Source organism: Lactuca saligna, chromosome 3 (assembly GCF_052625555.1).
Source record: "Lactuca saligna cultivar CGN05327 chromosome 3, ASM5262555v1, whole genome shotgun sequence".
NCBI classification, from domain to species: Eukaryota; Viridiplantae; Streptophyta; class Magnoliopsida; order Asterales; family Asteraceae; genus Lactuca; species Lactuca saligna.
In genome coordinates this window covers 100,759,213-100,831,301 of record NC_136419.1, presented here as the reverse complement: position 1 = coordinate 100,831,301, position 72,089 = coordinate 100,759,213, and the positions used below count along the sequence as shown (strand labels likewise).

Genomic DNA, 72,089 nt, shown 5'->3' with positions numbered 1-72,089 from the left:
GAATCTTTAAAATCAGTAATTATGTTATCAATTGAAGCATATCATTCTATTTATATATGAAGTATTAGTTTCTCCATAAATCTGGCCAGAAACAAGAATAACTGCCCATTTTTCTCATTTATTTTTTTTCCTCTTAAACCAGAATTCCCTAATCCTCTTCATCCTCATGTCAATAGTTGTGCTTCAATTGATGTTTTGTGTGTTCATAACAGAATGTAGCACCATAAGGTGGTTCCTTTTTGCTCATGTATTCTTAGAAATTGTGTGTTGCCTCTTCTGTAACGATCTAATTTTCACGTCCAAAAATTTCGTTTTTAAAACATTACTTTAGAAAATGTTAATAGATAAAAACATTGTTTGACCAAACTACATCACAACATAAACCATGTTCAAAAGTCAAGTCATACAACCAATCGTAACATCAGAGTATAAATCCCAAGGAAATCTAGTAAATGCGGAAACCAAGGTGTGTGCATGATGTGCCGCTACCGAGCCAGCTCCTTCCCCTTCGATGAAGAGGTACCTGAAATCAAAACTGTAAACTGTAAGCACAAAGCTTAGTGAGTTCCCCCATCATACCACATACCATACAATACATAACATACATACTGCCAGGCTATTCTGGGGTGCCTGTCTACCCGGTACGGCCATTCTGGGGTACCGACTACCCGTGCGGCCATTCTGGGGTCCCATCCTACCCGTGTCAAGCCATTATGGGGTGCTGACCTACCCATGTCAAGCCATTCTGGGGTGCTGACTACCCTTCGGTCCTAACAATCGAACTCGGGGACTAGTCCCCTCCTACTACCTCTATCGCATATAACATAACAAGCCAACATGCAAACATATCATCACATACTGTCAGACGTATCTGGGGTGTCTGACTACCCTTTCGTCATAACAACCGAACTCTACTACTATCACATACAACATATCATGCTAGCATATAACATATCAGGTAGTAGCAAGCCTAGATGATATCACAAAGACTATCATCTATCATACATCTCCTACTGGTGGGCCGGCATTGTGATCTTAGACCCACCGCTACTGGAAGGTAACTCACCTCAGAGTAGCTGCTGATCTTCATGGGAATAGACTGCTGCTGCTACTACTGTTCCAGAAATCCTCCGGCTGTATTCCCACCAAACCCTTAGTCAAAAACTGCCAACTGACCTTTGGTGTGACAACCCCAAATATATTGCTGTTACAAATCCCATCTTCACTAACGGAATGCGTTACTGTATGTTATTCTCGGTAATGTTTGGAGTCGTCAATAAACAAATATCTAGTTATTTATATGTCCCGATATTATCATAAGTAATTATACTTGTAAATGTTAACTCCGTTTAACTAAATAGAGTCATATTACTTTTCAACCACTTCACCCGGGTTAAACGTTTTTACCCCGTTAAACTTTAGCATCGGGTAGCCGTGTACCGGGTGCAATACCCGAGACGTATATAAGCAAATGGACACTACTTTTAAGCCTTTTACCACTTCTTCACTCTCTCTTACTACTTTCTCTCTCTAGACCCGAAATCGACTCCAAATCCGTGAATTCCGGCTTCCAAACGTAAGGGTTTCTTCCCTATCTTGTTCTAAACCTTGTCCATAACATTTAGAGGCCAAAAATCAAAGAATTTAAGGGACAAAAAGGAGTTTATGGCCTACGAAGCCCCTTAGGCCGTAAACACCTAAAACTTTGCCAAAAGCCTCATTTTTCCTTCCTTTAAGCTTATATACTAATTAAGGGATTTACCTAGGGGAGTTTGGACATTAAAACATAAGAATTTGAGACCTAAAAAGGAGTTTACGGCCCATGCTTATGCTTAGGCCGTAAACACCCAAAAACCTTGGATTTAAGTCCCAAAAACTCATCTAGGGCATGGAGTAAATTAGCTATGAACCTTGGAAATGTTTTAGTACATCAAACAACACCATTTAGAGGCAAAAAGAGGAGTTTACAGCCAAGCTTATGCTTAGGCCGTAAACACCCAATAAATGTGCCAAAATGCCCCTAAAACTTCACCTAAGGTCATCTAGTATTTATCTAAGGGGAATGGAAGTGTGTTGTACCGTTAAACATCTCATTTTGAAGCCAAAATAAGAGTTTACAGCCAAGACTATACTTGGGCCGTAAACTCCCCAATTTTTATGTCAAAATGCATCAAAACCCCACATAAGGCCTTCATAAATTTATCTAAGATGTAGGAGTGTGTTTTGGACCATTTAAACATACATTTTGAAGAACAAAATGGAGTTTACGGCCTAAGCACAAACCTTGGCCGTAAACTCCCCAAAATGCCCCAAAATGATGGTTTAAACCCTCCAAATTAGTTCAATACACTTGCAAGAAAATTAGGGAAGTGATTAAAGGCCTTAACATGCAATTTTAGAGGACCACATGAGTTTACGGCCAAGCCTAGGGGCTTACGGCCGTAAACTCCCAAGGAGTGGCCTTTGGGCCGTAAACTCCAAGGGAGTGAACTCATGGACTTCCCCGTAAACCCCTCTTGGCCTTGTACCACTCCCGGGAACCCCTTCTAGGCCCTAAAACCCCGAATTGATGCTAGAATGCCTAAATACTTAAATGGAAAGCATAAAATGATTAATTTCTTGTAAAATACATATTTCATATGACGTTAGGGTCCTAAAAGGTGCAGAAGTCATTATTTGGAACAAAACGCTCAACCGACACTTTTACCCGAATTACCCGATTCACCCGATTTACGCGAATTCAGGTGAGTTCATACCCCTTTAATGAACCTTTCAAATGTTTTATATGTTTTAGGGGGGGGGGATACAAGTTGATTATACATGTTTATGAAAAGTTATACAAGAAAATTACTCATGTTACAGAATTAATCACATGTGATTCACTACCCGTAGTTCAAATCACATGTGATTTATCACTATGCCTTATAAATAAATCATTTGTTTTCAAAACTATTTTGGATAAACAAAAAAGTTTTAAATGTTTCTTTACTTTTATTTAATAAATCTCCTTATAAAATGTAACCACGCTGATATATTTATATAAGTAAGACTTGAAAGACTTAGGACCGATAGCTCGCCTTATTTCCTGTTCTTGTTTGATTGTGGGCTTAGGGTAGTGGTTATCCGTCCGACTGTCGTTGATTTCTTAGTTATATATCTCGTATATTAGTACGGATTACGAGTATTTCTTATTTCATTAGATGCCTAAATCACTAACCTGACTAGAACCACACACACTAAGTTAACTATAATAGGTATAGTTAAGGTCTCTATCACTTGTTTTAACTACTACTCTACACTACTATAATTCTCTCTATTATGAAACTATACACTAATAAGAGAATACAATACGAGTTATACAAAAGACTACTACACTATAATACAAGATAAGTGCTAATCATGAGATAACTCATTAACCCACTACGAGATACTCTATTCGCTACGCACTACGCCCGAAGTTTTCCGATAGGAATACGACACTATATGTATAGATCTATACGGGGTAGACGCTATTACATCCCGACTGTTAATTTCAGTCCGAGCCGCACAGGTCCAGGGATGCCTTACTCCACTTCACTGTACATGACTGGGAAGGTCATGGGGTCCGCTATTACTCACACTTTTGGTAACATACAAGAAGTACACTATAACAGCACTAAAATACTAAACAAAAGATAAAGTTAATATCCCGAAGTAAATAAGTATCTAATACTAAATGAAGCTGTACCACTATTATTCACTTCAAGTATAACTTACCATATTGCTTTACTTATTTGTGAGTCACTATTATACTTCCACGATAAATGGTTTTCAAAGATGAAAATGTCACATTTCTTAAAGGTTTTCACTTACTATACATTTCTGGAAAATATAGGATTTTCTAGGTTTTACTACTACTTATGACTGTAAACTTCACCTTTCATACTATCGGTTCTAATGCTTTTTATATAAGAACTCACACTAAACTCTTATGAACTCACCAGCTTTATGCTGATATTCTTTTCAAAATAACTTGTATCTTCAGGTCAAAGATAGACAGGTACGACTGCAGCATTTTTGGAGAAGATGGAGCATGCAAGACCCATCTCTTATTTTTTTTTACTTTTAGTGTTTGTTGAACATTACAAAACACACTTGTAAATACACTCACTATGTAAATGAAATGGTTGTATGTTTCTTGCTTTTACTATTATGCAATTGTGATGATACCGTACACTATGTCCTCCACCCCGAAATGTATTCCGCCGTTATCGGTTTTGGGGTGTGACATTTGGGTAAAATGACCATTTTACCCTTGATCATGCCCTAAGTCAAAGTCAGAGTCAACTTCCAGTTGACCCGACTCGCCGAGTTGGCTCGCCAACTCGCCAAGTCCATGTCCAAACGACTGACCTGGATTCTGTTTCTACTCGTCGAGTTAGGCGTCAACTCGACGAGTTCTCCTTCCAAACTGATGTTCAAGTCCTTCATCCTACTCGCCGAGTTCATCTTCATCCAATGAACAAGTTATACTGTGACTTGCCGAGTTGTATGAACAACTCGCCGAGTCTGATCTTGATCTAAGGAGATTGCCTTGAACTCGCCGAGTCTGGGCATTGACTCGCCGAGTTCCACTACGGGTGAGTTCTAGCTTCCAACTCACCGAGTCCTTCCTGGACTCACCACCCGACTCGACGTAACAAAAAGGGGACAAACCCGGAGACTCGCGACTGGACTCGCCGAGTCCGCTCCATGCAAGAGCTAAAAATGCGATTTTGCTCGAATCCAATCCATGTCATTCGTAGATCTGGGCTCCTAGATCATGAATAACACGTAAAGTTTCCAACTTTACGTGTTAATATCCATCTATGGGGTTTTTAGGGTTCAAAATGCACCAAAAGAGAAGATTTAAGGTTTATATGCAATATAGGCTCATAAAGGTAGTGGATTTGAGCTCCTGGAGCTCAACTATGCTAGGATCTAGAGACTAATCAACTTATTTCAAAATATTATGCACATACAAGCTTGGGGAATGGCTCAAGAATGTCTTAAATGAAGCCTTAAGCATAGAAACAGGGGAAAATGGGATATACCTCAATGGAACTGCTGAAAGAACACAATGGTGCTTGGATGGCTTCCCTTCTTTTGGATCTACTTCCCTTTTTCTTCAAAACCTTCAAGAGCACACAACAAATGCTTCAACTCTTTAAATAACAAGCTTAAACGAGGGTTGGGAGCTCTGGGGGTTGAATGGGGGCTGGCTTGGGGCGGATGTGTTGTTTAAATAGGGTGCAAACCCCTGAAACTTAGGGTTTCATCCAACAGCGGTGACTTGCCGAGTCGCCAACTTAAACGTGTCCCGGGTCCCGTCCCTACTAGGCGAGTCGGACCTATGACTCGCCGAGTCCAAGGCTTAAAAAGCAAAAATACTCAATTAAGATTTACGTACCAGGAACCAGGTGCTACATCTTCCTTGCATCTCCAATTATCATACCTTTGTTTTGGCTTCAAACAAATATCTACAAAATAAAGCAAGCATCTCCTTTAAGACATGTTTTGAAAATATATGCAATCATTAACCCTAAATAATATTGTTCATAGTTTAACTCAATTATTTATAGTTTTGGCTTCAAAATTCAAACATGTTTAGTTTTTTTTTTTTTTTTTTCTTTTTTAAAAAGATCATTAAATAAGCATATCAATAATTATGTTATCTATAATATATATATATATATATATATATATATATATATATATATATATATATATATATATATATATATATATATATATATATATATATATTATATAACAAAAATCTTATGACATCATCTTAAACAATTTGGCCCAATGATTATATTTCAATCCTATGCTTTTCACCCATAGATCAAATTGTTGGTATCATCTTCCCAAATGGAATGTAATTAATTCCAATAAAAGCTTTCCAATTATCAAAAAAAAAAAAAAAAAATTAAATTAAATCCATTGAAATGAAATGTATTTAATTCTAATAAAAACTTCCCATATTTTAAATCTTGAATTTATAGTTATAAAGATTTTAAAATGGTCAACTTTAAAAACATATTACTAAAAACCATTTCGATTAAGGCATTAAATATCAACCATTAATATAAATCCATTTATATTAGCAAATATAAAATCCATTTTTATTAGGAAACCATTAATACCAAAAAATCATATTCAAATTATCACATACATATACGATTCATCATTGAATCCGTGACTCACACTTATTTTCAATTATTGTTTTTCTTTAAACCTTCTCCTACAACATCATTCTTATTGTTTATAACTTTGATTATCATTCTCTGCTTCAAACCTTCGTTGTTGTGCACTAGAAGGTCGGTACTTTCTTTCACTTTTTATATTTTATATATATATATATATATATATATATATATATATATATATATATATATATATATTGTTCCTGTATCAAATATATTTATTCATATATTTCGATTTTCTATATCACAACTTACATTAAATCGATTAACAATTTTTCTGAAACTTTTCAAATAAATAGGAAAAGATAATACGTACCTTTAATCTAGAAAAAAATAATGTACTTTGATGGAAATAAGTTAAAACATAATATAGCAAAGTACTTTGATAGAATGACAAATGCATCCCACCCATTTTCCTATGCATGGTAATCAATTTTTTTTATGTATTCGTTTAGCATAATACTTTAGTTTTTTATCCGAAGGGTAAATCATTAATTTAGTATGTATAATGGTCATCAGAAGTGTAAATCACTAATTTAATTTAAATTGATCAAATCGTGAGCCGCTGCTATTTATGTTTGTTTGATTATCTCAACCTGGTTACTGTTTTTGATTTTACATAATATATTAAATTGTTGGCTGAATTACATGGATTGCAATCTTGATATAGAAGTTAAATAATTTGTTAAGATAAATATATGGTAATACTGAATAGAAAATAGAGGACAAGGGTATAATAGGAATAAAGAGATATTTTTTAGTGTTTGAATGTAAATTAATATCATAATATGATGGTTGCATTACAACATTTCTAACTTTAAATTCAAATCATAACTAAAGGTTATTGATATTATTAGATGATTTTTTTAAATGTTAAGTATGATTTTAAGGTTTAGGGAAAAAAGGTAATTTTATGTGATAGAATAAAGAAGGAAGATTCGAATTTATCTTTTGAAGGTATCAATAAACTCCTAAATTTATGTGATTTATTTTAATTTGATTACAAATTAGATGCAAGAAACCTTTAAGTAAGGAAACATAAGGGTAAAAGAGTAATTCAACTTAGTAAACTAGAAAAACATTGGGCCGAAAAAGAAATTCAACAATAGATATTGATATGAAAGGTATACTAAAATGATATTTTTGGCATGATACTTCCATTTTTTATTCGAAGGCTAAATCATTAATTTAGCATGACCTATGTTCATCAGAAGGTTAAATCGATAATTTAATTTAAAAATGGATCAAACTGGTTATTGTTACTATTTCTTTTTGTCTGACTATCTCAACTTGGTTACTGTTTCCGACTTTAATGTTGAATATAATAACTTCATATTAAACCATTTTTAGGAATGTACGTGTAAAGTACATTGTTATAACAATATTTTTAACAATAACATGTTGTGATTTATTCCTAATTGAACGCGTTAGTGAAGAATAAATAATATTTTTTTTGAATCTTTATTATATCTGTTTTTAAGGGGCCCTTTTTTCTTTTCGCCCCGGACCCCATATACATTTGGACCGGCCGTGTTATGTGACCCCTTATCTTAAGGACACACGACTGACTAGGTCGGAGTTTGACAACGACTTTTGAAAGCTACGATTGCTAGTCAAATTTTGAAGTCATGCTTGCAATTATAGTTATTAGACTTATCCAAGTGGGAGACTGTTGAATTAGGTGTCTAAGCCCATAACTATAATTGGTATGTACTTGATTTGATAGTAGCATGGTCCTTTTGGGTTGCCTTCACCTTAGCAACTAGAAAGGATGAATTTTGGAGAAAGAAGTTAGATTTATTATTTGGAATAATAAATTGATTTATTAATGTATTATGAAAATAATATATTAATTAGAAATCATGTTATTTAATTAGTATTTAATAAAAAATTAATTTGGAATTAATTTTGGGATTAAAGGAACTGGTTAAAAGATCATGGGTTGTTTTGCAAATCATTGATAGTTGTGAAACTGGGTTGATGGATTCCATAATTAGGAGTGGTCGAAATTCTATAGGGAGGCCCTATAGATTTCGTCCAAGGCTTCTTAGTGGGAGGTTCATGGGTTGCTTAAGCCTTAAGCAAGAAATTAGGGTTTCCTCTAGAAACCCGAGTAGCCCTTAGCTATATAAGGAACCCCTAGACTTAGGATTTTCGGCCAATGCTTACATCTAGAGACCCCTAGCCGAAATTCTAAGTGCTTCCACCCTCTCTCCACTCATCCTTTTGCTAGTGGTGTTTGTGAACTATTATAGGTGCATCATTTGAGGTACTAAGCTTTAAAGAGTCAAGGATCTACAAAGGAGTTCTTGTTATTACTACATAACAAGAAAGGTAATCATTGTAACCCTTTTGTTATATGATTTTTGAAAATTGTATGCTAGATCTAGGGTTTATTGATTTGGTATTCAATTGCATGTTCAACTAGTGAAAAACTTAGATCCAAAGCGATTAGGATTACATGATCACATAGGATGTTGTTATGCTCAAAACCCATTAGTGGTAACATGTAATTGTGCCTCTAAATCCTCCAAGATCTTCCCCTTCATTAGATGCATGAATTATTAGTAACAATGATGGAAAATTAAAAGGCCTAGAATGAAACTAAAAGACAAAATCATGACCAACATACCTTACACTACTTATTCCTTTTCAAGGCCATTCAAGATGGTCAAAATATGAAACAAAACATACCCATGCACTACTAACCTGCATTATATGAGTTTCCAAACTGGTACCAAGGACAAAATGGTGAAAATATGAAACAAGTTGTACAGAAAAGCAACAGGGCATGAGGGAAGAGCAAGGTATTGCACCGGATTCAACAGTCAACGTTAAATACTCCATAAACACAAACAAATTCCATGTACAAAATACATATTCGAACATTAATTATGTAGCATTGTAAGGATCAAATCAATAGAAGAGGTGGATTTCGAATAGCATTTACAAGAAAAAAAAGCTTAAAGTTATCTGATTTCGGAGTTCGCTATCGCTACCCTGCTACATTGAAGTGGAAGTCGATGTTCACGATATCGTCGGTGGAGTGTGTTCGGATGTAAATCTCGAATTGTCGTCTCTAATCTCTATGCGACTATGACAATGAACGTCTAAATATTGAAGTCTGAAGAACATAATTTTGATTTGGGAGCATCTGTGTAACCGTGTCAGCTGGAGGAGTGGAATTTCCATCAAACACAAGTCTAGATCAGAAAGTGATGAATGAAGGAGGCAGTCATTGATGTGGGGGAGGAGGTCGTTGGAGTGGAGGCGATGCATATACGCAATGGAGAAGAAGGCACCTACAAAAGAAGGAGAAGGGCAAGGAGGGAAAAGATGAGGCTTGGTCTCGGTCAGGAGGTTTTGAGATGAGGACCGAATCCTCATATTTTTTTTGGACCGAGTTTGTCAATAAAACACCTAAATCAACACACAACAACTTCTGATTGAGGACCGATGCCTCCTTTCTGACTGGGTTAACATCAATATCAAACAACCCCTAAATTAGTAGTTTTTAAATCAAGTAGGTTGAGAAAATTTTATTAAAATGAATTTTAAAAGAAGTATACAAGATATATGGATGACATTTTGTTATATCTTAGGTAAAGGATTCCATAATCCCGTTCTCTATTTTTGATTTTATAATTTCTTTGGTAATATTAAAAAAGTTAATTGTCGTATAACTACTAAATTTGCATGTCCCATAATAAAAAAAAATAGTTTTAAAAATAATTATAAAATAAAAACCAAATGGTAGTCTAACATAGGACTATAGCCATACATCCCATATAGTGGATTAAATGCCCAAAACTTCCTAGCTGGTTATGGCCCAAAATCATTAAAAAAACAATCAACCACAATAACTTCTAATCGATACTTAGGCTAAAGGGAGTGGCTCCCCACTCCTCCTCGCTAAGTCTTCGTTAAATAATCGCTATGACTCCCTGTTTGCTTGCTAAGGCATCTGCTAGTTTTGGCTCGTCATTTGCTTGGCGAGAGGAAATGGAAGAAGAAAATGAGGCAGATGGTCCCCATTTCATTATTTCTGCTTTATATGGTTGTAACTCCAGTTTTAACCATTTGTATCTATTTTATAATTTATTTAATTTAAATATTTAAATAAAAAATTATTTGATTTAAGAATTTTTTTTTTACCTTCTAACCATATCCCCACTCCATATCATTATATTATGCTTATGTATCTATAAAAACATGACGTAACAATATTTTAGCACATGCTACAACATGTTACCACTCCCTCTAACCTTATTGATTTAAAAAACCACATTGATTGATTCATATAATATAATACAAGGATGTGTCTTACCCATGACATACTCTAATCAATCTTAAGGTATTTCTAAGAGCAGCATTCGGGAATTGCAACTGTGTAATTGACATTAATTCAAAACAAAACATTAACCGACATTCCCACAAACAAGATTTGTAAATCTTTTCCTAAGTCAAAGATAATGCAAATAATATTTATAATGTACCTAGATAAATAACAATGAAATAGAAATATAAGAAAGATAATATCAAATCAAACATCATGATGGATAGTGTTTCAGCTTTCTGCCAACTTAGCTACTCTATTTCTTGTTTTACCTACCAAACTCCAATCCACTATAAATTACTCTTTGTGGTGGAACAAAAACTTGGTACAAGACTAATATCTTTACTAGAAAGGTTTATCAATCACAAATAAAACATACAAGCCACACCGACAATCTAACCCTAACACGATGTAAGTGGAAGAAGTGGACCGGTGAAAATGAAGTATGAAAATGTTAGCCTAGTAAATACAGGGGTGCCCAAGGAAAAAGCATTTGACTATATGGATATATTGGAATAACAAGGACATCCAAAGGTCCATAGATGAGTGTATATAGGTCTATCAAAATATAGAATTTCGGTTGAGGTTTGCTGCCTATGAAGTGAGATGGAAGAATGTTTAAAAGGTACGTGGTAGTGCCGAGGGCGTAGTTCCAAAAAGAAAGATGCGAAGTATATTGAATACTTAGCCCATGTTTTTATAGACAAGTAAAAACAAAGACAAAGCTAAGAAAACGGACCATAAAGTGGACTCAACATCTGACCTATTAGGAGTTTGAAAACGTTTAAAATCTTTAAAATCTGATGACAACATCTGCAACCTTTTGTATAAGATTGGGTGGACAAAACACTAACAAGTAACAAGAAGTCTGTTTATTTTTTAACGTTTACAGACTGCATTAAACTGAAATTAACTATATAATAGTTTAAAATAATTCTAAATCAAAATTTTATTCTGTTTAATCATATGTAAATCAAATATAAAGTTCATTACGATGATATAATTTTTCAAGATGTTAATATAAAATAATTAAACATAATATTTGCTAAATAATAATAAATAAAATTGTTAATTTAACGAAAAACATGTCCATTTTTGTTAAATTTTCAAAGACAGATAGTTATTTTTCTGGCTAACTTAAATAAATTTGATAATTTTAATGAGTAACTTTAGAATTTATTAATATTTAATTATAGACAATATAACACACAAAAATATTTATATGAAATCTACCAAATAGTTTTTAAACTATTTGAAATTATGTAAAATATATCAACATTGTTTATAATATCCTTCATAATATTATTAAAATAATAAACATGTTGAAAAAAATTTAAAAATAAAAAATTATGTTGAATAATATAGCTTAAAGTAAAGCGAGAAATGGGTTGAAGAAAATGATCCAGTGATGCGCCACACAGCAAGCGCACTATAATAATTAAGTCAAAAGTATTCTAAAAAATAAACATCTACAAAAGATCAAGTATTACGTGTGGGCTGTACGGTACAACAAAAAATAATTAGAAGTGATTTTTCTGAAAAAACAAACAACCCTTAGTTTCCTCCAATTTTAGCTCATTTCCTTTGTTTTATTTTGTTTGTGTGGTAGGATATTTTTTGACAAAACTTCAAAAATGGTCCCTGTGGTTTCCGAATATATCAAGTTTAGTCTTTAAGTTCAAAAAACCTCACAGATGGTCCCTGTGGTTTCAAAACTTTTAACAAATGGTCCTTCTACCTAACTCCGTCAGCTTTTTACCGTTAAGTGAGGAGCATTTTCGTCATTTCAATACATAGGGACCATTTATGAGGTTTTCTCTATTTAAAAAAAAAAGAAACAAAATATAATTATTTAATTAAAGAGCCCCCTCTCTCTCTTTCTCTTTCTTTCTCTCTCTCTCTCTCTCTCTCTCTCTCTCTCTCTCTCTCTCTCCCCCTAGTCCTTTATCTTCCCACTCCTTACGTTATGAGTTTATTGAAGTCACAAGAATCACTATTTCCTCTGATTTCCTTTTTATTCCTGATTTTAGAGTTCAAAGGAGAAGCCCTAAATCTACAATTGGTGTTCTTCACTTAGCAATCCAGCAGCACCATGAAATAGACCTATGTACCAATGGTCGATGTCGAACATAACATTGTTTACCTAGACCTCCTAGAGTTGTTGTTTGTGACCATTGACATTGGTGGTTAAGTTCACTATGAATGTCTCTGTGACAAAATCGTCGGTGGTGTTGGAACTGTCATCATACCAGTAAAAATAAGGGCATGATTGAGATTCATCTTCGGATTTGCAAGGTCTGGAAGGTACTAAGGATGAAACGAGGCTTCACCGTTGATCACAACAGCTGATATTTCGGTAAGATGATGCTTGTTAGTGGTTGTAATACGTCCAGTTTGTTCGAATCAATTGTGGCAGGGTGCACATTGGATCTAATTCACGAACTCAATCTGGGTTCCCCTATTTCCCCCTTACGACCTGGACCAGTGGTAATCGAACCACCATCTTCTCCATACGACGACGGTATGTGGTGGCTATGTATGGCGGCTGTGGCGGCAGTGTGCAACAATGCTGCTCCGGGGCTTCTGCTAGTTCTTTTCTGCCTAATCTCGATGGGAAAGATGAGCGCGGGAGGGGAGAAGCCTGCTGGTGGTTGGTCGACACTTACGGTAGCGGAGGTGATGGCAAGTGGATGTTGGAGTGGAGGCAATAGGTGGAAGGAAGCAGTGGTGTCGGTGTTTGATGGTGGTGGGTCACGGTAAGAGGAGGCAGAGAGGCTGCTACAGACGACTATGGTGGCCCTATTCGTTGGTGGAGTGAGAACCAGAGAGAGGGAGTGAGTTTGGAGATGAAAAGGAGGTCGAGGGAAGAGATTCAGACAACAGCAGTTCTGGCGGTGGTTGGGATGTCGCAAAACAACAGGCAGTCGCCTTTTTCCTGCGCCCCTTTGTGGGTCTTGTTCTAGTTGATGGCAGCGACAAAACAAAGGGAAGAGTAGCAGTGAATCACAAAGGTGTGAAGATAGGTGGTAGTTTTATGGTGTTTTGTACTCTAATTTTGCCTAATCTCGATGGGAAAGATGAGCGGGGGAGGGGAGAAGCCTGCTGGTGGTTGGTCGACACTTACGGTAGCGGAGGTGATGGCAAGTGGATGCTGGTAGGGGTGTTAACGGGGCGGTTCGGTTCGGATAATAATAAAATTGTGAACCGTCATCACGGGGCGGGTACTTCATGTGCACTAACCGAAACCGAACCGAATTAGCAAAAAAACCGAACCGAACCGAACCGTATAAAGGCGGGTAACCACGGTTCGGTTCACGGGTACCCGTTAAATATAAAAATTTAAATACAGTAAAATTACAAACTTCATTCCAACGATTTCTTTCTAAAAATTACTAAGTCCAAAAATTATAAAAACATAATAAATGTCAAATAACATACAATACAATTGGTATAATAAATATAAAAATAAAAATAGAAGAAAACATAACGTAGAAGTGTAAAATTGGAATAGTTGATCATGATATTTGTTTGGGATATGGCTAAAAGTTCAATGAAAATGAATAATATTATATATATATATATATATATATATATATATATATATATATATATATATATATATATATATATATATATATATATATATATATATCAAGCGATTCGGTTCGGTTATCCACGGATACCTAAGTATCAAAACCGAAACCGACCCGTTGATATCCAGTTTTTTTGGTTTCGGTTTTTTTATGTTTCGGTTTTTTTCGGTTTCGGTTTTTTTCAGTTTCGGATCGGCCGGTTCGGCTCGGTTTTACGGTTTTGCGGTTTTTTTGCACACCCCTAGATGCTGGAGTGGAGGCAATAGGTGGAAGGAAGCAGTGGTATCGGTGTTTGATGGTGGTGGGTCACGATAGGAGGAGGCAGAGAGGCTGCCACAGACGACTATGGTGGCCCTATTCATTGGTGGAGTGAGAACCAGAGAGAGGGAGTGAGTTTGGAGATGAAAAGGAGGTCGAGGGAAGAGATTCAGACAGTAGCAGTTGTGGCGGTGGTTGGGATGTCGCAAAACAACAGGCAGTCACCTTTTTCCTGCGGCCCTTTGTGGGTCTTGTTCTAGTTGATGGCAGCGACAAAACAAAGGGAAGAGTAGCAGTGAATCACAAAGGTGTGAAGATGGGTGGTAGTTTTATGGTGTTTTGTACTCTAATTTTGTGGCTCCATGTGCAGGAAACCTTTGATTTAGTAAGAAAAGAAACTTTGGTTCCAAAAATTGTCAATTTTGTGGACCTCTGAGTGCAAAGCGTTCGATTTCCGATGAGAAGTGAAGCAATGACACCAAGATGACATGTTTATTTGTAGGTGCGATGCTCATGGTGGTTTTGTCATGATAATGGTGCTCTGTGCATCGAGGGAAGAGAGAAGAAGATGATAGTGGTGGTTAGTGTTGTGGAGAGAGAGAGAGAGAGAGAGAGAGAAAGAGAGAGAGACCTTTTTAATTAAATAATTATATATATATATATATATATATATATATATATATATATATATATATATATATATATATTAAATTGAGAAAACCTCATAAATGGGCATGTGTATTGAAATGATAAAAATTCCCCTCACTTAACGGTAGAAAGCTGGCGGAGTTAGGCGGAAGGAACATTTATTAAAAGTTTTGAAACCACAGGGACCATCTGTGAGGTTTTTTGAACTTAGGGACTAAACATGATATATTCGAAAACCACAGGGACCATTTTTGAAGTTTTAATTTGTCAATAGTTTTTGTTTTTCCATTTTTAATTTTGTGTTAATTAGGCAAATTTGATATGAATTTTAATGTTTAGAAAATAGAAATATGGATGAAGCTCGAATAATATTATTTATTGTTCATATAGTACCTCCGACTTTTCCATTTTGGGTACATACAACAATAAGTACGATTTACGAAACATCTTTCACTAAAAAGTACGAATGTTTTTTTATTCTCAATTAGAGAATCGTCTAGGTCATCCGTAATACATGCAACGAGCTTCGCCGTTGTCTAGCTGTCAACGAACGATGGATGTGAACATCGCCCCGGTCCTCCTGTGGTGCTGATCTGAAACCACGAATGTTGTCTCTTGTGTTGCCCACAACAATCCACCACGACCTCTTTCTTTTCTCTTCCTCTCTTTTTATCTCTTGCAGCTTAAACCCACCACGATCATATTTATTGTTGTGAGTATACCAGATTGAGAGTGGAATGAGGGTGAAGGATGAAGATGGTGAGGGTGAGGTGTATACACACCACAAGCATTCTTTTAATGTGTATACAGGAAGGACTTAGATCCAATTGAACGTTTTCAACATATACACCCAATGAGAATCAATGAGTCTTACACAAAATATGCATTTTGTGTTTCAATACGGCCCAAAAGAAGCATGATTGATCCACCTTTTTTTTCATTTGTCTAAATTAAACAAATAACTATTATGTTTTATTATATTAAAAAGGGTATAATTATAAAATAATTACTGTTTACCTTTAAAATTTTTGTGGTTATTAACATAATTTATGTGCTTATTTAACATAATAGAATAGATATAGAATGTCCAATACAATCCACCTTTTAAATAAATAGTTCGAAATCAATACGTCTAATTCCTACTAATCACCTTCGTTCCTACCCCAAATGGAAATGTTCCACAATAGGGTCTCTTAACGAGGGGCAAATAAACCCTCTCTTGTTAAATAACTTAACAACCTTTAAAAAAATCTTAAAAAATAAACAAATAAAATAGAAAATTACATGTTAATTTAGTTTTTCACAAATCTAAGATGTACGTCTCTCTTTTTCCTTTTCATTGACTTTTGACGATCATGGAATAAACTGCAAAATAAAAATAATACGAAAAAATGATTGATACAATTGTTTGCAAAGATAATAAAAAGAAAGATTGTAAAATTAGCGAAATAACAAGAGCATAAAGAATTGAATATGACTAAAGAATAAAGATGGCTTGTAACTTGTTAAGGTATATTCATACCCACCTTTCTATACGTAAGACAACTCTCTTTTGTTATGTAAAAGTAAAGCAAAAGCTTATGTTGACCTTTCTTCTCTTCTACCTTTTATATATATATATATATATATATATATATATATATATATATATATATATATATATATATATATATATATATATATATATATATATATATATATATATATATATAAAATACCAAAATTAGACACAATTTATGAATTTTATAAACTAGTATGACGTTAATTTTATAAGTAGTAATGACTTTGTCAGAATATTTGACTAATTTTATACTAAGATAAAAGACAACTTGACGTATTGTTGATCTCAATACGTAATTGATACTAATATCTTTGGAAGAATGTAGAATAAAATTCTTCTTTTTACATTTTGAGAAGAAAAAAAAGAAAAATAGACCTCTTCCAATTTTTTTTTTTCTCTTCTTCTCTCAAAATTACATTTTCTGAAGTAATCAATAAGTTAACTTACAAGATATATTAATATAGTGTATTGATAAACCAATTGAGCTTTTTCTGTGAGTTTTCTTAAATATGCATTTAAAAGTTAGTTTTTAATTATACATCTAAAGTTTCTTTTATCTATGTTAGTGACTAATTAAATTCAGTGTCAATCAGAGATGAAAATATGGTGTTTTTATTTTTAGTAAATTTCTCAACTCCCAAAAAATGAATTGAAAGAGAGGCAGCAAAGTGTAGACAGTTATTAAAGTTGAAGGAGGTACAAATTATGATTAGCGTGATTGTGACGCATCTCGGAAACTCAATTTTTGAAGGATTAAATTGCAATGTAAATGACATAAATAGCCATTTAGATATATAACTAAAAAAAAAAGAAATAGATATAAATAATGACAAATTTGAAATATTTTTAAAAAGTTCCATGAACTTATTAAAAATAGATTATTTTTATGGTTTAAATAGTAAATCAGCTATTAATTAGTTAGTCAATGATAATCCAATTGAATGCATATTATAAATTTCTTTTTGTTGATAAAATGTTTTAAATATAGACAAAAGGAATTTTATGTACAACTTTATAGCATGCATATAATATAAGAAAAAACATTAAATTAACAATTATGTAAATAGAAAGAGAAGCTTAGGGGCACGTACCCGGAATAAAAAAAAATTATATTTAAAGAATAGCAGAAGATGGCGCCGGAGTATGACCAAATTCAACACGACGGAGCAACGCTCCTATCCTCCTCCTTGGCAGCTCTCTGCACCACCAACGGCGGTTGCTGAGCTTCCTGTGGCAGCATAAGCTGATGCGGTTGAACGTGGAGTTGTTGGTGGTGGTGATGGTGGTGGTTTTGTTCTTGCGGCGGCGGTTGGTGTTGGATCTGGTACATGTTGTTATTCACATAAGAATTACCTAACGCTAAAGTTGACATAGCTGCCTGAGCTGTCATCGGGCTAAACCCACCACCACCTGAACCGGCATCAAATCCGCCGCTAAACCTTACTAGCTCACCCGGTTGATGCTGCTGTAACGACGGGGGCGGCGGCGGAGGCGGTGGTGGTTGTTGTTGCTGCTCGTAACTCCTTAACATTTCTTGTTGTTCTCTAGAATTAACAACCGCCACCAGTTGCTGTTGCTGAGCGTCAAGTATTTGCTGGTGGTGCTGCGGCTGAGAGTCTCGGAAAATCGGCTGCATGTTGTAGGGTAACACCGGCACCGATGATGACGTCGGCATGTTTCCGATTTGCGGGATGAAACCTGGATTTAAGATTGGTAACATAGCGGAAGGGCCGATGTAATTAGATAATTCGAGTTTAGCGTTGTGTAAATCCGATTGAACTTGTTTTAATCGGTGTTGAAGAACAGAGATTAATCCGACGCATCCGTACACCGGATCTCGTAACCTTGCTTCGGCTTCATAAGCTAATGAATTAACGGCGTCTTCTCGTTGAGTTGTGTTGAGTTCGTTGAGAATTTTGGCGACGTTACTTGCTCCGAAGACTTTGTGTACGTTTGCGAATTTTTGAGGGTGATCAGGTGGGAAGTATGGCGCAAACACGCATTCCTGTGTGCATTTACGGCGTAAGAACTTGCAAGCTGCGCATGGAGAATTTGAGGACGACATTTTAGATCTCCTTCTTCTTTTCAATTCTTCTTGTTCTTCACCTTTGAAACTGCATGTTAGGGTTTCATTCACAAAAGGAATTGAATTAATGATTCATGTGATCGATAATGTTGAGAATTGATTAGTACAAATGAATGAATAATTATAACATCGCATTCAGCGAAGGTTCGTTTACCGATTTTGGAGAAGCAGGTGGTGCAATTAAAGCAAAATTTCATGTATCGAAACCAGCGATTCTAAGTCAAATGACAGGATTTATTTAATAAAATTTGGTACAGTTGAATTTAGTAAGATGATAATTTTGAATATTTCCAGAACGATGCGTACACACGAAGAAGGATAACTCGAAATACACCATGAAACTTGATTTTCTGTAAATCAAAATGATCAAAAACTCATAAAACGAAAACAAGAGAAAGCAACCGAAAGCTAGAAACTGCTCGTAAACCGATCGTTTTAGATCCAATTCATCGAACCAAAATAGGAAAAAAGGAAAGCAGATCAGCAGAATCAAACAAATATTGAAAAAAATACGTTCGATTCAATTAATTTCTCTCAAATAATATGATTACACTAATATTTTCCTTCCTTATCAGAATTCGGAAAAAGTAAATCAAAGGAAACGATTGTTTAATTAATGAGTCGCATATCAAATATGTAATATATATTCTAATCCAGCGAGAGATTCATCATTCATGTACCTTGTTAGAAGCTATATATACGAGAAGATATCGTTTCAAGTTGTGCAAAAAACTCCTGATCCGATCTTCAACATCTTCTAGATCCCATCCAATATGTAATTAACAAACAGTGGACTCAATCAACACAAACACGCACAAATTAAGCTTATTGTAGAAGAGTGAAAACCATTACCAGAATGTTGACGACGTCATTCGTCCCTCTGTGCGTGTATATTTGTATATGCATATATATTACTACGTGTTAATTATGAGTCTGAATGAGTGTATGTGTGTGTGGATGTGAAAGAGAATGGTGCATTCTCCGCCGTCCGACTTGAACAGAAGCGTATTTTGACCTTCCGATTTGAAAACCGGAGTTTGTTAGTTGCTACACTGAGAGAGAGAGAGAGAGAGAGAGAGAGAGAGAGAGATTGTAAACGATGATATAAATGCACTCTGAGTTACCTATTTGTCCCTGCTTTCTAGTATCTAGTCTCTACGCCTTTGGTACCCTTTTTTTAAGAGTAATTATAGTTTTGGTCCCTTTACTATACAAGAATATGTAGGTTTAGTCGTTAGTTTTGAAAATTTAATATCATTGATCTTCATGGCAAATTCATTACAACATTTACTCCCTTGGTTACCTTCTTATAATTTACTATACAAGAATATGTAGGTTTAGTCGTTTGAGTATCTATAATTGTTCCAAAAATTAAAATAAGAACAAACGAACTCATTTCTCTTCTTTTTCCTCTATCTTACTATTCTCTTCTTTTGGTAATTTTAGTGTCATCAACACATTTGATGTAGTTAAGATTTATTCGATACAAGTTAATTTTAGTTTGGCTACATTCAGAGACTTGAGGTGAGGCACACTTGGATATTTAGTATGAACTCGACAGGTATCCGAGCGTAGCGCCCTTGGTGGGGCTCAAAGAGGCATCAGCTTTAACGGAGTCAACGAGGAGCGTCCTAAGCATGGTTCAAGGGGCAAAGCCCTAGTGGTGATAGTGACTATCTTCGCTAAAGTTAATTGAAATAACTACTTTTGTGCTTATATATTAAGGGGATGGATGAAGAAAGACATGTGGAATTGCATCCCTATTTTGTTGAATGTTTGTCTTACAAAAACACGAAACACAATAATTTATTATCTGTTTGTGATTTAGATTATGTCTATACTCGATTTCTTGTATTATTCCACAAATGGATTCGTAAACCTAGACATAGGTCAAATTACATATTTTGGAAAGTGTTTCTATATTATCCATGATATTGTCTAATTACTTGTATTGAACTGATATTCTAATTCGTAAATCTAATACTTTCTTCCCCATACTCTCCAATCATCATCAGTGATTCCCCCCACAACATCATTGATGTGTGCATAATTAACTACATATTTAATGCATATTTCTAATACTTTTAGATACAATTATGTTTAATATGGAACTAAGATACTTAATATGTTTAAATTATGTTTTGTAGCGACAAGGACTTGCTCGGGACATAAAGGGAGCATACAAGGAGTTGGAAGCAGGAAACGAAAGCCAAAACAAAAGAAGAAAATAAGGAGACTAAAGACCATGTCATGGTGATGTAACCGCAACATGGTGATTGGATTATTTGTGACCCATATGCTGACTTGGCAAAAACGAGATTAACAAGAGAACCACGTTGTTGTGGCGGTCAACCGCAACGTGGTGGTCAGATTTCCACAATTCTAAAATCACAGACATTAGGTTGAAATCAGGGGCATGCATTCGGTTTTCTGAGGCTAACAGTGATTAATAACCCTTAAAAACCCAAAAGAAAGTCGAAATTCAAGTGAAGCTCAAGGATTGAAAAAGATTTAGAAGATATTCATCATTGATCTAGTTGGTTTGTTTATTAAACTTATGTCTAGCTTATTTTACTTAGATCTATTGTGTTTTTCTGCTATAATGAGAGGCTAAACACATTAAACTTCTATTTAGTGAAGATGAACTTGATCTATATGTGTTGATTTTGATTATCGGATGATTATTATTGATTCTACTTATGTTTGATATACCTTGGCATATTTTAGTTCTAGTCTATATTGCATATAAATCATATTTTGTGTGTTAATAAATCATATTAATTACATGAATCTATCTCCTAATTGTTTATGATCATCAGATAATTAGAGCTAAGATTAATCACATCTTAATTTAAGTAATGAAAGCTAGTAAATTTAACTATGTTATAGAGCATAATTGTAACATCCCGAGTTCAGGGGTGCAAAGTTCAGGGTTCAAATTGAAAATGTGAATGGTCAACTTGGCGATTCCATGGGTAGACTCGGCAAGTAGGGTCTCGATTCTGGTCGCGTGTCGAGTGGCGAACTCGGCAAGTCGGTGGCTGGACTCGGCGAGTTGGTGCTGTGTGGAGAAAACCCTAATCCCAGGGATTAGGCCCTATATAAAGAACATAATGCCCTCTCCCCAGTGTCTTTGCTCTCCCTTGAAGTCCAGAAACCCTAATATTCGTTGTGAGAGATTTAGAGAACATTTGTACCTTGAAGAGTGTTTGTTGAAGAGATCTTTGAGGATTAAGAGGCTTAGAGCAAGGGGCTTTTCAAGGTTTTGACTTATTCTTCTGTTGGAGCCTTCTTTTGAGGTAATGATTCGTTGCTTGAGCTGTTATCCATCTAGATCTATCATTTGTGGGATTTTTGGGTGTATATCTAGTGCTATCTTGAGTTTGGAGGTTAGATTTGAGGTTGCTACCTCAGATCTAGAGTAGTGATCATTCAAAAGAGCATAAAGTCCCTGTTCAAGAGCTGTTGATGAAGTCTTTTAGCCCCAAACCTTATCCCAAGAGTGTATTATGCTTAGATCTCCTTGGATTCACGTAAAATTTGCCACTTTACGTAATGGATGGCTTGTATAAGAGTAGATCTATGGATTGGAGACCCTGCATGGCTTGGAAAGCCTCTGTATGGGTTAAGAGCTAGTGGTACTCGACGAGTCACATGGGTGTACTAGGCGAGTTGCATGAAGATAGGCAGAAACTCGGCGAGTTGGAAGAACAACTCGACGAGTTGGTTGAAGATAGCCTTGGACTCGGCAAGTCTGTTCTTAGACTCGACGTGTCTGGTCTTGAGGTCCTAACCTTTTCTGGTTAAGCTGAGAATCCGTGAGTCAAGGGATGACTCGGTGAGTTGAGTGCGATTTGAATCAGAGTTGTGGGACTCGACGATTCTTGGGGCGACTCGGCGAGTTGAGTCATGTTATGGGAGTTTCAGAGCATGGGGACTCGATGATTCAGCGGGTTGACTCGGCGAGTAGAGTCAGTCAGGAGGGTTAGCTTTGAGTAAGAGTTGACCAGTTGACTTCCCAGGGTATTTTGGTTGTTATTGGTATTTATTAGTTTTGGTGATTCAGTGGTGGAGTTCGTGACGGTGGTCGGAGTAGCGTGATCTTGTTCTTCAGTCGACAGTAGCAAGTGAGTCTTCTTACTATACTTTACCTAGAGTGGTAATAAAGTTATGTGACAGAGTTATTGTATGTTATCTATGCGATGTGTTGCACTGCATTATTTCTATGTGATTTATGATGTGTGTGTATCAGAGTTAGGACCGGAAGGTCCACAGAACTAGGACCAGAGGGACCACAGAGTTAGGTTTAGAGTTATGTGCCAGTGTAATTGTATGCTATTTATTTTCTGGGATTTATTGTGATATGTGATAGCATGATTCTGAGTTATCAGAGTTAGGACCTTTGGGTCCATAGAGTTAGGACCAGAGGGTCCACAGAGAGTTGGGACTAGAGGGTCCCACTGAGACACACAGACCAGAGGGTCAATAGAGTTATAGCCTTGAGCGGATAATATGTGTTAGAGTGGTATTTTGGGGAAATCACTAAGCTTCATGCTTACAGTGTTTTGTGTTATGTGTTTAAGGTTTCTCAGGTTCACGGGACGGCACCAGCTCGATTGTACACACCAGGGGAAGCGTTTGGTTTGAGGATCCTGGTTTAGTTTGAGGATCCTGGTTTATTAATTGATTGAACAAAAGAGTTATGTATTGTAACTTAAACAAATGGGATTTTTATGAAAAGTGTTAAAGAGATAAACTATTTTAATTTTTAAAAAAAATTGTTGAAAACTTACGATGTTACAATAATTAGTATTAATCTATGCTAGGTTACATAACTTGATCATAAGAGTGTAACTAATATCATTCATAGTCCAATTGTGTTATTATCAATTTAGTGTTTATCTTGTGCATGATCATTGCTTTGTCATTCATAAATTGGTAGGCCTAAATATTTGATCATAATAGCTAGATAATTGGTAATCAATATGATCTATCAAATAGAAATCAACCATAGGGGAAAGTGAAATCGGATCTAGGCAGAAGTATTCTTTTAATTCTTAAAGTTATGTTGTTTTTGTAGATTACTTGCTTGTTAAGAGATATTAAGTTATTCTGATCTTGAAAAATCAGTAAAAACCAAAAATCACAATGATTTCTTAGTTTAATTAAAAGTAGTTAATTATTGAATTAAATTTTGATCCCTGTGATCGACACTCGACTTACCTGAGCTATATTATAATCTGACTAGGTACACTGCTTATAGGTGCATAGTTAGTAAGAGTTTGTTATGTTATAAATTTAAAACTAGTAGGTACTTTTGTGTACATCAATGTTTTTGGCATCGTTACCGGGGAACGACTTACTTAGTTATTAATTCAATTGCTTTTATTTATTCGATCCTTTTTGTGGGGTAAAAACCACAAGAAGTTACTTTTCTGCAATTAGTTAATTTCGTTTTCCTCTTTGAGACATAACCACATTGTGGTTATCTTCACCACGTCATGGTCCCTAGGATCTAAAACTCTAGTTGTTCCTCCACACAAGAAGGAAGTAGGATACAAGCCAAAATACTCTACCAAAAGAAGTTCAGACGATTCAGAGTTAAAATCGAAGAAGAAGAGATGGTGGACATTATGAGGATGACGATGGGAGACTACAAGAAGAGGATACATGAAGAACATGGACCAGGTCTAGTTCCACTTGAGAGAAGTTTTGAGCTTAAATGACACATTTTATCCATGCTCAAGGACTTACTTTTCACCAAGAAAGAGTATGAAGATTCTTTCAAGCATATTGATGATGTCAAATACATTGCCAACTATTCTCGTGATCCTAATATACCAAGGGAATCCGTTTTACTAAGGATGCTTCCGGTGACATTTACCGTTGAAGCAAAGGTTTGGTTGAAGTCTCCTGCACCTGGATCTATCACTACATATGGGCAAACCTTCATGATACTTTCATTGATCAATTTAGTCCACCTTTGAAGATCTCAACGCTCAAAAAGAAGGTTGCTAACTTTCAATAAGAGATAAGAGAGTCCTTATATGAAGCTTGGGAGAGGTACAAGGGCTTGCTAAGAAGTTGCCCTCAACATGATTTGAATGTTCAACAAGAAGTTTCCATCTTCTATGATAGAGTTAACGTAAGTACTAGAAAACGTCTTGACTCAAAAGGTCCTATGACGAATAAGGAGCCGACAACTATAAAAGAATTAACTGAAGAATTTGCAAAGCACTCACGTGAGTACCTTAATCCACGAGATGATTTCATTAGAGGAAAATAGATAGATGAAATGAGAATTTGGCTACAATCATAGCTAAACAAGATTTTATGGATAGGCGAATAACAAAATTAGATCAATCCATTCATACCATAAGAGTTGGGCGTGATAATTATAGTGGTCCACATTTGACCAAGGATTATGATTTTGATGAAAATAGGAACAAGAAAGCACAAGTGTTCTACTCAAGTGGTGACAAGTATGATGAAGATTTGAGGAAGCCCAAGAATGAGTGGTTGTCATATGATGAGTACAAGAAGCAAAAGGATGAAAAGTATAGACAAACCGGTAGAGGTTTCTATCAAAAAGAGAAACCATCACCTAAAAAGAAGATGGATTTTGAGTCGATACTTTATAGATTTATGGAAGCATCATAAAAGAGACAAGATACTACTAATGCTAATGTGAGAAATCATCAAGCTTCCATAAAAAATATAGAGACTCAACTTAGGAGATTGAACACACTTGTCAATGAAATATTACCTCCTAAAAACCAAGAACCAAAGTCACAACTTCATGTCATGGAAATCTACACCGAATAAGAGGTTCATTCTGAGCCCATAATGATCCATGAAGCAGCTATAATACAATCCAAGTCGTGTTTGGAACAAAAGAAGCTCGAGGCAAAAAGATCAATAAGTGAAGTGTTCTCTGACCACATCCTGGTCTCGAGCAGAAGAAAAGGTTTCTCTTCTTAATTCGTTTCATCCACCTTTACCATTCCCATCTCGAGCAGTCAAACATTCTCTGGAGCCTGAACAAAGGAAATTTATGGAACAAGTTCTCTCACTCTCGATTAACAACTCATTCCTAAAATCAATGGTGAAACTTCCAAAGTGTGCAAAAGATATAATGAGTAATAAAAATGGGTTGGAAAATGCCACACTAATAGTTCTTAATGATTTTTGTTCAACCGCAATTAACAAAGGATTACCAATCAAGATGGGAGATCCAGGCCAACACACTTTCCCATGTGAATTTGGCAATTCAAATTCTAATAATGTTATAGACGATTCAGGGGCAAGCATTAATCTAATGTCATATTATTTCCACCAAAAGCTTGGATTACCAAAGCTCCAAGACACAAGAATGGCCATTCGAATGGAGGATCACTCGACCACAAACCCACGATAAATCATTAAAGACTTACTAGTGAAAGTGGGAAAAATTGTTTTTCTAATCGACTTTGTGGTTCTCGACATGAAAGAGGATGAAGAACTTCCAATTATTTTAGGAAGAACATTTTTGAGTACCACAAGAGCAACAGTTGACATAAATGACTCAAAGCTCACACTTCGTGTGGAAGATGATGCATTTACCTTTGAGATGAGTCCAAAAGTAAATCATGAAGAGCCAGAAGATGAAGTGTCAAAGATGGATGTTATGGAAGAAGATCTTGATGAGTTAGTTGCAATTGAGAAGATGATGCAAGAAGAATTAAAGGTTTGGGAGGAGCCCCATGGTGAAAAAGTCAAACTTTTGAAACCAAGAGCCTCGATTCCCATGACGTTTGAGGTGCTTGCATTTACCACACCTGACGTTAAAGTGGAAGAAGAGATTGATGACATCGAAGAGGACTTGTATAAAGAAGTAGAAATAATTGATGAATAAATGGGTGGAGAATTGAAAGAGCCAACATTGGTCAAGATGGAGGTAGACAATGAAGGTCCTAAGGAAGATAACAAGAAGGTAAACAAAGCAGAAGCAAGAAAAAAGGGTGAAGCGCAAGCATGATAAAAGTGCCAACAAGAAGAATAAGGAGAATTCGAAGAAGGCATACAAGAGAAGGTTTCAAGCATACAAGCGAAAATGGAAGGAGAAAAAGGAGAAAAGGAAGATCCCACACCCAACTGCAATATCGTAGAGTGGGAAGGAGTTTGACTCATGACTCCTCAAAAAGAAGCACTTCTCGGGAGGCAAACCGATTTTAGAGCTTGAATTTTGTTTTCCCTTTTATTTCTTTTCTGTTTTTAGTTTTATTTTGGTTTTAGTTTTTATTTTTAGTCTAACCAATTGATCATGTGTTTCTCTAGTCTTCTAAATTTATTTTGTAGTATTAAACAGAAAGAAGTGAAGCGATAAAGGAGCTTAATGGATAAGAAGTCATGTAATTTTTAAAGATTAGAACTGAAGACCATGTTTTTTAGATAAGTGTGGGGTTACCACGTAAAGAAGAGATGAGTTTTTAAAGAATATTCTACTAAAAGAGAAGATTGGGAATGGTCCTTAACATTACGAAGAGTTGATGCATTAATTTTGATCTTAAAAGACGATATGTGAAGGAACCATGACGTGGACATCATCAACATGTCATGGCAAAATATTTTTATCGCGACTGCATCTGACTGCACCACGTCTTGGCATCATTTAACCACATCGTGGCAATCTTATTTTTCTCGACCATTTACGACTTCCAGCTTTACACCACGTTACTTTCCCATGACGTGGCAGAGAGTCAAGATGCTTTATTTGAAGATGGTTCTTTGATTTATTCCGATCCGGCATATTTTGTATTCACATGAAGAGAGCTCCGAAGTACTATTTCCATCCGTATTACGAGAAGTCCAAGCTTTCCACACACTTTTAGAATTCAATCTATCTACTACTATCCAAGGGGAGTTTGTTCCAATTCTTCCATTTTAATTATGTGTTCTTTTATTGTTTTAGTATGAAATGGGATATTTGTATCATTTAAGTGTGGTGTAGGGGGTTGAATCTAGGAAAACAAGCATTATGATTGAAAAAATGACTGCAATTTTATGACACCCGAAATTTATTCTGTCATTTTTAACCTTTTTCCGTTAAAAAGCTTCGTTTTATTTAACTGTCCGTTAACCTTTTGAAAGACGTTAATTAATTGGGGCTGTTATAATGACTTGGTAAGGGTTGAAACAAATTAGAAACACACACTAGATGCCCTTAAAAATGTTTAGTTTCAACCAAGTCAAAATTTGACCGTTTAATCGGGTACGACCAAAAAGTCCCGTTTAACGGCAGTATCGGGTAGATTTCCACTGAGCCCCAACTCAAGCCCCTATATAAGTGGGAGTGGACTTCATTCCACCCTTTTTCCCACTCCCATTTCACCCTCTCTCTACAACGTATTTTTCGCGTCAAAAACCGCAAGTTTCCACCTCCAAATCGTAAGTTCTCGTACCCTAGCTTGTTTTACAACCCATTGCATGTCATTATAGCTCGAAAATCGTCCAAGAAGGCAAGGAGTAAGGAGTTTACGGCCCAAGAACACTCTAGGGCCGTAAACCCCTAAAATGATGCCAAACTTGCCCTAAAACTCCCCCTTAAGGTTGGAAACTAAATTAGGATTAAGCCTAGAAGTCTTTGAGCCTCAAAAAAATAAATTTTAGGGGATAAAAGAGGGTTTACGGCCCAAACACATGCTTAGGCCGTAAACACCCTCTAACCATGCTAAATGCCCCAAAAACACTTCCAAATAGTGTTTAGGCTTGAGATAAACTCCCCAAAAACACAAACATTTGAAGGGTGAAATAGAGTTCACGGACCAAGCATGTGCTTAGGCCGTAAACTCCCCTAAACCAAGCCAAATGATAGTTTAAGCCCCTTAAATGGCCTTATACCTTTATTATAAATTACTAGAATTGAACCAAGGGCTTTAAAATCAAAGTGTGGAGGGTGCATGAGAGTTCACGGCCTAAGCCATGGTGCTTACGGCCGTACACTCCCAAGGAGTGGTCATTTGGACCGTAAACTCCAAGGAAGTAAACTCTTGGACCCTTAAACACCCCTATAGCCTTGGAAAATCCCTTAAAACCAATTCTAGAAGCACATGGGACTTGAAATCATCCCAAAACACTCCTCCCATGAGTTTACGGCTGTAAAATCATGGGGAATATGGCCTCCCTATCGTGAACTCATATAAAGTGAGTTTTAGGAGAGTAAACTCTTTATCCAAGCCATCCACACCCTTAGATGTTACCTGGGACAGTCCAAACACTTAACCAAAGTGTTTTCCGCACTCTAGGATGCGTATATTTGTTTAATTAGTATTTTATGTACTAATTGTATGTAAACATATGTTATCATATGTTAATAGGTCACTAAGTGTGTTCAAGTCTTTACTTGACACCGAGCACCCAACCGGCAACTTCGTCGGATCCACTTACATCAGGTGAGTTCATACCCCTGAATGAACCTTTAAATGTTTTTACATGTTTTATAGGGGGGGGGGGGGGGAATACAAGTTAAACATGCCAATTATCATATCAATCATATGTGATTGATAATCCGCATGCTCAAGGATTTACCACACTGTTGACTATTTTACCGATAATGACACTGTAAATGGTTTTCTAAAAACGTAGTTAATTGTTTAGCTTTTACTTATAATGTCTAATCAAAGTTTCATTTTAAACTTGTTTAAGAAAGGTTTTCAAAGGATTTGTAAAGGTTTTCAAACTTATTTTACAAAGGAATACCAAGTCGTGGTTTTCGTAATGTATAAAGGTTTTTCCAAAGTTTTCGTCTATGTTTTTATACTCCTACGTGGTTAAGATACCACTGCGTCACTTATGTTTAGTTAATGCCTCTACTTCCTGATACACTTATACCTTGTAAGACACTCTACTTCGTGATACGCTTATACCTTGTAAGACACTCTACTTCGTGATACGCTTATACCTTGTGAGACACTCTACTTCGTGATACACTTATACTTGAGAACGCCTCCACTTTGTGATCCACTTATACTTGAGAACGCCTCCACTTCGTGATCCACTTATACTTGAGAACGCCTCCACTTTGTGATCCACTTATACATGAGAACACTTCCACTTCGTGATACGCTTATACCTGATAACACTTCCACAGAATTAGATGTATGCTTATGCTTGTATGGATGCATATAAATAATGTTTGAAGGACTTAGGAAGGCTTGTTCGCCCTATTTCCTTTTCTTCGTTGAGATGTGGTCTGGTGGGATCAGATGTCCGTTCGAAGGTCGTTTGATCATTAGTTATATATTATGTATACAGGCATAGACATATAGGTTTACACTAGTCAGTCCAGTTGTGAGTCTCTATCGCTTGTCCAGTATTTCACATTAAATCTCACTATACGAGATACATCCTTAGTACACGGCCTTCTTCGTTGTCGAGCTGGTAACCAGAGTCTCTTGTAGGGAGAACGGAAATTGTGTTTATAGATCTATACGGGATTGACACCCCCGCACCCTGACTTCTAGCTACAGTCCACGGCCTACCAAGCCGAGGGGTGACAAATGTCATATTTTATACCGACGCTTGCAGGGCGTCAAGATTCTCTAGTGTCGATCAGTATGGTTATGAGTATCTTGGGGTTACCTTATAATTCATGGCTTTAAGGTAACGGGTTTTATACACAATATTTCACTATATACACTGTGTTCACTGTATTGGACCTTACTAGCTGTATCTTTCATTTGATATTGTCTAGGGTCTGTCTCTATTTTAGACCTTGCTAGTTGTATCTTTCATTTGATACTGTCTGGGGTCTGTATTCTCTATTTTAGACCTTGCTAGTTGTATCTTTCATTTGATACTGTCTGGGGTCTGTATTCTCTGTTTTAGACCTTGTTAGCTGTATCTTTCATTTGATACTGTCTGGGGTCTGTATTCTCAGTTTTAGACCTTGCTAGCTGTATCTTTCATTTGATATTGTCTGGGGTCTGTATTCTTTGTTTTAGATCTTACTAGTTGTATCTTTCATTTGATACTGTCTGGGGTCTGTGTCTCCTTTTGTTAGACTGAGCCAGGTATACCGTTCATTCGATACCCCCTGGAGTCTATGATTCTTTTGCCTTAGTCAGCAGTCCTCACTGCTGAGGCATATGTTATTTTCCATGATATTCTCCGACTTTCTTAAAAAGCAAATCCCGTATTTTGATAATGAAATTATTTAATGGAAAACTACTTTTTACGACATAACTCTGACCAGTCTTGGTAGAAGACTGCTTTTTAATCAGAAAATTAGGATTTTCTGGAAAGGACTCTATTTCACTGTATACTTGAAAACTACTACTTATATAAAGTTTTTGTATAAAATGACACTAAATACTTATGAACTCACTAGCATTTGTAAAAATGTTGATACTCACTTTTCAAATAACTTGTATTCTCAGGTCAGCATTAGACAGGTACATTCCAGGAGCTTCTGTTGAAGATGGTTTTTTGCCAAGTTGTATCTATACTAGTTTATGTATTACTTTGATGTTCTATGTAATGTAAACCATGTAAAACTATTACTATTAATGCAATGGTTGTTGTACTTTGATTTACTATACTACATATGTTGTGATACTTGACATGACGTCATCCACCCCAGAATGTTTCCGCCGTTCCGATGTTGGGGACAAATTTAAAAAAATATTTATTATAAAGATTTGAAATAATAATCTAGAAGTGAATCTAGTTAAAAATATTGTTGTGTTGAGATCTAGATTGCTAGTGTTGTGTGGGATGATCTGATGCGAGTTTTGATGTTTATTTGAGCCAATATATGTTATAGTGTATTTGTGGCTTCCCTATCCTAGTGAACTCATGGAACAAAAACATGACATTTCTTAGTTTAAGGGTCGCAATATGTTTAGCATCGTGTACCAGAAATGTATCCAGGAGAGCGTATGTAGTCGTTGCACCTTAGACTAATAATTCTAACCAATAAGGGTTTAGGTGAAGTTCCCTTGCTCAACCATATGTTTTTTTAAGATTTTTAGTTTTTGAGTGAAAAAAGTGAGAAAAAGAAAAAAAATTTAAAAAAAGAATAATAAAAATTCAGATGTTTGAGAGAATAAAAATCTACAAAACTATGAAGATTAAGAAATATCATGTAGAAATAGCTGCAAATAATCGAAGACTCAAGAATAAGGTGAAATTTTCCAAATTATTATCGTTTGTAATTTTTTATTTCTAGGTTATTTTTTAATATGTATGCTTGGGGGTTTACCAAAAATACATTGAGGTTAAGAAAGTTTTATGGGCATGGATTCGGAGGGATGTATAAAATAAGCGTTGTACAAAAGAAGTGGGCAAGTTTTTATGAAGATTGTGAGTATCTAGCATTGGGAAGGTTCATAGGAAAATTTAGACACAAATACATGCATTACGGTCTTGGAGTAATGGGGAGGCTCAAAATGGATTGTCTTGTGCAATGTTGGTAGCTAAAGTCTTGATATGATGATAATAAAATCAGTTTTGCTTGGGGGCAAGCAAAAGCCAAGTGTCATGTATTTTGATGTGTGCATAATTAACTACATATTTGATGCATATTTCTAATACTTTTAGCTACAATTATGATTAATCTGGAACAAAATGTAACACCGTAAAAATTTAAATAATTTTTCGCATTTTCAAACACATTCCCAATCGAATTTATTATAAAAATCTCAATGTATCACATCTCAATTCATAAAACATATCCCAAGATCAAAAGAACATATAAAACTCTAAGTGTGTGTACGAATCATGCTGACGCCTTCCCGCGATCGTCACTAGTACCTGAAACACATAACACAAAACACTATAAGCATAAATGCTTAGTGAGTTCCCCAAAATACAACATATAACACATATTAGCCACTCAAGGCTATAACTCTGGTGGGCCCTTGGGCCCTAACTCTGTGGACCCCCTAGTCCTAGCTCTATGGACCTTCCGGTCCTAACTCTGATATACTCACATCATAAATCACATAGAAATAATGTAGTGCAACACATCACAAAGATAGCATACAAGATACTCTATCACATAACTCTGGTTACCTACGCAAGGTAAAGTATAGTGAGAAGATTCACCTCGGGTGTCTCGGTATATCTCTGACTCGGTAAAATCTAGCCTAGCCTCCACCTAATCACATGGACAAACACCCTAATCAATGTTACTCTCAAAGGCTAGACTAAGCTCTCTCTTGGCACTCTCAGAAGGGCAAAAGACCATTATACCCCTCCCATGGCTCCACTACCCATATATTATCCAAACCCTAAAATTCAACAAAAGTCAACCCTCTCTGGGTTACGCTGCACGTACCAGACATGTACGCTGGGTGTACGCAGCAACCTCACAGAAATGGGGGAACGCGACCCCTATGCCCCGCGTACTGGGATTACGGCTAACGTAACTCCCAGTTTCAGTCTTCTTTGATTTTTGGGTCTTAATCAGTTAAGACTTGCATCTAAATTCTAGATCTAACTTCTCTAATACAACTTAATCCATAAAGTCGGTGACTTTAAGCCTTTGCATGGCTGTGGAAGTCACCAACACCCAAACCACCCCATTTCCAACCTCTAAAGGTACATATCTCATGCATGAACAACTTTTGACAATCAAGACTGGATTTTTATCACATAACAACCCTAAATGGGCTAGCATGGGACAGATCTCGGCTTCTAAGAGCTCATTAACTCATAAAGCTATCAACTTGGGGACAAAAACCCTAAAACTTCCCTTACAAGGCATGAACATAAAAGATGTAAATCTTGAAGCTTTTTACCTCAAAATGAAGCTTCTTTCACTGCTAATCTCGGATCCACAAGCCTGAGCTCTAACTCTTCCTTTTCCAAGGATTTCCCTTTGCTCCAAATGGCCATGAACACACTACAAGGCTCTCCTAGACACTCTCTTGCTATATGAACGAGATTTAGGGTTTAGAAATGATAATGCTCTAGGAAGGGTGACCAACAAAAGGGCCATAAGGTTGTTTAAATAGTGAGGCTCAAGGAGTTAGGGTTTCTCTTCTGGGTCGGGTACGCCCCGCGTACACATTGGTACACCCTACCTACCTGGAAATCCTTCATGATCAGAATGCGTACAAGTACGTTGAGCGTACACCCCAGTACGCCCCGCGTACCTGCCAACCTAACATCTTCCTATCAAGGGCTAAATATGACAATCATTCAAAGAAGAAGGTTCACAAGGTATACCTGATTTTTGAGATGTTACACAAAAGATACTCAATATGTTTAATTATGTTTTGTAGTGGTAAAGACTTGCTAGGGAAAAAAAGGGAGTATACGAGGAGATGGAAGCAGGAAACAGGAGCTAAAACGAAAGAAGAAAAGGAGACTGAAGACCATGTCTTGGTGATGTAACCACGATGTGGTTTTTGGATTATTCGCAACCCATATGTTGACTTGGCAGACATGGGATTAACATGATCAGCATGTCGTAATGGCGGTCAACCGTGGCATGGTGGTCATATTTCCACAATTATAAAATTTCATACATTAGGACAAAATCAGGGGCATGTATCTGGTTTCTGAGGTTAATACTGATTAATAACCCTTAGAAACTTAGAAGAAAGTAGAAATTCAAGTGAAACTCAAGTATCGAAGAAGATTTAGAATATATTCATCATTTATCTAGTTGGTTTCTTATTAAACTTATGTCTAGCTTTTTTTTTTTACATAAATCTATTGTGTTTTTCTGCTACAATGAGAGGCTAAACACCTTTTACTTATGTTTAGTGAAGATGAACTTTATCTATATGTGTTTATTTTGATTATTGGATGATTATTATTTATTCTACTTGTGTTTAATATACATACATACATACATACATACATATATATATATATATATATATATATATATATATATATATATATATATATATATAAATGCTAGCATGATTTAGTTCTAGTTTATATTGAATATAAATGAGATTTTTTGTGTTAATTGATCATATTAATTGCATGAATCTATCTCCTAATTTTTTATGATCATTAGATAATTAGAGTTAGGATTAATCACATCTTAGTTTAAGTAATGAAATCTAGTAAATTTAACTATGTTAGAGAGCATAATTAGTATTAATTTGTTCTTGGTTGCTTAACTTGATCAAATGAGAGTAACTAATATCATTCGTAGTCCAATTGTGTTATTATCAATTTGGTGTTTAACTTGTGCATAATCAATTCTTTGTCATTCAAAAATTGGTAGGCCTAGATATTTGATCGTAATTGATTGATAATTGGTAATCAATATAATCTATTCAATAGAAATCAACCATAGGAAATGTGGAATCGGATCCTAGCAGAAGTGTTCTTTTAATTCTTGAAGTTATGTTGTTTTCATTGATTGTTTATTTGTTAGGTGATATTAAGTTATTATAATCTTAAAAAATCAGTAAAAACCCCAATTCACAGTTGTTTCTTAGTTTAATTAAAAGTAGTTAATTATTAAATTAAATTATGTTCCCTGTGATCGAAACCCAACTTACCTGAGCTCTACTACAATCTGACTAGGTACATTGCCTATAGGTGCATAGTTAGTAAGAGTTTGTTAGGTTATAAATTTAAAACTAGTAGGTACTTTTGTGCACATCATCAAGGTTGACACGTTCATCATTTTATGCAAGACACAATCATCAAGCAAACTCGAAGTGAAATCTCGATACAATAGCGCTTGAATCTTCGAATCTATTCCCTAAACCTTAGAATTTTTTTCATCATCGGCGTTTCACTCCACTTAGGTGACTTCGACCTCATCCAGAACTCCACTTGTAGTTACCACCATGTTGCCACCATCCCCTCCTAATCAAATATACGCTACAATTGTATATCCACCAACTAATGTGTCCTCTATATTTCTCACCAATGGCCCCTTCATCACAAATCAATCTATAACGTCCCAATTTTCAACCCAAAATTATCATTTTTATTTATTTAATATATTAAAGTATATAATTATATTTTGCAGAAATGTATTGCAAATACGCATGTGTACAGTCAAACCTTTCGCTTCTCTCAAATCAATGAAATACTTGAAAAACATTTATAATCAATTGGGTACGTAACATCCATGTTTCAAGGTATTTAATTTATAACTTAAAATATAAAATTTGCATTTTCAGTTATTACGCGGGGTGTACCTTATGGGTACGTTGAGCATAAATCATTTAAGAAGGACATGGGTTTCGTCGATTACATCGGGTGTACACGATGAGCACGCAGGACGTACTCATACAAACTTCAAACCCTAAATTTTAAGGTTGAGCCCTTATTTAATGAACCTTAAGTCCTCTAAGTTGCCCTTATCACCAACCTCCACCCCTTGGGATTAAAGATCAAAACCCTAGTTCATTAGAGCAATTTTTGAACCTTTTTGGTGTGTTAGTATATCTTGAAGAAGGAAAAAGTTAAGCTTAAAGATTTGTTGTAGTCAAGCTTGTAGATCCAGGATCCCTATAGCATTTCCTAGCTTCAGGAGGTGTGAAGTTTGAATCTTTCTCATTTATATGATAGATCTCTCTAGATCCTTGTTTTTATTAATATTTTTGTAACATCGAAAAAATACCAAGTAATTTTTTTTTTCATTTAAAAATCAATAGTTTCAATCATCAAATAGATCCAAGTCAAACATAATGTACAATATCCAAAATATCAGAGTAATAGTATCTAAAAAGTTCATAAATCATGAGGGGAAGATGTTGTGCCATCACGTCGGGCCCTTCCCTTTTGTACCGAAAGTACCTAAAATCATAAACATAAACTGTAAGCACCAGGTTTAGTGAGTTTCCCCAAAGTACCACATACCTAGCATACAATTAGGCCTAGCCCTGGGGTATATTCCAACCTAATAAACAAATATGGGCCCTATCCTGGGGTTTATTTCAACCCGGTCATATAATAACGGGTCTTGCTTTGGGGTTTATTTCAACCCGATCATACAATAATGGGCCTCACCCTCGGGTTTATTTCAACCCGATCGTACAAACATATATAAAAGTCACATGACAACTAGCATTCTACATAACAAAAGAATGGGCGGGAATTGGTGCCTTTGACCCATAGATATAGTGAGGAGACTCACCTGAACTACACAATAGAAGCCCAACAGCTACCTTAACATCAGAACAGCCAACTGAAACTTCTTAAAACAAAACCAAGACCAAACCTTAGTCAAATACGCAATTCTACCCAAGTTTAACCAAAAATCAAAGTAGTCAAAAAGTCAACGATCAAAGTCCACAAGGTCAATGGTCAACTTATAGAAAGTCAACATCAGCATCACGTCATGACCATCCCTTGGTTACGTCGTGAGAATGCAATGACAAATAATCGCGATTCTTGACACCGTCAGGTCGTGACACATCTTGTGTCACGTCGTGACTTCTGGTTAGAAGCCCAAAATCTTTATTAAGTGCCTAATCTCTTTGGACTAGGGCCCATAACCTCATATCTAGCTCCTAAATAGCTTCATAATGGATAAAGTTTCCAACTTTATCCATTAGGATGGTCCAACAAACCAAGATCTAGTCTTTAAGTCTCAAAGGGACCAAGAATGCATCTTTCTCAGCTAAATCTGTTAAGTCCAAGTCTCCAACGTTCAGATATGAATCGACATGATTTTTAGATGGATAAAGTTTCTAACTTTATCCATAATAATGTCTCAAGCTCTCAAGATCTAAACTTTAATACACTAAAATGGTCTAAATGACCAAAATAACTTTGCATGGCTTAAAGGGAATGTAAAAGATCAAAACTTTCGTAGTCCATGAGGTCTAAGAAAACATTCTAAACTGATCAAAAGTTGTTGGAGTCCAAATCTGAAACATATAATGTTCTTGGAACCTAGGAGAGTAATAAAGTTGCAAACTTTATTACCAACTCTCACTCAAAATAAATTATAATGGACCAAAACACCAAAATATACTTAGATCCAAGATAAAATGCAATAAAGCTTGAAACTTTATAACTTACAAAGGTCTAAAAGGTAGATTAAGATCTTTAATAGCCAAGCTTCAAGGATCAAGCTTGCATGAAAGAATTGCTCCAAAACTACCAATAAGTCCAAAAATGAATGAGAGAGAAGAAGGGGGGCTAAAATCTTGAAAATGGAAGCTAGGGTTTCTCCCAAGAGGTTCTAGACATGATGGAAGCTAAGAAAATACCCTACAACATGAATCTTTACCTTTAAATGCCATGAAAATTGTGACATCCCCATTTTTACAGCCAAAAAAAGACTTATTATTTATGATTTTATAATAAAACAAGAGCAATCTTTCAAATAAAAGAAACAAGGAATTTGACCCAAAACAAAATATGATAAAGTTTTATCAAAACATTTCTTAAAGAAATGTATTTTTCATTTCATTACAAAACTCAGGATGTTAACATCGATACAGATCAAAAGCATAAACAGTACAATATATGCCTTACAACATTTATTTACATCTACTGGCCTATAATCCAAAAATCCCTCGTCACCATCCAACTATGCTCTTGTTCCACTATCTGTAATACAGAAAACTGAGTGGGTCAGGCTTGGGAGCCTGGTGAGCATATAGGGTTTTCCACTCATAAATAATAAATTTATTAATTTCATCAACCAACAATAAATTTATTAATTTCATCAACCAACAATAACCCTGATTACCCGTTCCCGTTATCCTCACTTTACGTCCCTAAACACCAATCAGAAGGGGCCTAACATAAGGATCATCATCGTGATGGACAATACTGCTAAGGGGATTCCTCATCCATATGTGCTCGTAAGGCAACCATGAGGGGGATTGAGTACACCGGTGAACACATCGTTCACAAACACCTACCTGTTGTGAGCATGCTAGGGTTCCACTAGACTGTCTAGAAAGGTCTGTGGTCATAATCTATACTCTGTTAGATGACTGGAACAACAAAAACATTAAGGCCTCTCATCATTTTATCATGCATCAACTATTTCATCTACCTATTTTTTACCTAACATATTTGTAGATCAAAATACATATACAGTTTGAAACATGTATAAAACATTCATTCAACACCCATCTCAAATAAACAAACTATATATATATATATATATATATATACACACACACACACACACACACATCACACGTATTTTATAGAAAATACTTGATATCTATGTGTAAGATGAAAGTGACTACACACTCACTTGATAAGATGGTAATTGGACATCACTTCGTCCCTTCAGACAATCTTTTTCGATGAAACCGGGAGGTTTGCTCAAAAACTGGACTTTATGTGGGCAGAGTTTCGACTCAAAAAACTCTTTTTCTTGGAGACTTTGGGCTTTCTGGGGCTTTCTTATGGTGTTAGGAAGGTACCTTAGGTGTGGGGCTTTTATTGTAGCTTAAAAGAAAGTAGAGAGGGTGAAAAGTGTAAATTTTGTAAAACTTTTCTGGGCAACCTCACACCCCTTTTATAGTCGGCCGAAGCCCCTTATACACTAGGTGTAACTTTTTGGTACGCGGGGCGTACTGCCTTAAAAGGCTCTACGTTGGGCGTAGGAGCGGATTACTTCGGACGTGTTCATCAACGTGTCAGGCATGTGATGGGTGTGTCGTGGGCAATTCTGGACCGAGCTAATATAAGTGCGCCGGGGGTACACCCCTTTTATAGTCGGCCGAAGCCCCTTACACGTTTGGCGTAACATTTTGGTATGCGTAGTGTACTGCCTTACAAGGGTCTACGATGGTCTTATTTACGTACACTGGGCGTAGGAGCGGATTACTTCGGACGTGTTCGTCAACGTTTCAAGCATGCAAAGGGTGTGTTATGGGAAATTCTAGACCGAGAAAATATAAGTAAGCTGTGTGTACATCAGTACGCTTAGCGTACCCCTTAGTACGATGGGCGTTCTTCCAGCCTTGAAGTTTGTGCCTCGAACTTCAAAATCTCATAACATCCGCATACAAGCTCCATTTTCGATTCTCTATATATGTACGCGTAGGTAAGACTATGCTCTACAACTTTCGTTTAGACTCCATTGTCTAATTCTGATTTTATTTTTAAAGTTATATTTTAACAGACTGAGATAGGAAAATTCTGTTAAAAATTCATAACTTCTTCATCCGATGTCTATTTTCTTCTATCTTTTTACCGTTAAACTACTATCGACAAGATCTTCTATTCTCATTTAGGTTGTGTCAGCTAGAAACCGTTTGATCTATAATTCAAATTTCGGGTTGCATACTGTTATGCCAAATCTTAGAAAATTCATAACTTCCTCATACAAAGTCAGACTTGGACATTCTTTTTTATGCAGACTCTCGGTTTAACATATACTAAGACTTTTATTTAGATCTCTAAGGCTAAAAATCACTTTATCGTAAACTCATTTTTATATCATATAGCCTCGTGCCGATTCTATCGCGAAACTTCGTCAGGTCATAATTTCTTCATTATAACTCGGATTTCGATATTCTTTATGTCTCCGGAATCCTTGTTTCGACCACTAAATCTTTCTTCATAGGTATCAGGTTTATCTAACACTTATTTTCGACGCTTATTTTTATCCTTAATTTATTAAATCATAATAATTAAGTATAAAGCACATAATACTCAAATAAAACATTTGTATTACTTCAAAACAAGTTACAAAGGTTGACCTAGACTATTACATCATCATTAATGCCTAGCCTAGAAACAGGGCATTACAAAAACCCTAAAAATTTCATGGGCTTTGGGTTTGCACAGTTTTCATGTTGTGACAATATATTCTCACCTCGTGATGACTCTCATGTCGTGAGAATTAATTCTCGCCTCAATAAAATGGTTTTTCACCCAATTTCATTCCAACTTCAAACAATCATAACTTCTTCATTTCAACTCCATTTTCAGCGTTCTTTACATGAACGAAAAGGTATTGACGAGCTCCACAACCCTATCAAATAACTTTTGATTTAATACATGTCAAAATAAAACCATAATCCATTCACGAAGCCTGGAATATTTCTTTTCCCATTTACCCTTTTTTTCCAAGCACAAATTGAAGGCTTTAATCACTTATCCAACATTATAATCATGTAATAAGGTCTAAAACCCATTCCCTTAAAGCCCAATGCATTTACTTGATCCATTTATTGTCCACAATTCCAAAATAAGAAACTTCTCGAAACAGTATGTTACACTTTTGTCCCATAACATTGTGTCCTGTGAATAGAAGTTACTCTAGATGTTAGGGTGGCTAGTTTATATTGTCTCTGAGGTTGTTTAGATGTAAAAATGGATTATTGGTTACTAATTTTCTTCCATGCAAAGGATTTTGGTCATTAAGTGAGGTTAGAAAGCTAGGTTTTGTAACATCTTGATTTCCTGGTATTTTACTACAGCATACCACCCCTAGAACAATGGCCAAAGTGAGAGGACGATTCAAATGCTCAAACATATGTTACGGGCTTTTGTATTAGATTTTGGAAGGATTTGGGATACTTACCTTCCTCTAAACAATTTATCCTACAGCAACAGTTATGATGACAGTATTGACCGACGACCTTTTGAGATGTTATATGGAGGAGGTGCATGGCCCTGGTTTGTTGGAGGGAGGTCGAGCATCGAGTCATGGGGAGTGATAAGGTGGTACTCAAGACTAATCAGTTGATTCAGTAGGTGCATGACAGGTTGCGAGTCACGCAAAGCTGGCAGGCGAGTTATATGCATATCGATGACGTTCGGACCTCGAGTTTCATGTAGGAGATTTGGTGCTTCTAAAGGTGTCACCTTGGAAAGGTGTCATCCGATTTCAGAAATGGGGGAAGTTGGCCCCAAATTGATTGGCCCCTTTAGGATTTCTGCCTGGGTGGGCAAGGTTGCATACCAACTAGATTTTCCTGATGAGCTTAGTCAGACCCACAACACCTTCCGTGTTTCTCAACTTCGGAAGTATGTGGCTAATGAGACCGCAATTGTTTTGTTGGATGATATTCATATTGATGATTTACTGAATTATGTGGAGAGACCAGTGATGATCTTGGATAGGAACACGAAGGTCATATGCAATAAAGAAGTGTCTTTAGTCAAGGTCCAGTGGTAACATTAGAGGGGTTCCGAATGGACATGGGAGCCCGAGGCAGAGATGCTTGACCACTACCCTGATTTATTCACGACAGTAGACTTCGAGAATGAAGTCTAATTCAAGTGGGGGAGAGATGCAACATCTTGATTTCCAAGACTTTCCTTTTTGACCCTTGGTTGGTAATTAATTTGCGAAGTTAGTCACTAATGGCAATTTTGTAATTTTTGGGCATAGATTACATACGCTATCCGTACATTTCATATGTTGGGCGTACATGTCCAGTGTGTAAACCCTAAATTTTATGGTTTTGACCCTATTTAAGCACCATTATAGCCCCCATATTCTTCCTTAACTCTAGTCTCCATTCCTCCCTGAATTCATTTCGAAATTCTAAAGTGCATGAGTGTATTTTGAAGCTTGAAGAGTCTTTTTGGAGCCATTTTGATACTCTTGGTGGGGAATGAAGAACCTAAAAGTTACAGTGTTTCACTCAAGGCATTGGATCCAACATCTACACTCCCTTGTGCACCTTTTGGATGTATAAAGCTCCAAGCTTGATGAGTATTTAATTTAGATCTAGTTTTAGCTTAAAGTTGGCACCTTTTTATCCCAAATCTTGATCCTTGTGGGTATGGAATACTAAAGATGTTTGATTTGTCCTTTCAAATGTTTTAGGGCATGTTAAGTCATACAAATGTGATCTTAGACACTAGTTTCTTTCCATGCATGATCTAGGTTGTCTTAATGGGTCAAGAAGCTAGGGGTTTTTATGTTAAGGTCTTAATGGCCATGCAAAACCATAAAGTTGGAAACTTTATCGTGAAGAACACATTTTAGGGTCTAGATCTAGATTTTAGACGAAATTGCTTAATGATTAAGCACTTAATGGGTTAAGTTTGTGGTAGCCGCATATGCTGTGTGTACCAAAGGGTATGTCGCACATATGTGGTTAAGCCTTTGATGTATGGTCAAGCAGGCAGTATGTCCCACGTACATATTGAGTATGCCCAACATACTTAACGAGTTGACCCGGTTGACTCTGTTGACTTTGGCTTGGATTTTGGACCATGGTTTGACTTAAGGGTATTTTGATCTGTAGTCTGAGATTCGGTTACTGTGTTTATAAAGGTGACTGGTAGAGTTGATTTTGGAGCAGCATGCTGCTTCAGTTTTCTCATCGGTCTGTGAGGTAAGTTTCCTCAATGTATCTATGGGTCGAAGGCAACAATGTGATCCCATTATTCGGTTATGTAGAATGCTAGCTGCTAAATGATATATATTTGTTTATGTGATCGGATTTAAATACACCATAGGGAGGGGCCCACGATTGTATGATCTAGTTGAAATATACCCCAAGGCAGGGCCTATGATTGTATGATCGAGTTGAAATATAGCCTAGGGTGAGGCCCACTATCGCATGTTCGGGTTGAAATATACCCCAGGGCAGGGCCCACTATGACATGTTTGGGTTGAAATATACCCTAAGGAGGGGCCCATATTTGTATGTTTAGTATGTGGTACTTTGGGGAACTCACTAAGCTCCACGCTTACAGTTTATGTTTATGGTTGCAGATACTTTCGGTAGTAAAGGGAAGACCCGAAAAGAGGGCACAACATCCCCCCTCATGATTCCCGCACTTTTTGGATATTATTACTTTGATGATTTTTATATTATATATCGTGGATGTTTTAAAACAACTTGATGTTTGAAACTATTGATTTTAAAATGAAAATTTTTATCACTGTTATAGGGGTTGAGTTGGATATTCATATGACCATGCAAAGGCATAAAGTCATCAACTTCATCATTCAAAATGTTCATTGGGACTATCTTTCTGAGCACTTGATGATTTGTCTTTACGGATTAAGAGCTTATAAGGGAAGCACTTATCAGCCTATTATGCAGAGTGTAATCTGAGCTACGCCCATCATAACTCATGATTTGCCTGTCTTTCCTGAGTGAAAACTACGCCCATCGTAGAGAGGGTAGTACGCAACATGTAAGTCTCATCCATTGACTGTTGACTTTTATTGATCAATTAACTTTTGGTCAACTGTGAAGGGATAAGGACTTAGAAGCGCAAAGTGGCCTTTTGCCGAAATAAGAGCTTACTTTTGTATTTGGACTTGTTGAGTTGGGGATTTTTCTTGATAACTAATTTAGGGTTAGTTTGGATATATTTAGTAGCAAAGACTTCAACACCAGCACCTCCAGAGAGTGAGATTTTATCATAGGTCAATTGAGGTGAGTCTCTCCATTGTACTTGTGGGTCGAAGGTACCAATGTCGACCCACTAGATTATATGGTAGAATGATAGTTGTCTTCGTGAAATTTGTTGATATACCTATATGTTCTTGTTGTCTTTGTGACTCTTGTTAGTGGTATTGTAAGCTTAGTTGTAGGGATGAAATAGACCAAGTACCGGTTGAAAGATACCGAAGGAGTTGAAATAGACTCGGGGTGAAATAGACCAAGTATTGGTTGAACGATACCAAAGGAGTTGAAATAGACTCAAGGGTGAAACATACCCAGTTTTGTTCCTAGCTGATATGTATGTTTTGGATGAGGTATTTTGGTGGAAATTCACTAAGCTTTGTGCTTACACTTTTTTGTTTATACTTTCATGTTCTTCCAGTTCAAAAGGTAATGGTCCGACATGATCGCACTGCATCCACTAGTATTCCACATTTTTACGATTTGACTTGTACTATGATTATTTTATACATTATCACATTTTGATAGATTTGGAATGAATGAATGAATGAATGATGGTTTGCTAGTTTTAAAAATAAATTTTTATATGGTATTTTTGGGACGTTAGAAGTTTGTGTCAGAGCCTTGACTTGAGGGAGTCGAGTATACTCTCAGGTGTGTCTGAACTTAAATTGAGGAATTGGTAATCCTTTTGAAAGAAAATGAATTTCCTAAATAGATTTTTATAAAGAAAAGGGTTGTGATACATGCAATCAGTCGAGCTCATGTAAGTACTTTCCTAAATATCCATACATGTTTATAGTTTTAGTATATTTATAACTATATATCATGCTAGATTAGGGCTAAGGATCTTCTTAGAATTGCATGGTAAGATACTAGAAGAGATTCCTTTGTATTCCAATTGTATGAGCCTTTAGAACTGCATGCTAGTATAGATTTTAGATGATTAGATAGATTTTTCTGATTAGGTAGTGATGGTTTGGAAATTAATGCTCGAATATTGCTTGCTTTGTGCTTCTAGGGCCTCCACCGGTTCCAACTAATTATTAAGCAAATACGTTAAATTTCATGTTATGGGAATTAGATAACTTTTTAAGGTTAGGTTTAACCTTATTACGTAACTCTTGTTTGATTCCAACCAGTGCAAGGTGGGACCTAGCAGTCAAAAATTATCTGGTTTCGGTAACGTGCAATTGCATTTGTGATATAGTTAGTAGGTATTGGAGGGAGTCTCTTTTACAGCAGATGGAAGAGAGTGGTAGGGAAAGGAACCCTAGTAAGGCATAGGAACTGTCTTAGCGCCTAGGGTGATCTATAGTGCGAGTGAAGTAATTGATATTAGGGAAGTGAGTTAGAGGATTTGAGACGGTCCTTTAGGAATGTATAGATAGGCGTGGAAGGTAGTATTGAGCACATACTACTGAAAGCACATGATTTATAGCCGAGACAAGGAGGCCCACAAGGACTTTGAGAAACTTCAAGCGTGTGAACCTCTTCGTGCGTGTAATGACTGCTTACATATTGTATTTCAACATGGTGATGACACATGGTGGAGTAAGAGGTTTAGGATTGGGATCTTGTTCGGGCTCGGGCGTTGAACCAATTTATGAGGCGCTACATAAGTTTATCGTGTCTGAGATTACGAGAGGTATCCTTCATGCGACCTCGGTGATGTTCAATATGATCAAGGAAGGTATCATTAAGTTAATGGAAGAGATTTTTCCGGCCTTTAGATATGAGTTAGCTATTGGATAGTACGGAGCCCACACTCTTTCCGTCAAGGATTTACGGGGATATAGGGCACGGGAGTTCTTTGGGGTGAAGGAACCCATTGTCACCAGGCATTGGATAGCTGGCATGGAGTGTACCTAAATGACTAGCTTCTGCCACGAGGGATCAAACGTGAGGTTTGATGCATGTTATCTGAGGGAGTGATCCCGGGACTGGTGGGAGGAGGTTTGATATGCTCTAGGAGCAACAGCTATTGAGGCCATAACCTAGCCTGACTCTGTGGTCCAGTTTCGAGAATAGTTTACACCGGATGTTGAGGTGCAATATCAAGAAAGGGAATTCTAGGACATGCATAAAATGACTAAGACTGTGGCAGAGATCACCACCAAGTTTCGAGGCATAACTTTATTAGTGCCCCAGTTTGCTGCAAACGAGGAGATGAAGAAGACCCGGTGCCACAACATGCTGAGAGAAAATATTAAGGAGTTTGTTATTTATTCAACATGTTCGACATTGGAGTACATGATATCTAGAGCCCGGGAATAGGAGATCGATTTGGAGCACATAAGAAGGAGGAAGGGAGAGCGGGTATAAACGGTCGGGGGTTCAGCAAAGAAACCCAAGGTTACAGATTCTAGATCGAGGGGACAGCAGGTTTGGGGCCGTTGTAGCAAGTATGGCAGGATGCATGACTAGATTTGAAGGGCAGGTGGTTCATGTTGTTATAAGTGCTGCAAGACAGGGCACTTCGACAGGGATCGAGCTGCAACCACCACCACTACCCATTGATTGCACTCCATCCACCAATATTCAACATTTTTATGATTTGACTTGTACTCTAATGATTATTTTATACATTATCACATTTTGATGGATTTGAAATGAATGAATGACGGTTTTTCTAGTTTTAAAAATAAAAATTTTAGATGGTATTTTTGTGTTGTTACGGGGTAAGGGCCAAGCATGGTAAATTCCTGAAAATATCATATCCCACAATACAGATACAATGCATACATATAATGGTCTTCAACATAAAGTTGGTCCGCTTCTTGGCCTTCAACATAAATTTGGTCCGCCCTTTTTTCCTTCAGCATAAAGTCGGTCCGCTACATGGATTTCAGCATAATGCTAGTTCGCTTGAGTCTTTCGGCCTTCAACTCAAGGCTAGACCACACTCAACTCCCTACATAATATAACCAACACATAAAAACAATCCAAATATACAGGTAACTTATAGAACTAGTCTAACTGCATACAATAGGGAAACTATATCCTAACATATATATATATATATATATATATATATATATATATATATATATATATATATATATATATATATATATATGCTAAAGTATATAGTATAGTGACAAAACTCAGTTGGATAATTACTTAGACAATTGATAACTATTTGGGTAGGGCGTAGCCATATAGGTGCAAGAGTGAGCATTGGCCCACCCACACAAATTTGAGATTATATATATATATATATATATATATATATATATATATATATATATATATATATATATATATATATACGAGTAAATTACTGAAATCTTCCCTATGGTTTTGTTAAAATTACATGTTTGGTCCCTAAATTTTTTTTGCACTCGGATCGTCCCTATGGTTTGATTTTTATTGTGTTTTTCGTCCTTATGGTTTGGTCAAAATTGCACGTTTGGTCCCTAACTTTATGTATGTAAGGGATGAAAAACGCAACAAAATCAAACCACAACGACGATCTGAGTGCTAAAAAAAAGTTAAGGACCAAACGTGTAATTTTGACAAACCATAGGAACCATTTCAGTAATTTACTCTCTCTCTCTCTCTCTCTCTCTCTCTATATATATATATATATATATATATATATATATATATATATATATATATATATATATATATATATATATATGTTCAGGTTCATTTCAGACCATGCTAATTTTGTGAGACCGTAAGACCAAATATAAAAATAATTTTAAAATTCAAAATAAAAGGAAAAATCCAAAAATTCTTTTTTTAATTATTATTTTTGGAACTTTAATTACCTAAAAAATAAAAAGATAAAAAAAAATACTGTGTTTTTTTTTTTTTGAAAAGTACGAGAAATAATGAAATAGAATATTACACTGTAAATATTCTAATGTGATTTTAAAACTTTTAGAATATTCTACTAGATTTGTCTGATATATAGAATATTTTAATATTCTACTAGAATATGTAAAAAAATGTATTTTTTTTATGTTTTTAATTGTTTTTGGTATTTTATTTTATTTTTTTGGAAAATATAAATTTCGAAAATAATATTTGAAATTTTTTTTTTGAAAATTCTCAAATATTTAGCATTTTAAAAATGTTTTTTTTAATCTAGTAAATGAGTGGCTAGGATTGCATCTCATGGCCTCACAAAATTAGGCGGTTTCACATGAACCTAACCATATATATATATATATATATATATATATATATATATATATATATATATATATATATAATTAGGCGGTTTCACATGAACCTAACCATATATATATATATATATATATATATATATATATATATATATATATATATATATATATATGTGTGTGTGTGTGTGTGTGTGTGTGTGTGTGTGTGATATGTACAATATATTTCTGTTAAATGGAATTAGGATTGTGACACGACATATCCCATTTAAAAATTGAAATTTAGTAGAAGGGAGTACATTGTTGCATATGTTGATTAGACTCCATTTTATATTATTTTAATGATGTACGACAACACCGTGTGCAACTTAAATAAACAACTTAGTTTAAAATACACATCTAGTTACATTTTGTTATCGTGTGAATAATTGTGCATTCATATTTTGTAATTTATTTGGCATACACTAAAACAAAATCATGGCTACACCACTGTTACGGGGTGATCCTATTGGCGATCTAACTACAGCTAACGCGCCTAACAAGTATTATCATATAATGCTATAACCTATTAATCTCTATGATAATTTGGTAATGAAAGCTAGATCTTCCACTAATGCCAATGAATACTGAAACTTTATCAAATAAGGATCATCCACACAAAACAGTTGGGAGATAGGACCATTTCGACATATAGCTTTTTTGAAATCTAACAACCAATCAACGTGCCCATTCTAGACACCTATCCCGTAGCCGCAAGTAAATCAATCAATATTATGACTGGAATTATTGAAAATCTTATTTATGCATTCATAACGACGACTATTAATATAGATACAAGTTACACTTAAGGCGTATTAAGTATAGCCTAACTTATACAGAGTTTCTAACAAAAAATGGGAATCGCACGGGTAGAAACTTGACTTGAAAGCTCTATCTCGCAGGTTCTCCAAGGCCTTATTGCAAATACTTTACAGCACAAGTCATAAATTTAGAGGGAAAAATGTTCTTTAGAGAGAGAAACCCGAGTATGATAGTGTATGGAATGAGGGAGGCTTATGTCAATATTTATAGGGGATTTTTGTCAGGTACTCAACGTGCATGTAAGGTGCGCAACACATGCTCCTACGACATCGCTCCTCCCAGCTCGTGCCACGTGTCGCAATTCCGGAGGTCTGCATCCCACCTTCTAGAAGCATTATGTGTTGTATGCTACGAGAGTTAATTATTTTATAAAAATCTTATCTTCCTCATACGTGCTCTATGTATGATGTTTTTTATATACACGCATAGCTATCAATAAGTACTACAACTTTAGTTTAGACTCCGTCAGCTAATTCACCTTATTTTTAAAAGGTTTAAACTACTAAAACCTGTATAAAAATCATAACTGTTCCATATGGCATTCATCACTACTAGAAAAAAGGCCTTTTACGACGCTCATTGCGCGTCGTAAAAGGCTCAGACGACGCGCAAATGCGCGTCAAGGAAGGCCATGTCATAAAGATAGACGACGCGCATATGCGCGTCGTCTAAAGACGATGCGCATTTACGATGCACATTTACGACACTCCCTTATGATACGCAATGCGCGTCAAGGAAGGCCATGTCATAAGTATAGATGACGTGCGGATGCGCGTCGTCTAGAGACGACGCGCCCTTATGATACGCATTGCGTGTCAAGGAAGGCCATGTCATAAAGGAAGATGACGCTCAAATGCGCGTCGTCTGTAGACGACGCGCGCTTATGATACACAATGTGTGTCAAGGAAGGCCATGTCATAAAGAAAGACGACGCTCATTCGCATGTCCTAACCTTACGTCTCTCGTTTTTACTACGCGCCTTTACGACGTGCATTTAAAACACACATTTACAACGTGAATACACATAATAAATGACAAATATACCAAAACATTCATTTTCATCTAATTGTCAAACAACTTTACATATATGTTGAATTACCTAAGTTGTAACTACATGTTACCTTAAGTAACATTACTAAAAGTTAGCAAAAAATTGTACATGTGTCTCAAAAGACTACCTAGCATTACACATGTCAAAAGACCATACCTAGCATTAGTGGTTAACCATAACATTGTTTTGCGGATACATTGTCAAAAGATCATACATATCATCGATAAATGAAGCCTGTAACAAATGTTGACCATTCTTCACGTATCTCATCGATATCAGCAGTTGTGTACTCAACTTTGCCATCCCCGATCTGTGAAAACATTTGCATATTGTTTTTATTAATAAAAAATAGCATATTAACATATTCTGTAATAGTAAGTTGATATATTTAACAACTAAGCATAAAATGTAAATTATTCTTTCTTAATAGAGCATTGTACTTTCAAATGAATGAAAGCACATATTCTGTAACAGTAAGGATGCCATGAATTATAGTAATGAAAGTAGAATGCTATATCCTTACATTGTCTTTGACCAACACTTCAATTCCTTCTTCCACTATCTCCTTCATGAACCTTAGCATGTAGTAGCCACATTCGGTAGATCCAGGCTGAACTGGACACTACACAATTACATATAAAATGATCATTTCAATTGATCCAAAAAATAAAGTTAAAACTACAATTTTAATAACGAATTAAGTGCTGACCGTAACATTAACCCAATTTAGTTTAACCCTTTTGTTGGATCCACTTTGTGTAGTGTACAGAACCATCGCCCTATAAAAAAACATTAACAAATATGTGTTTATTGTACTCACATCAAGTGTTTTGATAATTTATATTACTTACGAATCAACAATTTGCTTTAACTGCATATTGAAATTGGTAGAGCTCAAGGAATCAAGATAATAGCAAGTATCCGATTTCATGTCTAGTACACCCAATACCCAATGTCTTCTACAAAAACCACAAAAAAATGTCAAATAACATAATTGCAGTCATTTTAAAAATAAAATGTCAAATAACAATACCCGGGATTGTAGGGCATAAAGATGATGTCATTGCCCTTTCTTTTAGACAACCGATCTGCTAAACCTCTGCTTGCATCGTCAATATTCTTAGATTTCCCTTTACGCGTACTTGGTGAGATTACTGTCGGGTTCACAAAGAAAATTCCATGGTCTTTTTCTGGGGAGCCATACTTCAATTTCTTAAACAACACCCTGTTATCATACAAACACTAAATTCATTAAAACATTTTTTTTAAGACACATTGTTATTTAAATTAAATTTCTTGCACTTACATCATATAAGACACAATAACAGCACCGGTCAGCTCATCCATTGTAAGAACTGCTTCAAAATCATCCCAAGTTAAGTACGTGTAACTATCGTACCCAAAAAGATCATTCTCACTCTGCACTCTTATAGAATCAACCTTTGTAACTTGTCCATCAGCCATCATTGCAGTCATTTTCAAAATACTACTGTTCTCAATCCTTATCCTTGTCTTCATCTGTGCTCTGGTCCACCTTCTTTGCACGGTCACATTTTGTTTCTCCTTTTTAATCTTCTTTTCTATTCCAATCAGTACTTCTTCCACATCATTCCCTTCTTCCACATTATTCCCTCCTTCCATATCACATGGTTGTTTTTCTCCATCAACCATTTTTCCTGTCCCCTTTTCTTTCTTATTACTTCCTATTTCTTCTTTTGGAGGTGTTGCATCTTCCTTCACTGGTGTTGCATCTTCATTCAGTGGTGTTGCAGCTTTCTTCACTGGTGTTGCATGCTTTTTCACAGATTTCGCCACCACTTTTCCCTACAAATGCAATCAAAAATACAAATAGTATTACCAGAAAAATTAAGATAACCAAGGGAAAATATGTTCAAATAGTATTACCAGGTCAGAGCATCGAATAACTAAGTGTCTTGGCCAACTTAGTATGTGTCCTAGTGCATCTTTGACCTTCACAATGAACTCCTCTTCAAGTGGAAAGGGTACTAAAGCTTCTCCTTGCAAAATTGTTTCAATCATAACTTCAATGTTTTCATCTGTTACATAAACATAAAAAATAATTAAGATCCAATCTTCTAAAAAATGAAAATATATAAATAATAATAATGCAAATATATTTCAAAATACCCGATGCTTTCATTATGGTTCCTTTAGCAACTACATTTGCAGCAAATTCAACCGCAAGAAGACATGAATTATCCTGAAAAATATAGTATGTTAGTTTGTAGAAAAACAAAATTATTTAAATATATTTTTCATAATTGTCTTCAAGGACTTACAAGTGATTCATTATGTGGTTGTTTTTCAAAATCTTCAATGACGCCCCCTATTTGGCAACTTGCAGCTTCAGAAACATTAAGTACACCTCTTTTTAGTTTCTCCAATTCATCTTCAAGTTTGTTGATCCGTTTATCCACCCTCTCGTTCTCAATCTCCAAGTAATACTTAACATTCTTGGGTAAATAAAAGTATTGTTGTGGCGTTATAAATCTATCCATCCCTCGTACACGCCCATGTTGTTCCTGAGTACCCAACGCCTCTGTAAGCACATCATGTGTTCCACATGTAACCTCTCCAAAGCTTCCCGATTTCTAAAGCTCATCCTGTAAAATAAAATGGGACAAATGTTAGAAAAATAAAATGGGACAAATGGTATTTTTTTTATATATTTGGGAATTAATGAAACTTACAATTTTATCAACAATCGTCTTCACATCTGCATCGTATCCTCCTGTCTTCAATTCTCTTGCCTTTTTCCACAACAGTGTCCTATCAATCTCCTCTTCCGTCTTGCCGGTTTCTTGCATCTAAATTATCAAGAATAACAAAGTCAATTAACATATATATATATATACAAATAAAATAATCAATATTCATTGGGAATCATACAATGTCATTAATGAGTCCAGCATATCCTTTTCTGCTCAAACAATGATTGTATTTATGATGTGCACGAGTATTTTTAGCTTTCATACTTTTCTCCTGCATTAGAAACATTAAAATTATAAATACAAACATTAAAATTGTAACTACAAATGCATATAATAAAAGTTTAACAAACCTCCCACTTCTTTGTAACTCTATGGGATACAAAAACTTTCCAACCTTCTTTCTTTATAAACGGATAATCTTTCGGAGGTTTGAATAGATTTGCCTTGGTATCTTTACTTCGGTTCTTAATGAACTTGGCATATAGATAATGCTTGAAGTTTCTCCACTTCTTCCCGATCGATTGGAGAATTTTCTTCCGACTCTTTGGGTCAACTACAAACTTTTCCTGAAACATAAAAAAAAGGTTGGTTCAAAAACAAATCTGAACAGGGACAAAAACAGATCTGAACAAAGGTAATAACAGGAAGAAAACAGAGACTTACCAAAACATATTGCCATAATCCTTCCCTTACTTCCTCACTAACTTCCAGCCACGAGTCATAGGTTATGGGAACCATTGTTCTTGCAACCAAACCCTCAAAAGTAGACAGTTTTGTGGCTTCCTTTCCAACCGGGACACCTTTCTTATTGTAAGTTATTACAAGCTTCACTTTATTAGCGTTTGTCTTTGTTGTCAGACCTCTTTGTTTGGACTCCTCATCGTGATCAGAAGCTGAATCTGATTCCATGTCACAAAAACACAACCTGTTTCAACAAGATTGAAATTAAATTAAGTACGTTGTTATTTGTTGCAGTTGGACATTGATTAATCACATTCAAAATCTGAAATAAAAACATACCAAAAACTTTATTGTTCTGCAAAAAAAATATTTACACTAATATGCCCTCGCCATCCGGACGCGTACACAAAAAATCATCATCAAGGTCTAATAAAGCGGAATCTTGTGCTAAATCAAAAGTAACATCAAATTCCAGCATATCATCAGTTTCACCATTTGATCCATACTTGTACATCCTATGAGGTGTGAATCCAACAACATGCAAATTCTCATCTTGTTGATCTTGAACATAAAAAACTTGTTTGACTTGACTAGCTAATACGAAGGGTTCAGACTTTTGATCAAGCCTATCAAAGTTAACTACCGTGAATCCTAAATCATCCTTTTTTACTCCACGACTATCAACCCAATCACACATGAATACAGGAATACTAAACATGTGATAATTAAGATCCCATATCTCCTTTATACGGCCGAAGTAAGTAACAGCACCATACACAGGATTGGAGTCTTTTGCACTAGCAATCTGCATAGTATGTGCAACTAAAGACACTCCACTGCATTGAGTTGTTCTAGACTCATCACGAGATGTTGTATGAAAATGATATTCATTTATGGCAAAACCGCTATATTTAGTAACAGTAAAATTAGGCCCTTTGGCCAACCAACGAACATCATCACAAATATCTTCCCCGTTAGCCAAACGTTTTCCAACCTAATAGAAAAATATATAATTAATGTAATTCAAAAAAATAATTAAAAATATTGTAATTCTAACAATCTTATTTTAAAAAAAAAACCTCTTTCTTAAACCAACTAATAAATGTCCGACTATGTTGGCTCTGCAACCATGTACTCTTGCGAGCATGACGGGGGTTCAGATCCTTCAACTCCAACATATGTTGCCTGAAGTGTATTACAAGTTAAAAGAATGTTTTATATGATAGATAATGGTATAAGAGTATACAGTTTCATGTAATTCTTACTCTATATACGGCTCCACAACAGCAGTGTTTCGTAATACATAAAGATGAGCTTGATCAAGTAACTGAGCATCTACAGCATCAATTGTAGCCTTTGATAAAGGCTTGCCACTGCGGATTCTTTCATCAACACGCTCATGAGGATTGCCAATTGATTTCTTGTTTTTTAAGTAGTCTGAACAAAATTCTAAGGCCTCCTCTGCCACATAACACTCTGCAATGCAACCCTCGGGTCGATGATGATTTCTTACATACCCTTTAAGTGTTTTCATGTATCTCTCAAATGGATACATCCACCTAAAATGAACCGGGCCACACAACCTCACCTCTCTAACTAAATGCACCATCAAGTGAGTCATGACATCAAAAAATGAAGGAGGAAAGTACTTCTCTAACAAACATAATGTTAATACTATGTCACTTTGCAACTTGCCTAGCTTACTAACATCAACAACTTTACTACACAACTCATTGAAAAAATGACACAGGCTTAGGATTGTTCTCCGCACCTTCACATCTAACACCCCTTTGATTGCAAATGGAAGAAGTTGTTGCATTAGTACATGGCAATCATTAGACTTCAAACCATTCATCTTTGAAACATCATCCGACACGAGATTCTTGAAATTAGAGCAATACCCATAAGGAACTTTTATGTTAGACAGGGTTTCATAAAATAGATGTTTCTCTGCGGAATTCAATGTGTACTTGGCAGGCGGAAGCCAATGTCGATCCCCTTTTGGTTCAGGTCGTAATTCAGTCTTGATGCCCAACGCTTCAAGATCTTGTCGTGCTTTTAATCCATCCTTCGTCTTGTGAGGCAAATTCAACGCTGTCCCATAAACACTCTCGGTCACATTTTTTTCTATGTGCATGAGATCTAACTGATGGCGAACAGGCAACTTCTTCCAATATTCAAGTTAAAAAAAAATCGACTTCTTATGCCAAAATTTAGATCTCTCGTCGATACTTTCTTTTTTCTTCTTTGTCTTTTCCTTCTTTGGTGTTTCCTTCTTTGACGCTCCCTTCCTTGACTTTATCTTCTTTAACTTTATCTTATTTGATCCTACCTTCTTTGGCTTTATCTTCTTACCCCATGTAGTCTCAAATCCCGCCAGATAGTCATAAATCTCTTCACCTGATGATGGTTGTGGCATAAAATCGTGCTCCTGTTGATTGTTGAAATGTTTTTTTCTTTTGCGAAAAGGATGTTCAAGTGGTAGGAATCTTCTATGCCCAAGGAAGCATATTTTTTTGGACTTTGGCAGCCATTGTGAACAAGTATTCTTTCAACATATTGGACAAGCATAATAACCTTTGGTAACACAACCCGAAAGATTACCATACGCGGGAAAATCACTTATAGTCCAAAGTAATATTGCTCTTAAATTGAAGTATTCTTTCTTATGAGAATCAAAAGTCTCAACGCCAGTTTCCCACAAGAGCTTTAGATCTTCTATCAATGGTGCCAAGTAGACATCAATATTGTTACCAGGTTGGTTTGGCCCGGATATCAACAGAGTCAACATCATGAATTTTCTTGACATACACAAATAAGGGGGTAGATTATATGTTATTAGGATAACCGGCCAACAACTATGCTTGGAACTTAATGACTTGTGTGGATTGATACCATCAGCAGACAAGGCTAATCTAAGATTTCGTTTTTCCTGTCCGAATTCTTTCCACGTGTTATCAACAAGCTTCCAAGAAGGGGTATCGCGAGGATGAGTAAGCTTCCCACTATTGACCCGACCTTGTGCATGCCAAGTTAAGTCATGTGCAATTTGTGGTATTGAAAACATTCTTCTAAATCTAGGAATGATAGGAAAATACCACAAAACTTTTGAAGGTACGTTTTTGGAATTCTTCTTCCAACGAGAAGTGCCACAAGTTGGACATTGAGAAGCATCTTTATGTTCTTTCCAGAATAGAACACAATCATTTTCACATGCATGAATCTTCTCATATTGTAGACCTACTACTTTTAGCAACTTCTTGGACTCATATATCGAGCTAGGGATGGTATTGTTTGATGGTAAGATATCTTTTAGGACAGACAACAAAGCATCAAAACTAGCATCAGACCATCCAAATTGACCCTTCAAATGTTGGAATTTCAATAATCCACTAAGTGCATTATACTTCGACCCTACATAAAGTGGCTTATCACACTCTTCAAGAAGTGATTTCAACGAATCAGGTTCATCGTCTACGTATTTGAAGGCATCATGAAGCATATCCTTTGTATAAATAGCATCAGGAGGAATGGAATTGTTAGGGCATCTAGAATCACTATTGGGTTGTTTTTCTCCATGGAAAGACCAAATCTTATAATTCTCATCGAAGCCGTGAGCAAACAAATGATAACGGACATTGTCAATTGAGTGGTGACACAAATTGATGCAATTTACACAAGGGCATGGAATAACATCTAACTTTGGATTATTAGTTTGTGCAAACTCTAGAAAAGCATTCACACCTTCATCATATGCATTTGATAATCTACTAGAGGATATCCATGATTTATCCATTAAACATTTGTTGCCAACCTACATAATTATTTACCATATAAAGCAATAATGATTACGCATGTTTAGGGACAAAAACTATGCAAAAACAAAACTGTACAGGGCCAAAACTATACAGGGACAAAAAAATTATACAGGGGCCAAAACTGTACAATGACAAAACTGAAGCAGGGACCAAAACTGTATAGGTTATCAATTACTTTTTCAGCATCCAGTTACTTTTTCAGCTTGTTTGAATATTTTTATGTGTTTGTTATAAAATTTTATGAACTTTTACAAAAATTTGAAAATTAGAAATACTTTTAAATTTTTGAATATGATCTTTTGCAGAAATTTGAAAGTTAGAAATGGGCTAAACAGGTGTCCAACACAAAACCACCTGCAAACCCGTTACTTCATAATTTATGTGTTTGACCTTTTTACCCTTGGGTGGTCAATCTGTTTAAACTTAGCTTTATTTTTCAATATGTAATTAGCTAACTGTAATATTTTCTTTAATAAATACAGATTGCTCCAAGCCCAATCTTACAAATATAAATACATGCATTTGATATTTGGTTTCACCTATTTTTAAGAATGGGAATTAGTGAAAGTTGTGTTAGTTAGATAGAAAGTAACTGCCATAATTAGGTATTAACTGTCAGTTGACAGTTACATTCTAAAAATGTATAAATATTTATGTTTGATGTTAATTGTGATTAATACTGCATAAGAACTTCCTATAGGTATGGTTGTTCTTTGTTGTTTCTTTCTTTCTTTCTTTCTCTTCTGTCTTTGTTGGTTAATGAGTTGATGTTTCTACTTGTTTCCATTCCTGATTTAATGTGGCAGATTGAGGTTAGTAAAATTTTCATCACACGTCGATTAATTATCATTTTATTATTATTTAAAGATGATTGAATTCATTTGTATGAATCCTGTGAAAGGGTGAGTACCTAAGATCTATAAAAGATCTGTTAGAAAAGGTTGTTTTTATTATCTGTTTCTGTGAAAGGTAAACTCTCTGTTTCTCAAGGTTGTTTTTATTATCTGTAATAACTTTAGTTATAGATTAATTATTGTTTTTGTTATAATATGATTGAATTGATTTGTATGAATCCTGTTAAAGGGTGAACATGATGGATCTGTTAGAAAAGAAGAGGTGCAAGTGTTATATGTATTGCTTGTAGAGTAGCAAGAAGCTTTTTGGATGACATTCTTTTTAATCTCATTCTGTTGAGCTATATGTTATAAACGAATATTCACAAAAATGAATTTTTAATCAAAATAATATAATAGAATCTATATTAGAAAATGAAAAATAAAAAACTTATGTACCCTAGAAAATAGATAGATTAAAAATAAATACCTTTATGTACCCTAAAAAATAGATAGATTAAAAATAAATACCTTTTCTTACCTGAGTATGTGGAATATCAGTGTAATTTATAGCAGAAACTGTTGCTTTATCACCCTTTGAGCCTGCAGCAAGTAACAAAAAAATTGTAACTCATTGTAACTATATGCATATTGCAATGCACAATCACTCATAAATCCAATTAAAAAGACTTTTTAGTTGTTAAAATCGCCTAAGAGCTTTCTAAAACTCGAATGTTGTAAGTTTCTTGAAAAGACTTCATTAAAGTAACTAAAAATCACGTTTTCATAAAGCAAGCAATGCTGTCAACTCAGAAATCATGCCCATTTATGCTTTAGTGTGACCATGAAACACTCCACAGTCAGATTATGTCAAAGCCTAGAATCATCTCATTCATCAATCCTATTATAAGTATACAAAATGCAAAGCTAGAATAGTAATTTTTGCCATGTAAGCTAATTTTTTTGGCAGTACCCATCATACCTACTTGCATGGGAAACCAAGGAGATCAACCTTCTAAATGACTAAAAGTAGGTTCTACTCCTAATTGCATTTGATCATAAGTGAAAATGTTTCTTGTAGGAATAAATTAATAAGTGGAGGAGATACTAACCGTGTAAGATGCACAGCACCAAGCCACATACTGGTGTAGTTACCAACCAGATCAATGCAATTTTATTCCTCTTGCCAATAGTCCTACAAGCAAAAATAGTTAGAAGCATAAATACATACACTTTCAATGTTTAATATACTCTAATGATGTGGGCCCCATTAGGATAAGACACAACATCATAAATTTATGTTGATTACCAACAAATGATGTGGTGTTTGTATTGAACAGGTTGAACTAATGCGTGGTTTAGAAGATAGAGATGATGAATACAATACAATGTTAAATGAGAAGCTTCAAGTTACAGATGGCAGTGGTTTGATACAGGTGTACAGAAAAGAATCGACTTTATTTTTAACAAGATGAGATGAATGTTTTGTTTGTTTGTAGCCAGAAGATTTGTTGCAATAAAATCAGAATTTTCTTTAGACAGCAGTTTTGTGTTTGTCTTTTTTTGAAAATTATGCACCTATTTGAAACAAAACAAAACAAAATTTCTGAAGGTAGTCATCAGAAAAGGTAGGCATTAGGCAAAGGGGAATCAGGTCTTTGTTGCGTTGGGTGTTACATTTTCACTCCTGAAATTTTTTGTATGTGATGAAAATTGACAGGGATTATTTTTTTTTTGCATAAAATACTTGAGGCCTGAAGTATTTTAACAAAAAAATATATGTAAGAAAGTACAAATACGTGAGTTATTATATGACCTTAACCTTTTAATAATTTGCCAAGTACATGCCACGTAGGTTGCATGTCAGCAAACAGTTATCAAATATTTTTTTTTCCTAAGTGATGAAGAGTGGTGTTCCTAACTTTTGTGTTGTTCTTCTAGCACTAAATGATCTAGGGTATTATTGTCTTTTTCTATTTTATGATACAAAAGGTTTAAACTTTAATGATAATAATTAATATGTTAATTGATGTATTTATTTGTATAGGTATAAAGCAAGGAGAATTCGGTTGGATTTTGGTGATCTTGCTTATCTTTCATGTGAGAAAAGAAAGTTCTTTGAAACAATTGGAATGGAATTTGGAGTTCCGAGGTTTGGAAAGACTGGAATCACTGCTGGTAATGACCTCAATGAAGAAACTTTGGATGCTTTAAACAAACAGGCAAGCTTTTTATAGATTTTTAATTCTTAAGAGTATTGAATCATTTAGTATTTTGTAACTTTGAGTATCGGCTTTAGCTTGGGCAGTAAGTTTCTCTTGAGAGAACTTTTCTGATTAGGGCAGGAGGATAATCATTTAGATTTCCTTTCTGATTTCTTCTTATTTTCATTTAGTAACCAATAGCTTCCTAGATCTATATATCTCATATTTGAGTTTCATTTATCTGTTATTGGATTTTGGTTTCTATCAAAGAGGTTGTGTGATGATCAAAATGTAAAATGAATCAATGGCTGATTTCATAAATACATACACTTTCAATGTTTAATATGCTCTAACAAGTCTTTTGGTTCCAGAATAATATGCTTTTTGACTAATTAAGTGAAACAACTTAGAACTTTTTTCTATGATCTTGAGAAGATCAAGTGTCCTTGCAGAATTTCTCAACAGTTCAAAAATAAATCTCGACTCAGACATCTACATTTAGGGTTTAATGAATGCTTCAACCATGATTTCATAATCTCAATCCCTATTACAAATCGTCCATACATACCCCCAATCGAAATGAAAGATACCACACGATTTCATAATTTCATAAGTACAATCAGAAAACATAAAAAATTACGTTCTACCAGACCAGGGTTCGAAGAACCTGAAGAGAAACATCTCACAGGGGAGTTTGATTAAGAGTATTTTGAGGGATTTTTTGACTCTTTTCTTAGGCAACTGACATTATATATACACGGTTAGCCAATCCTTTCTTCACCTTGAGGACAAGGTGAAAGTTTGGGATAAAAAGCAGAGAAAATGTTCGCAAGATGAAAGAAGGGGATAAAAACATTACATATAACTTGAGAAGCTTGAGATTTTACCTTGTGCTCGACTTGAGAAGCTTCAGTAGGTGAGAAACCCTTGAATGTGTTCAACTTAGCATCAGATTCATGGCTACCAGGCGCTTCTTCCCCTTGTGTCGACTTTCTTCTGCTCTTTCTTTTCTGTTACAGCGTTCTCTGGCCAACCGAGAAGTTCACTTCGCCTAAATCGGTTCAACAGGAACACCTTAATCGGACCTAGGGCACGTAAATTTGAGCAGTCTCCAATGATGTCAGTTGAGCCCACGGTCGTCGGCGAGGCGAAATCAGCCACAGAAGTAACCTAACGATCGGAGGAGGAGACGTTGTCTGCAAGGGGAGGCGAGTCGAGGATAGAATCGTAGAGAGTGAAGTGACTGATGAATAGTGAGTGTTAGATATTTTATTAGTAACCTCGATTTTTGTGAAGAGATGCGCGCCTTTCACTAAAATTATAATGCGACATTTTGAGACGGCGCACATTTTACATTAAGTGCCCTCCGTGTTTTTAAGTTTTTTACAATAGACACTAACTCTAAGGGCACTCAATAAAACGCGACATATATACTTAAATTTTTTGAAGAGATGACATTTTTCTAATGTCACTATCTCTTGCGTAACATAGATCAATGAGCGTCGTATTTTGCGCGTCGTAAAAGGCCTTTTTTCTAGTAGTGCCTTCTCGATTGTCTTTATTTTTATGGATAAGTGTTGAAGATATCTTCAACTCTCATTTATATTGTTTTTTCTAACAATCAACCGATCTTAATTTTGGTTTCTGTGTCGATGCTGCTACACTGAAACTTTGAAAAATCATAACTTCCTCCTACAAAGTTAGATTTGGACATTCTCTATATGCATGTTCTCAATTTTATGATTACTATGCCTGTTTTTAGATTATTTAGGCCAATAAGCGATCTATCTCTAATTTGTATTTTACGACGCGCTTTGTCATATAAGGGTGCATGCAAAACTTCAAATAATGATAACCTCTCCATACGAATTCTGATTCAAGCGTTCTATCTATCTACTGAAATCATATTGACGTTTTCTACAAGTTTATGACAATTACTATGGCTAAAAAGTAATATATCTCTACTTCAAATTTTATAAACATCGGTTTATATTGAATTCTATTGAAATGTGAAAACAATGTGTTACAAATCTGCCCACTTATAAAGATTCATCCCTGAAATCCTGCTCCAAGTGCACTTAGAATTTATCTAATTGGAGTCATTGAGATCAACTTGTGATCTAGTTGAAGTTGTCGCATCAACATTACATATAGAACTTCATTCTTTACCTTGGACGTACTCCTAAATTCCTCGCGTAGTCTTCCAAAACTAGGAACTCGTTGGTCTGGACATTCATAATCTTATGTTCTACAACGGACAATTGCCTTCAGACATGAAATATCAATTTGTTCCAATATGAACATTATCTACTCGATATAAGATTATTAATTACGGAAACTTATCTATTATATCCTAACAAAATCCACTTTTTCGGAACATGCCTCTAAAAGTCTTATGTTATACCATTAAAACACAAACGAACCAATATTGTAAGTGGTTTCTCTACCTAGTTCAGGCGTTCCAACATCCTGAAATTCAACCAAAACCATTGTAACAAGTTTGTTGGTTCGAAAAATGTGTAACCAATACTCCAGTATTGGTGATGGACTCATTACAAGGCTTGTTTATCTCCTAAAATACTAGGTTATACTGAACACTAGGCCACGAGTAGCCTTTTCACAAAGCTCTAACTACTTTACCTATATTGAGGTACCACTATTGTTCGAGAAATTTGTTCATGATACGTCACGATACTTATCCAACAATTGGGATTACGATGCCAGATCGCTCTTATCATTATCCCCCTCGGGTCTGACGATTCACGATCAACCCTTCGGTGGTCTTAAATACTCACCGCAATTATCTGACTATCCTGAATGAACCCAATCATTGTCCTTCCTTGATATCTACTTATAATAACAAATATTTTTCTATTTAAACTATTAGGATTCAACCAATTACAGGTCCTTAATCTACACTGTATGGATGCTAAAGTCTAATTCCCATCCTAGGTCAGCTTATGAATGTTAAAATTCGATCCTAGTTTATTTTAATTATTATGCTTATTGACTAAAAGAATAAATAAACCAAACAAATCTCTTGCCTCAAAGACCTTAGATAAGAATGGAGCATAGGTAGTTGCTCGATGATATATCTAGCGTGAATCTCAATTATGATGGGTTTTGGCCATAAGAACATCCTATGTGCTCATACAAACCCTAATGCTTGGATCTAGGTTTCTCTATTGTACATGCAATTCATCCACAACTTTAAACCCTAGATCTAGCATATGATAATCAATATTAACATAACAATGGGTTTAAGATATTACCTTGCTTGTTATGTAGCAATAATAATCTCAAATCCTCCTTGTAATGACTTTAGAAAGCTTAGAGTCACAAATGTCACTCCTCTAATGGTTCACAAACACCAAGAGCAAGAGGATGAAGAATGAGAAGAGAAGAGACACCGAAAAAATGTGTAGAAACCCTAAGGATTCAGTTGCCCACGTTTTTGGTGCCCAAGGGGTCCTTAAATAGTGAGGCTATTAGGGTTATCTAACAAGTAAACCCTAATTTAGATGCTTAGGCCCTAAGCAACCCATGGACTCCCTCCTTAGAGGCCTTGGATGATTTCTAATGGGTTTCCCCCATAGATATCGTCCACTCCATCCTCTATGGAGTCCATTAGCCTAATATTCAACTATCACACAATTGATAGTTCTAGTCCCCTTCATTTAATTAATCTCTTTTAGCCACAAAATTAATTCTCAATTAATTCTTGACTAATATTAATTAAACAATATGATTTCTCCTTTAATGTATTATTCTAATAATATATTAATAAATCATAATTAATCCTTTCTCTCCATAATTCATCATATCAAGTTGCTTTGGTGAAGGCAACCCAAAAGGACCATACACCATCGGGTCAAGTACATACCAAAATAGTTATGGACTTAGAAACTAATCCAACAGTCTCCCACTTGGATAAGTCTAACAACTATTCTGTGTATGACTTCAGATCCTAATCTGTAACCGTAGCTTTCTAAAGCCGTTGTCAACTTTGATCTTATCAGATACGCGTGTCCTTTAGATAAGGGATCATATATTCCTCCATTCTAGATATCGTATAGACTGAGACATGGATTTAACTCATTCTGTCTGTCTATGTGTTGTTTCTTGATTTCTGATTTATGACGACTGACAACAGCTACAATTGAACACGTCAATTTAGTCCCAGCTTGGCCAAGCGCTTAGGTGCCATCACTAAATCATCAAGGGGCCCACAGATATCGCTTTCATCCTACTTTGGATAAAAGGAACGGATAAACTTTGATTCAATGCTTGCTTTTACTCACTCACCGAATCACACACAACAATATGTTTTATGACACCAAGTTACTAGTGCGTTTACATATTATCAATGTGTAACCGACTCGCAAGATACAACTCACACATCATGGTTTCAAGAATATAAGATTTTATCATCTCACTAATCACTCGTGATAAAATCAATGAAGTGATCCAAGTGAGCGTGGGTTTAATCCAATGCTCAAATCATATTCATAAGCACTCATGAACGCTGCAGCAAACATTTGCTTATGTCTAAAACTCTTAAGATAATCCACACACCAATTCACGACAGTCTTCATTCATACCTACTTCCAACATATGAACGACTGTGGCCCGTTCGAATAATTTGACTGTTCTGAACCAATTAAATTATTCAGGAAGTTAAAACATGCAAAGTGAAATACAAGAATAATACTAATCCCATATGGCCCCAAACCTTTGAGTATAAATAAAACACCTTTTATTTATCACCATATCGATTACTCATTATTTGTTGTTTCATGTAATCAACTTCTTACTTGAATTATAACTACACTTGTCCCATGCTCTTAGCATGCACACAATGCTAACCTACGGTCCTTACTTTGTGAAATAGATCAAATAAACACATTTCCAATCATACTCATTTCACAACTCTCAATCCTTATCACAAGTGTAAGAATATCAAATTCTTGTCACTTATAGAATATGTTAGATTCTAATATTTTATGCAATGATCCTTTTGTAATGTCACTGTACTAAGGTCACAATGACTATTGCCAATGATTTACAAAGCTCTTTATCGAAAATTTTTACAAGAAAATTCCATAGATGTGATGTCTCTCACTCAAAGTACATTCCTTTGAACATTCTTTTGCATAAAAGTTTCTAATATAGACATAGATTCTCAATATCCAACGCCCAATATGGAAACCTTTCCATACTTACCATATGACAACTCATTCTTAATAGAATCTTATCTATTCATAATAATATCAATATGCTCCATCCAATATCTTATTTCCAACTACTCACAAGAGACCAATCCTTAGCAAGCTTTGGATCATCCTTTGATAGTTGTTTAATTATCTTAGTCAAAACCGATTCTTGTCCTTTTTCCCTCTAAATGCGCTAGACATTTGGAAAATTTTAGAATCGTCAAATATTATAGCACTTGCAATCGATCCTATATCTGAAGCATATGGGACACGATGCATAATGTCTTACATAAAGATTTGATACTTTATCAATCTTCTGCCATAGTATTTTATGTGTTATGTTCTTACAATTCGAACTATGAGAGGAAAGATGTAATCATAATCGAAATTTAAGAACTCACTATGTATCCTTGACTAAGTTTATTAACATTCCACAACCTAAGCCTTTAGTTTTGAAATGAAGCATAATATTCTCTCCCTTAATTATAGCAAAACAACTATTCAATCCTTACGACTTTGCAAAGTAAAAGTTTTGTTTTCTATAATTAATATTGATAACATGCACGTCTTAATAATCATACAAGCATAACATTTATGCTCCCACTATCATGATGACTATAATAGCATAACACTTATGCTTCCACTAGCTTTGACATGTATTCAGAAAATAGCTTAACTTCCAGAAAAACAATACCTATTGAATTTCTTAAGTTCATATTTCTAATACCTAATACTTTGATAATCTTTTATCAAGCTTCTTAGTCTTATACACCTTTGCCTTAGATAGCTCATATGTGTGTCTAAACAATTCAGACTAATTGCCAAATCTCACAATTCGAATCATGGAAAGGGATATCGTGACCATAATCAAATTCGAGAATACAATTTCACAATCACTATCTTCTTAAAATCTCTCTTAGTGAAAGCATTTCCTCACAATCATTTTCATCAAGGAGGGGATCTTATGACACTTACATTTTAACGGTGTATGTGTTCCTATCCATGCGAATTTGTCAAAACCAAAGTTTGCAATAAATACAAACTCATATGGACCGAACACTCTAAATTTTGATTTCTTTCCTTATGGTAACACGAGTGCCCACCATGTCTTCCAAGTAGTTAAGCAGCTCACCCTTTCCTATCAATGTACTTTTCATTGATCAAGGTGCTTGCCTTTTATGCATTCAAATGAGAACTCATAGAACTCATATGCATAATTAACTCAATCGGAATGGCACAGAAACAAAATAGTGTCAACACGATAGGTTGTAGACCTCAACTCATGTGCTAGTGACGATCGATAAGGTTTATTCTTGGTTAGTTCTTGAACCTTTTCAAGAACATTAAGACTCCCACTGGCTCCTTGACATATAAGATTCTCTTGTCAATAAACATTTCTTGACAAACAAATATTCAAGAGTTAGTGTAGCCTTTACCAAGTTAAAACATTTTACAAAATTGGTCCTAGTTGGTCTTTGTCTTATCCCAGACATCACAACTTACCAATTCCAAATGTGAAAGAATAAGAGAAACCTTTTCTAAATTCTACATTTGATGAATGTTATAAACCTTCTTAAGACTTGTCACTCAATGTCATAATCTAAGACTTGTTTTGGAACAAAGTATGATTGACTTTTTGATTTAACCATTTCTTCAATTCTTGATTCCTCTTCTTAGACATGCAATTGCACTAAGACTCACTTAGAGGATCAATTGAGATATGGTTCTTAATCATTAAGACCTATCATAAAACATAATAAAAGTTACTCTCCCTTCTTCTTAGAATAGAGAAACTTTTATCTTTCTGTCTACTTGATTCTTCTTTATTCGTTCTGCTATTTATTGAAACTCTTTCAATCAACTGAGAATTACACTTAATATCATAAGTATCATCATATTTACTTAACCTTAGTACATCATGACGAATATCTTTGTTACACTTGTGGTGGACTTGATCAACACACAACCTTGTGTACTCGATCTCCTAGTTCTTCACTTGACACTTTGTCAACGAATTAGTATAATTTCCAAATATGAAATTTCTCATTCATCACGCAACCAAGTTGTATGATTCCAAGTTTCTGTCCAATTGAAACTTAGGCGATGAGAAACTTTTCCTATTTGGTAAATTCTTGACCTTTCCACAATTAACATAATTAAGAATCACATCCATTCGTTGTAGAAATATGCGAACATCAATTTTTCATAACGATTTTATTGCAAGGAAATAAATAAATAAATACGCCAAACAAAATTTATTTTATTCATAAAAGCAGCGGAAAACATTTATCGTTACATTGCAAAATCAACTGAAAAACTATGTAATCAAATATTCCTAACAACTCTATCATAACTTTCTAAGCTCAAAATCTAATCTTTGAATCCATGTGATCGAGATCCATTTCTTCGTGATCAGACTCATCTTGCTTTTCCATCAGGCTTCCTCTCTTTTCACTGATCCTGCAAAACATTCAAATGCAATCTTATCACATTATGTATTAAAAATCAATGAATAGGAACTTAATGGAGTTAGATAGTGGATTTTACCTGAATCACATCCATACTCTTTGACTCTCCCATCTTCTGGATTCTTCAGGCTCTTAGGGAAGACTTGTATCCAATGCCCTTTCACTTGGAAGCAAACGCAGGTCGGTTCTCCTAGAACGTCCTCGGAAGCATGGTTGGTTGACTTTCCCAACAAATATGCTCCATTGCTTTGCCAAATCATTTCGGATTCAGCAGCAATGAGAATGTAAGTTAGGTCAATGAGGTTTGCATCGTGATCCATCATATAATACTTTCTTTTGAAATCATTATATGATTCAGGGAGTGACTGCAGAACCCAGTCTATAGCAAACTTATCAGGGAATGACGCACCCAACATAATCAACCTATCGATGTGTGATTTCAATCCTAGAATGTGGGCACACACGGGCTTACCATCTTCAAGTTTCATTGCCAATAGGGCTTTAGTGATATTGAACCTTTCAATTCTTCGATCTTGTGGGTTAGGGAGAACAACAGGAGGAGGAGGAAGTGAAATCAAACTAGTCCAACTTGATTCTTCACTTGAATAGCAGAACAACTTATTTTCAGCAGGAACACCTTTTCTTGAAATTTGGGAAGACCATGATTGTCATACTTTGACATCTACAAAACGGGAAAAAATAAACTCAAGTTAGTTGATTTATTGAGTCCTTAGTAAATCACCCAAATGATATACTAAGGCTAGGACCCAACACAATATTCCACAACTCGGGAGAGGGATGTCGTAACCCAAAGTGCAGAACATTTGAAGGTAAGTGAATGACGATTCATTAATTTTCCACCATGAAAAACGAAAAACAGATTAAGTTTTAAATGTATTGAAAACTCCCATATCCTTTGAGATTCATTGAACTTTTCAATGGCATGTTTAAATCTCGATATGCCCCTCTAGTTTGTGACTGGGATGCCGAGGATCACAAAGCGGGTGTGAATAACCATGAAAATAAACATGGTGCCCCCACATGTTACAGTCACCTATTCGATGTGCCGGTTAACCACACACGCTCCACCGAACTATGACAAACATTGAGTTACCCTTTGCTTACTTTACTTAGAACCATTTAGTGTGCCGGTTAACCACACACGCTCCACTAACGTCTTCGCAAGGGCACAAAGTGTAATTTCATGGAATTGCATCAATTCACTTTTGCCTAAAGTAACTAAGATTGGGAATTTGTAAAAAAAACTTTTAGTTACTTTATACTTCAGTATACTTTTAATGGAAGGTTTGTGTCCTGTCCAACCCGTTCGGCTAACGACCCTCCACTAGTCAAGAGTGCGGTGGGTAAGAGTGGATACCCATTCAATCTCCATTTTATAGGCAATTTCCTTAAACACCCTTATAGACCAGCTTCGTGAATGAGGCTTACTAACGGTAAGACTGACTTTTACTCATACATATATATAATATTAGACTTTCAATGTTATATATAGTATAGGGTATATTTTACACTTTTAAAATACTAGTTGGTCTAATTTAAAAATTATAACTTTAATTTAATTAAATGTAAACCAAAAACTCTATGGATTTATTAAATCTCTTTTAATTATACACCTTAATTAATTAATAAAACCATAAGGGTGAGATTTGAACTTTTCAAAACAATACTAGGGTTTTAGAATTGAACATCTCTAAATTAACTTTTAATCAACTTTTAAATTCCAAAACTTGAGGGCAATTTTTGAAACATTTCAAAAAATTAGGGTTTAGAATTTAAATATTTCAAAATCAAACCTTTTAATCAAAATTAAATTCCAAGACTTGAGGGCAAGTTTGAAACTTTTCAAAACACAAAGGATCAAATAGCAAATAATTTAAATTAAACAATTAATTTAATGATTATCTAAATTTGACCTAAAATCAATTTCTTGCAAGATAAGTTACCCAATTAATAAAAATAATCAAAATTTAATCATATAAGGAAGTTATTATCTAATAAATTGATAATTATCTTTTGTTTAATCAAGGATATACTCAAAAATATGTTTAAAATCGGATTTTAATGACGCAAAACAGTTAAGACAAGTATCCGCGATTAAAACAGCAAGAAATCCCGAAACTGCTTCCTTCTTACGCTCGAACTCGTCGGGTTCCTCTATAGACTCACCGAGTTGGAGCCAACTCGCCGAGTTCAGCAGTCAGGGAGCCAAAAAATCGATTTTGCAACAAGAATGAATATGTTAGGCATCAATATAATAGAAACCAATCAAGGCTCTGATACCACTGATGGGTTTTGGCCATAAGAACATCCTATGTGCTCATACAAACCCTAATGCTTGGATCTAGGTTTCTCTATTGTACATGCAATTCATCCAAGACTTTAAACCCTAGATCTAGCATATGATAATCAATATTACATAACAATGGGTTTAAGATATTACCTTGATTGTTATGTAGCAATAACAATCTCAAATCCTCCTTATAATGACTTTAGAAAGCTTAGAGTCACAAATGTCACTCCTCTAATGGTTCACAAACACCAAGAGCAAGAGGATGGAGAATGAGAAGAGAAGAGACACCCAAAAAAACGTATAGAAATCCTAAGGATTCAGTTGCCCTCGTTTTTGGTGCCCAGGGGGTCCTTAAATAGTGAGGCTATTAGGGTTATCTAACAAGGAAACCCTAATTTGGATGCTTAGGCCCTAAGCAACCCATGGACTCCTTCCTTAGAGGCCTTGGACGATTTCTAATGGGTTTCCCCCATAGAATTCATCCACTCCATCCTCTATGGAGTCCATTAGCCTAATATTCAACTATCACACAATTGACAGTTCTAGTCCCCTTCAGTTAATTAACGTCTTTTAGCCACATAATTAATTCTTATTAATTCTTAACTAATATTAATTAAACAATATGATTTCTCCTTTAATATATTATTCTAATAATATATTAATAAATCGTAATTAATCCTTTCTCTCCATAATTCATCCTATGAAGTTGCTTTGGTGAAGGCAACCCAAAAGGACCATACACCATCGGGTCAAGTACATACCAAAATAGTTATGGACTTAGACACTAATCCAACAAATTAAACGAACATGTCTAGGAATTTATACTAATCGCTTACTATACTTTTGTGTTCTCTATTGCCAACTGAATCTTTGCATCCTAAAATCTTGAACACCTCCTCAACAATACTCTACCATGTTATTGTAATTCTAAACCTTATTGGAAATCCTTAGATCTTTTCCTTGCAAGTCTATATTCAATTGATATCTGACGATGCATCTTTAAAACTGAATCTCGAATGACTACTACTGCTTACACAGTTTTAACATTGAGTCACTCCTAGAATTGAACTCTTTCCAATTTATGCTAGGTACACTTAGTTAATCTTAACTACTATTGATAACATCAAGATCGTCTAGTTGAACCTGGATCAACAACTTGATCTATCAATCTTATTATGTGTGTTGCTGATACATCTGCAACCCTTGGAAGATACTACCGCCTCTCTTAATCGACACGGTCCATATTGAAGGATTCTCCTCTAGGCGTCTCTATACACATATTAGACGAAAAATTAAAAAAGTTGTACTACGGAAACACTTTCTCATTGACATCGATCCTATGATTTCCATCTTTTGGCATTGGAAAACTAAGTTCTTACCATAAGTTTAACTAAGATTTCTAAGTCTAATGTATCCCTTTGAGTGCTCGATGCTCTCTATGGAAACCACACCACCTATTGAATTCTTGATCGTCTATTGTGAGGATATGCCCCTCGTCAATGAAGGTACAAACCTAAATAGTTCCCTTAGCTATCTAAGATGTACCTAACAATTTGGATAATTCCTAATTCCTATCCACACTTGGGAGGAAAGACCAACATTTTCTTGAGAAGCACTCCAAGAATCTACTAGCCTATGAGTATTCTAACAGAAGACTTATTTCTTCTATCACTCGTATAAAGAAACCAAAACTAACAGCCTCCACCTACACGGGCTATAACTCTTTTGGGCCTTGACATTAAAATTGAAATTCAAACTACTTTTTTCACTTTCTCCTTAAGGGTCGTTATCCCCCACTTAGTTTTGACCC

General features: G+C 35.4%; 1 protein-coding gene and 1 non-coding gene across 5 annotated transcripts; both read right to left on the bottom strand.

The window, feature by feature from the left end:
• Positions 1-16,146: 16,146 nt before the first annotated feature.
• LOC145037063 (LOB domain-containing protein 10-like) lies at positions 16,147-19,802 on the bottom strand. Of its 4 annotated transcripts, none has more exons than XM_078985626.1 (5): positions 19,562-19,802; positions 19,390-19,466; positions 18,864-19,059; positions 17,715-18,737; positions 16,147-16,427 (listed from the first exon to the last, which is right to left on the bottom strand). In XM_078985626.1, the coding sequence occupies exon 4, from the start codon at positions 18,686-18,688 to the stop codon at positions 17,777-17,779; it is 912 nt and encodes a 303-aa protein (XP_078841752.1). In that variant the 5' UTR covers positions 18,689-18,737; positions 18,864-19,059; positions 19,390-19,466; positions 19,562-19,802; the 3' UTR covers positions 16,147-16,427; positions 17,715-17,776. The 4 variants fall into 4 exon arrangements, with proteins under 4 accessions (XP_078841752.1, XP_078841754.1, XP_078841750.1 ...); XM_078985628.1 differs by having other exon boundaries at positions 19,390-19,463; XM_078985624.1 differs by lacking the exon at positions 18,864-19,059.
• Positions 19,803-24,704: 4,902 nt separating this feature from the next.
• Positions 24,705-24,811, bottom strand: LOC145038109 (small nucleolar RNA R71). The gene has a single exon (XR_013679176.1). It is a non-coding gene; the product is annotated as a small nucleolar RNA R71 (small nucleolar RNA).
• Positions 24,812-72,089: the final 47,278 nt, after the last annotated feature.

What these genes read in the sequence shown, in the direction of transcription:
- LOC145037063 (XM_078985626.1), bottom strand. Translation starts at nt 18,688, where the DNA reads ATGTCGTCCTCAAATTCTCCATGCGCAGCTTGCAAGTTCTTACGCCGT.